Source organism: Chlorocebus sabaeus, chromosome 12 (genome assembly GCF_047675955.1).
Source record: "Chlorocebus sabaeus isolate Y175 chromosome 12, mChlSab1.0.hap1, whole genome shotgun sequence".
Taxonomy (NCBI): Eukaryota; Metazoa; Chordata; class Mammalia; order Primates; family Cercopithecidae; genus Chlorocebus; species Chlorocebus sabaeus.
Window position 1 is genome coordinate 110,424,870 of NC_132915.1, and position 69,008 is coordinate 110,493,877.

Genomic DNA, 69,008 nt, shown 5'->3' on the forward strand with positions numbered 1-69,008 from the left:
GATGAGGCCCATGCTGTAGAAGGGGCAGATCTGGGATCTCACCCCAGACAGACCATCCAATAGGAAGGGTCAGGGATTGTGGGACAGAAAGAGGAGACAGGAGAGCCAGGCTAGCAGCGCCTGGATGGACAAACACGTAGTCTCTGGGTGCACTGCTGGAGAGCATCCCAGGATGGCTGGAACTGTCTGGATGCTGTGCCAGGCAGGTCAAAGTGACTGATCATATCGCAGCTGCTCTGAGCTCCTCTCGGCCACCACGGCCCCTGCTGAAGGGGCAGCCCTGAGCCGGGGCACTCCCTACTCCCAACAGACATAGCTGGTGAGGAGGGCGCTGCCCCTAGGTGGCCTCCACAGACTTGTGTGGGATCCCACACTGCAAGATTCTCCCTCAGGAAGGGAATCTGGGGACTCTGGAAAGACTGAGGCCCTTGAGGGATGAGCCGAGGCTGGAGGAGTAGATGAGGTTCTGCTGACAGTGTAGTCCCGGGACCATGGCTGGCTCAGTGCCAGAGGAAGGAAAGGCTGGGAAGGAGGTGCTGAGACTTCAGCCTAGGGGAGAGCCGGAGAAGGGTAGGGGAGGCTGTGAGGATGGACTTGCGTCCAGGTCACATTGGGCTGGGCCCAGAGCAGTTTCTCCAAGTGCGGCCAGGAGCTTACAGGTGGCTGGTTAGAACTACTGATTCCGGTCGGGCGTGGTGGCTCCTGCCTGTAATCCCAGCACTTTGGGAGGCCGAGGTGGGTGGATCACGAGGTCAAGAGATGGAGACCATCTTGGCTAACATGGTGAACCCCGCCTACAACTAAAAATACAAAAATTAGCTGGGTGTGGTGGCGTGTGCCTGTAGTCCCAGTTACTTGGGAGGCTGAGGCAGGAGAATCGCTTGAACCAGGGAGTCAGAGGTTGCAGTGAGTCCAGGTCATGCCACTGCACTCCAGAGGAAGTGACAGAGACTCCATCTCAAAAAAAAAAAAAAAAAAAGAACTACAGATTTCTGGGCTCCTCCCCAGACCCACCAGGGGCTGGGCAACCTGCATTGCACCAGCTCCCCAGGTCACTCTGTTGCATCCTGAAGACTGAGAGGCACTTTGCCTAAGTGAGGAGCCTGGAAATGTGGCCCAACCTGTCTGCAGTGACTTTCACAAGGGTTTCCTCTGCTGCTGTCCTTCACCACTTCCCGCCGGTCCTGCTCTCACCCGACTGGCCTAAAAAGCTCACGGTGTCTCTGCCCCTCCCAAACAGCCCTGCAGGGCAGGACCCTGCTCACACCACCCGCCTCCTTCAGGGTGAAAGGCAGAGCCTGCAGGAAGTGCATCCAGGCCCCTCTGAGACCCAGCCAGCCTTTGGGCACCAGAGTCCAAGTTAGGGTCCATCCTTCTAGACTTCTACCCCAAAAGGATGTTTTTAAATTTTATTTTATCATTTTATCAGCCTGTTGCCCAGGCTGGAGTGCAGTGGCGCGATCTCGGCTCACTGCAAGCTCCGCCTCCCGGGTTCACGCATTCTCCTGCCTCAGTTGACGGAGTACCTGGGACTTCAGGCGCCCACCACCACTCCTGGCTAATTTTTTGTATTTTTAGTAGAGATGAGGTTTCACCGTGTTAGCCAGGATGGTCTCGATCTCCTGACCTTGTGATCCGCCTGCCTCGGCCTCCCAAAGTACTGGGATTACAGGCGTGAGCCACCATGCCCAGCCAGGATGGTTTCTTTCATCCTTGGGCCTCCTCGGCCTTCCCTAGCTTGGCACGAGGCAAAGGCCTCCAAGTCGGCCCAGTGTGGGTGGCTGGTCTCTGTGCCAGCTCAGCTGTCTCCTGGCCTCACTCCAAGGAGGGCTGGGAGCGTCCCCCACCCACGTCGTCTGCGTGGTTCGCTCACCCTTCCCTGTAGCTTGCTGGGTGGGGGTGGGGGTTGGCCCTACCCACACCCACCTCTCTGGCTGGATCTCCCCTGTGTCTCCAGCCTCACCCCACTGCCCCCAAACCCCGGCCTTTGCTGACACAGCCCGTCCTCACCCCAGAGGCCTGCGTGGTGCCTGCAGGGCAGCCTGGCTTTTCTGGCGCCTCTGGTTGAACACAACCTAGGAAGGGTCCCTTGATTTTCCACCAACCCGTCAGCATGGCCTCCCATTCCAGAATCTGACACTGCGTCCTACAACTGTCACCTGAGGGTCTGGCTCCCCCAGATGGAGCCCTGAGTGCAGGGACCAGGTGGGCCCACTTCAGACCCATGGCACCTGGCAGTACCTATATGCACACCGCTCCAGGGATGTGGGTAACGAGGTGAGGGCCGGGAACTGGGTTGGTGGGAGAGATTTGTATCGGTCTAGCGGCCCTGTGTATCACTCTCCTATCGTGGAAGATGAAGGAGGTTTGTTATTTCTTTCATTGCAAAGGCAAGACATCTGCCTGAAGAGTATCGGTGCTCCTCAGGGAGAACTGAGAGACCCCTCTGGTCCTTCCTACTTTCGTGTGTGTGTGTGTGTGTGTGTGTGTGTGTGTGTGTGTGTGTGTGAGACAGAGTCTCGCTCTGTCGCCCAGGCTGCAATGCACTGGCATGATCTCAGCTCACTGCAACCTCCACCTCCCAGGTTCAAACAAGTCTCATGCCTCAGCCTCCTGAGTAGTTGGGAGTACAGGCACCTGCCACCACGCCCAGCTATTTTTTGCATTTTTAGTAGAGACAGGGTTTCACCATGTTGGCCAGGCTGGTCTCGAACTCCTGACCTCAGGTGATCCGCCCGCCTTGGCCTCCCAAAGTGCTGGGATTACAAGCGTGAGCCACCGCGCCTGGACTCGGTCCTTCCTACTTTCACTCCTTGTGGGCTTCCACACCCTCCAGAACCTGCCTTCCTCCCCACATCTGGCTTTGTTTTACAAAACTGGTCATTCTGTATGCATTCTCCCATTGCTTGTTTCTTCCTCTTAACAACATGTCACTGCCGTTGCTCTGTGGTAGGACTTCCCAAGCTATCTTATCCTTTTGGCAGCCGTGGACTGTTCCAGAATCTGGATGTCCCATGGCATATTTACCTTTTCCTCTACAGATGAACATTTGTCTCCAGTGAGTTCATCATTATAAATACTGCTGCCATAGACATCCTGGGGCAGCCTCGGGCCCCTCTGCAGGTGTCTCTGAAGGAAAGATTCCTGGGAGGGAACTCACAAAGGGTCGTACGTTCTAAATGTGCACTGGGGCCAGTGCTGTAACCCCAGAACTTTAGGAGGCTGACGTGGGAGGATAACTTGAGGCCAGGAGTTTGAGAACAGCCTGGGCAACATAGTAAAACCCCATCTCTACAAAAAATTTAAAAAGTTAGCCGGGCATGGTGGTGCACACCTGTACTTCCAGCTCCTCGGGCGACTGAGGCAGGAGGATCACTTGCACCCCAGGAGATAGAGGCTGCAGTGAGGTGTGACCACGCCACTGCACTCCAGCTTGGGCAATAGAGTGAGACTTTGTCTCCAACAAACAAACCAACAGGCACTTGGGGTCTATCTTTTATTTCTGTCTTAGATACCACGGTTGTGATTTAAATGACCTCCATGTGCTGGTAGTCCCTGCCTCTCTGGTTTCCGACAGCTTTAACATGAGACCCCAAGATGAGGAAATCAATGTCTGAGGTCAGAACTACCCAGGACCAGCCACACCCCATGGACTGCACCTCCTCTGCCTGAATTCGAGCCTGCTCACCCTTCCCATAGCCCACCGTGCTGAGATCTGCTCCATGTGCCTGCCTGCCTCTAGCCACCAGGACGCGGTGGAGTGACTGCTCCCTGCCTCCAAGGCTGTCCCCAAGCTCTGTGGCCACTGGAAGACAGCTGGGAGTAAGGCCCAGGCTGACCGCCTTGGAAAAGCCTCGTCCGCCGCATTCGTGGAGATGCTCAGGCCTTAGCTGGGTTTTTGGGGGAGTTAAAGACTGTAGAGGTACAGAGCAGGGGTGGGCAGACGGAGGGGCTGCGAGCGTCCTTGGGCGAGCCAGGAAGGAAGGAAGCTGCTGGGAGCCGGAGCCCAGGCCAAGGCCTCCACCTGAGCCCGAACCTCTCCTCTGTTTCAGCTTTCCTATTTTAGGCAGCTGCTCCCCGCCTAGGGAATTCTCCTCAAGCTTGCAGGAAACCCAGCAGGGCAGGCCCTGCATCTGCGGCTTCTTACTCTCTTCCTCAGCTCCCGCCCCCAGGGCCGGGCCTTCAGTGCCTGGGGCTGGCGAGCGCCGCCCCCATCAAGGCTGGTATGCTCTCCTAATACCAGGTCACCCCTTTCCTTAGGTTACTTACCCCTGTGGAGACCGTGCTGCCTCTTAACCAACTCAGGGAACGCTTCTATTTTGTCCCAAAGAAACACTTCATCACTGTGAAATCCCGGAAACAATGGGAATGGGCAGTGGGCTTAAGATGCAGCCAGGGGCGCGGGAGGGAAGGAACTGGGAGCAGGTGTCCGGGTGTTGGTGTGGAGGGTGGACCACAGAGCTGCTGTGGGGACAGCCGCTCAGGGATGATGCCCACACTTAGAAGAGGGCCGGTATGACTCCCAGGAAGACATGGAGCTTATGGAGGTCTGCAGAGCAGGGTCAAGCCCCAGCCTGTATGTACTTGCTGTGTGACATTGGGCAAGTCATTAAGGCTCTCTGGGCCCCTCATTGTCCTCATCTACCAGAGCGTGGAGGTCTTTTAAATCATTTCCCTCATCTGTAAAGATCAGAATAGCTCCCACGTTTGGGACTGAATGAGATGGTATCTAAAGTCGTTAGGTGGGCAGGGTGTGGTGGCTCACACCTGTAATCCCAGTACTTTGGGAGGCCAAGGTGGGCAGATCACCTGAGGTCAGGAGTTCAAGACCAGCCTGGGCAACATGGTGAAACCCCATCTCTACTAAAAATACAAAAAAGTAGTGGGGCGAGGTGGTGCAGGCCTGTAATCCCAGCCACTCGGGAGACTGAGGCAGGGGAATCTCTTGAACCCAGGAGACGGAGCCGAGATCACACCTCTGCACTCCAGCCTGGGCAACACAGCGAGACTCTGTCTCAAAAATAAAAATAAAAATAAAAATAGGCCAGGCGCAGTGGCTCATGCCTGTAGTCCCAGCACTTTGAGAGGCTGAGGCGGGCAGATCACGAGGTCAGGAGATTAAGACCATCCTGGCTAACACGGTGAAACCCTGTCTCTACTAAAAATACAAAAAAAAAAAAAAAAATAATAATAATAATAATAATAATTAGCCGGGTGTGGTGGCGGGCGCCTGTAGTCCCAGCTAGTTGGGAGGCTGAGGCGGGAGAATGGCGTAAATCCAGGAGTCGGAGAGTGCAGTGAGCTGAGATGGCGCCCCTGCACTCCAGCTTGGGTGACAGAGCGAGACTCTCTCAAAAATAAATAAATAAAAAAAATAAAAATAAATGATGTCCTTATGCGGGTGAAAGGCACACAGTAGGCGCTCAGGAAGAACAGCTGTGGTGGTTTTTAATAGCTCGGACAGATGGAAATAGTTTGGTATGTCGGGGAAGCACGGGTGGAGTACTACTGGCAGCCAGATACAGAGCCCTTAAAAAATGACTCCTACAAACCGCCACTGCACTAGCCACACTCCTCCCACCCGGCCCTGCCAAACAAAACTAAACAAATTAAAGCCTTTGAAAAATCCCCTTGGTTGTTTGGGCCTCTGATTTCCACCTGGCCTGTCCCAGGAGCTGTGTCTTTCACAGTGGTCTTTGCCGGGACTCTGTAACCAGTGGGATTACGCTGCCGCCACCACTGCTGCAGAGAACCCGAGGTGGGGAGGGGAATTTGCAGACTGCACCAGGTGCAGCCTGGCTTTGGAAACCAGGGCCGCATTCCTAGAATTCTCGCTGGGAGACCCGCCCAGCTGGGCCTGACCCACCCAGACTGATGCCTGCATCGCTTCTGAGCAGGCGCGGCTGAGCTCCCAGCACCACCTGGGGGAAGAGGGGGGCGGTCCCCAGGGACACCCTGGCCTGGAGTGGGGTGGAGGGTGGGGCAGGCAGACGATCGTAGGGACTTTTAAGCAAGTTTAACATAGGTTTAAATCCCAACAGGAAGCGGAAGGGAACATGCCACGATTCATTCATTGTGAGGGTCTTTATTAAGCACCTGCCATGCGTCCCTCCTGGCAGGCACCGAGGTGGACAGGGTGTCCCTCTCTCGTGAGCCCACAGTAGTGAGGGAGGTGGACAAGGGAGCGGCCCCTGGTGAGGGCCAGGATGCTGGCAAGGATGGAGGGGCCTGAAGGAAGAGACAACTCGGGTGACCAACCATCCGGGTCTCCTTGGGATTGAGGGGCTGCCAGGGGCAGGGACTCTGGTTCTGGAACTGGGGCTGTGCCAGTCAAAGTGGAGTGTCATCACTGGAGACAGGGGCAATCTACAGGGGTCACCTTAGAGGGTGGCCAGGGGAGGGGACATGATGAACGGAGAACGAGGTTAGTGGGAAGGAGAACGGAGTGGAAGGAGAGAATCTGACACAAGGAAGAAACCGCACATTCCTTGTCAAGAACAAGATGGGCTCCTCCGTCTACCCTGCTGTTTCTGTACCGGGAAGCTAAGGCCAGGGGAAGAAGAGAAGGACAGTGGTACAGTGAGGACTGGAAGTGGCTTTCTGGATGCCTGGGTTGAGAGTGGCCAATCAGCATAAAGCTGTCAGGTGAAGGCTTGAGAGTGGCCAATCAGCATAAAGTTGTCAGGTGAAGGGTTGAGAGTGGCCAATCAGCATAAAGCTGTCAGGTGAAGGGTTGAGAGTGGCCAATCAGCATAAAGCTGTCAGTGAAGGGTTGAGAGTGGCCAATCAGCATAAAGCTGTCAGGTGAAGGGTTGAGAGTGGCCAATCAGCATAAAGCTGTCAGGTGAAGGGTTGAGAGTGGCCAATCAGCATAAAGCTGTCAGGTGAAGGGTTGAGAGTGGCCAATCAGCATAAAGCTGTCAGGTGAAGGGTTGAGAGTGGCCAATCAGCATAAAGCTGTCAGGTGAAGGGTTGAGAGTGGCCAATCAGCATAAAGCTGTCAGGTGAAGGGTTGAGAGTGGCCAATCAGCATAAAGCTGTCAGGTGAAGCGTTGAGAGTAGCCAATCAGCATAAACCTGTCAGGTGAAGGCCCACATGGCCCTGGTGGGTCCACGGGGAGATCCTGGGGATGGGGAGATGGTAACACGAATCCCCCAACTGGCTGCCCTGGCAGAGTTACCAGGGGAAAAGGAATTTAACATAAAATCCCACTGACCTGGGCTGGCAGGCAGCCTTAGCATTTCCAGGCAGCAGCAACAGCTCCCTGCACCGTGGCGAGGTCGAGGTGGCCCACCAGCCTGGAAATCTGGTCAGTGGCTCCGGGAAACCCTGGGTCCTGGGCGTTCCTCCATCCCTCAGCTTCCACCACCCTCTCAAATCAACTGCCATTGGAATCTGCTGCCCCCCAAAGCTCTGGGCTGGCCATGAAGGAGCCAGTGCTCCCGGGCTGCCTGCTTTGAGGACACCAGCACTCCTGCCATGGGCCGTTCGTCCATCGCTGCTGGTGGCCCTCCCTCTCAGAGTTCGGCCCCGAAGAAATACTAGTCACTCGGTGACAACACGGTTCTTCGAAAGCCCCAAGTCCTAAAAGAGGCTGGTGTTCTGCATTTCCGCCCTGCTGCAACCTCAGAGTCGTGCCAGCCTGCTCCTGATCCCACAGGCACCGTCTCTGAAGAGGCCACTCCTGGAAGCACTGAGAGTGGACTGGCGGGCATGTGGGTCCTGCCTAGAACCAGGGCTCACTTCCCTGGTTGTGCCCACTAGCTGTGGGTCCTTGGGCAGCTTCTCAATCTCTTGGAGCCTTGGTTTCCTCCTTGTAAAAAGGAGATAATAAAGGCATCATGTCACAGGCTTGTTGGGAGGGTGCAAGGAGGTACTAAATGTAACAAAAACTGAACACAGAGTTGGGTACACAAGTGCTCCTCAGTGCTACATGTCACCCCCACCCTCCTGGGCCAAGTGTCCAGAGTGCTGTGATGAGGGTCAGACTCAATTCAGCCAGACCCAGGGGACACTGACCCAGGAATTACAATGGAAGATGTTTTCACTGTGGAGGAGCTGGGAGCCGGAAGACTCATCAGGTTTAGGGAGGCCCAAGTGGACACTGGATGGTCGGGGTTGCCCTGGGGAGGAGAGCCTGGTGGAGGGACCCGGGTCAGTGAGGAGGGTGGCCAGCAGGCCTGGATTGCAGGGGTGATCAGAGGTCCTTGAGTGCGGGTGGGGAGAAACCTTCTAGAAATGTTTGTATTTATTTATTTATGAGAGCGAGTCTCGCTCTGTTGCCAGGCTGGAGTGCAGTGGTGCGATTTCAGCTCACTTCAACCTCCACCTCCTGGGTTCAAGCAATTCTCCTGCCTCAGCCTCCCGAGTAGCTGGGACTATAGGCACCCGTCACCATGCCTGGCTAATTGTTTGGTATTTTCAGTAGAGATGGGGGTTTCACCAGGTTGGCCAGGATGGTCTCGATCTCTTGTTCTTGTGATCTGCCCACCTTGGCTACTCAAAGTGCTGGGATTACAGGCGTGAGCCACTGTGCCGGGCTGAAATGTTGTATTTATAAAAATTGTTTAGAGAAGGCTGGGCATGGTGGCTCGCGCCTGTAATCCCAGCACTTTGGGAGGCCAAGGCGGGTGTATTACCTGAGGTTAGGAGTTCGAGACCAGCCTGACCAACGTGGTGAAACCCCATCTCTACTGAAAATACAAAATTAGCCGGGCGTGACGGCGCATGACTGTAATCCCAGCCACTCAGGAGGCCGAGGCAGGAGAATTGCTTGAACCTGGGAGGCAGAGGTTGCAGTGATCACCCCATTGCACTCCAGCCTGGGCAACAAGAGCGAAACTCTGTCTCAAAAAAAAAAAGAAAAAAAAAAAAGGAAAATCCTCTAACCCCGTTCAGCAATTTTTGCAATCCAGCCCTGCAGTCATAGCTAAAATTCTGAAACCATATAACGCCGGCAAGGAAGAGAATTTAACAAAGGCAAGTAATTTGCCTTACTAAGTTTTAAATCCTCTTATAACCTACCAAACTGTTGTCAGGCTCAGGAAAAAATATCGCAGGTGAAAATAGAAGAGAAAATAAGAATCACAGAAGAGGAACAAACACGCTGGAAGTGACTTAGTAAATGGAACTGTTTCTCTGAACAATTTTTTTTTTTTTTTTTTGAGACGGAGTTTTGCTCTTGTTGCCCAGGCTGGAGTGCAGTGGCACGATCCTGGCTCAATGCAACCTCCGCCTCCTGGGTTCAAGCGATCCTCCTGCCTCACCCTCAGGTGATCCACCCGCCTCAGCCTCAGACTCAGGTGATCCCGACCTCAGGTGATCCACTCCCCTCAGCCTCCCAAAGTACTGGGATTACAGGCGTGAGTCACCGCGCCCGGTGGGATTATTTCATTTTTACTAGAAGGCTCTATCTCCTGGGGGTGGGATGGGGTGGTGAGATCAATTCACCTGGAAGTGGAAGCTGGGAACCTGGTTTGAGTTCTGAGAGTTCTGGGGTCCAGCCCCTTATCTTGCTTTGCCTGGAGGGCTGAAGGACTGGAAATACTTTTGTTTTGGGGCTGGAACCGGGGCTGCAGTTTGGGAGGCGGTGGTAGTTTGGAAGAGGAGGTGGGGTCTGGTAAGCACTTTACCCGAATTGGGCAGTGGGAATTTGGGAATTGAGGACAGTGGGAAGCTGGTTCTGAGTTTTAAACTGGGGAGTGACAGATTAGAGCTGGATTTTTAGGAGTTTCTCTGTCTGCAGGTTTAGAAAAGACCCGGGTGGGAGGTAGGGCTGGGGTGAGGAGGGAGAGAAGTGGACGATCTGAGAGCTGAGGTGGGGTGGAGGGGAGAGCAGCGTGTCAGGGGCTCGGGATTCCGGCCCAGGCGGCCAGGTGGACAAAGATAGAGATGAGCTTCTTTCTCCGAACTGGGTTTGCTAACCTGTGACTGTCACTACTCCATGCTCCAGGGCACTTGGCCCAAGGGATCAAGCCTTTTGGGCACACAGATCCACCTGGAGCCCTGAAGGACCAGACAGGGACCTCGCCTTCTCTGTGTCCTTCCTGGGAAGGGGACTCCAGACCAACTGCCAGTCTTCCGTTTCCACCTCTCTGATGACCGCTCACCTCACCCTCCTTGGCATCTTTATTTCAAATGCTCTGTCCTTTTGTTTGCACGGGTTCCTGTGTCATATTCTGTGTTCCCATTTTTAACTGGAGAATAAGGGACTGCGTTATTCTACCCACAGGCCTGGCTGAGGGGATAGGGAGGCCGTGCCTACCTCCAAGGCTCTACGAAGTGAAGCAGGCGAGAATGTGCAGTCGTCGAGGCCAGAGGACCGGGCCTCAGCTTCTCCTTAAGACCCTGAGTCCTCCTCTGGGGACCACCCCGTTGTACCTGGAGGAGAAAATGCCCGCCCAGGAGGGAAGGGTTGGCCCCCAGAGAGCCCGCTGCGAAGTGAGTTTGCGCACTGCGGAGCGGGCGCGGGTGACTCCAGCGCGGCTCTGCCAGTCCGCGGGGCTGGCGGGGAGCAAGTTCGTGCACCGCGGGCTCTGCATGCAGAGGCGGGAAGCGCCCGCAGCCCGGCAGCCGGCCCCGCGGGAAGGCGCAGCCCGGGCTTCCGAACCCTGTGAACGAACGCGCAGGTTCCTGGTCTTCCCAATGGGCAGGAGTCGTCCTACCCGCCTGGGGTGGGAAGCCACATGGGGGCACTGCGCCCGGGAGCGGTCCCGGGTGCTTTCCAAATGCCCACCGCTGCTCTCATCCGTACCAGCGATGATCAAGAAGGGGCCTGGTCGCCCGGGGAGGTGCCCCGGCCCGACTCGACTCCGGGGACAACGCCGGGCGACGCCATCTGCGCAGGTCCCGGAGGGCCGCTTGTGTCTGTGTGCAGGGCGTGCCGTCTGTGGAAACGCGAGGGCACACTAGCACTTTCCTGTATGTATCATTGTACTTCAATTTTTAGGAAGTACATTAGGAGGGCCTGCACCAGCCAAATTCGGGGATTAAAGCTTTTAAGCGGGAAGCACGCGCCCCGTGCTGTCCCTTTAAAGCGTTGGGCCGGCCCGAGGCATTCTGGACGCTGCCGCTGCCCGTAGCGCTCCTCCGAGAGGCCGGCTTTGTGCGCTCGCCCCGCCCCCCGGACACCGCCCCCTCCCCTCGCGCACGCGCACTGCGCCCCCGCCGCCTGGCGCCCGCCCGAGCTACCGCCTCGTCGAGCTGAGTCCGCGCTCCCGCCCAGGCGGCGGCCGACGCGACGCCCCGAGCGCCCGGCCCCGCCGCCGCGGCCCGGCAGGTAAGCGGGTAGCCGCCCGGCCCGGGGAGCGCAAGGCGGGCAGGGGGGGGCCCCAGGAGCCCCCAAACCACCCCCGGGCGCCGCACGTGTTCCCCGCCGGGCCTCGGGCCAGGCCCAGCCCCGGGCGCTGCTCTAGCTGCAGCAGCCCCGCCCGGGACCCCCGCCCTGGCCCCTCGGTGGACGGCTGCGCGCGTAGCTCCCTCCACCCCGTCCGCCCCCACTCGCGCCCCCACCTCCGCTTCCCCGGCGGGCCGCTGACAAGGCCAGAGCGCCGGCACTGGGGCCTCTTTCCCGCAGGCGGCGTGCCCGGCCTCACATCGCCCCTCTTCCTCCTCTGCCCCTTGAAGGAAGGACCCCAGACCCACCAAGCCACTCAGTCCCTGGACGTGGTGCGCTTCCCCTCCTCGTAGAAACGCCCCCAGCCCGCTCCCGCCGCTCACCCCAACCCGAGGCAGCCAGGCTGCAGCTCGCTAGGTGGGGTCCTGGGGTGCGGGTCTTCGGTCCTGAACGGGGGGCCCACCGTGCCTCCTCGCGCGGGGCCGCAGACCTGTCCTGGCCGGTCTGCGAGAGCCATTTTGAGCGGTTACGTTCCGGGACCAAACTGAGGTCGGCCTGTTATTTATCGCTAACGACACTCCCTGCTGTCTCGCTTGCAAGTTTCCACTCACTCCGGTCCGTTTACCCATCTCCTCAAATGCTAGTTTAATCTGTGACCTGGGCAGGTGCTGTGCTAGCCGGTGGGGAAGACAGGTAAGCGAAGGACCCAGGCGGGAGCCTGTCCAGGATCTCAGAGCGGTAGAGCCGGGTTCCCACCTCTGTTGGGCCGGCCACCTGGCTGGTGTTGAAGATGCAGATTAATTCTTGTCTTTGCACACAGCGTGCTCTCCTGACTGCATGCCACAGGCAGGTTCCTGGGCTGGATCTCAGGGACTGAGAGACTCAGGAATCAGCCTGTGGCATGCAGTCCAGGAGGCCGTACTGAGATTTGGTTGCTGGGCTTCAGGTGGTCAGGCTTAGCTGGATGAAAAGCAGTGGCTGCTAGGTGGAGCCAGGCAGCAAGTGGTCTAGAGGCCACCTCCTCATCACCGTGCCTGTAACCTTGGCCCCCCCCCCTTTCCTCAGTATCAAGTCTCCAACCTTCCTGTTCCCTCAAAATGATTGTTCCACAGAGACACCTGGTTGTTCATGAAAATGCCAAGCCTTGGCCCGGCGCGGTGGCTCACGCCTGTAGTCCTAGCACTTTGGGAGGCTGAGGCGAGCGGATTGCCCGAGGTCGGGAGTTCGAGACCAGCCTGGGCAACATGGCGAAACCCCGTCTTTGCTAAAAATACAAAAAAAGTAGCCGGGTGTAGTGGTACGCACCGGTAATTCCAGCTACACGGGAGGCTGAGGCACAAGAATTACTTGAACTCGGAAGGTGGAGGTTGTAGTGAGCCGATATCGTGCCGCTGGACTCTTTGGACTCTGTCTTTAAAAAAAAAAAAAAGAAAAGAAAATGCCAAACCTAGACGTCACTACTGGGGTAGAAACTTGGCAGGTGTGTTGGGTTAAGAAATTGCATCTCTCCCCCTACCACCACCACCACCACCACGGAATTTTTCACTTTTTGGCCCAGGCTGGAGTGCAGTGGTGCAATCTTGGTTCACTGCTATCTCTGCCTTCCGGTTTCAAGCGATTCTCCTGCCTCAGCCTCCCCAAGTAGCTGGGATTACAGGGACCCGCCACCACACCGGCTAATTTCTGTATTTTTAGTTGGGACGGGGTTTCTCCTTGTTGGCCAGGCTGGTCTTGATCTCCTGGCCTCGGGATCTGCCCGCCTCCTGCCTTGGCCTCCCAAAGTGCTGAGATTACAGGCGTCAGTCACCACACCCAGCCACTGTATTCTTAAAAGTCAGGTTAAGGTTGTTTTGTTTGTTTCTTTTAAATGTTAATGTTTTTTGAGCCCAAAGGGTTGGGCAGGTTGGGCTTGAGCTGGGAGGGGCTGGGCACCTTTTTTGTAAGACCGTCTACCTGTTGTTCCTCACCTGAGGGCGTTTCCAGGTGTCTAGACTCACCTAGGTGAGTTGATGCTGATGGGAGCTGCTCGGCCCTCTGAGCTGCCTGTTTCGCCTTCTGTTCCTCTGGTGTTTCACTTGGGTAGGGCATGGCCACACTTCACTCAGCTTTTGCCCTGGCCTGGCTGTCTCACGCTAGGACCTTTGCAGTGGACTTTGCAGCTTTTTGCTTGGATTTCCCTAGTTCCTCTCTCTCCTTGTATTTGTCCAGCCTGCCAAGGAAAAGGCAGCAGTTGGGTTAAACTGGCATGGCCAGGTTGCACTGATGACAAGCACCACGTAGCTGGCATTTACTGAGGACAGGTTTTGTACTGGCACTTCGTCCCCTGGGCAGGTCTACAGGGCCTGTCCCTCCCCTCCCCCACTCTTGTACAGTACTCAGCCCTAGATGCAGTGCGCAGGGAATCTTTGCTGCAGGTGAAATGGAGCGGTGGCCACACCTGTTCTCTGCAAAGTGGGTGTTGTAATTTCTCTGCCTTCCTCTTGGATGAAGACTTTGAGACGCGCTTTTTGATGCCTTCCATTTCGCGTTAGTGTTACAAGCAGCCTGTGCAAGATTTCAGTTGAAAGCTCCAAGCTGGAATTTCCAGTGTGTAAACTCATTAGATGGATGGTGGCGCTAGCTTCCAGGATTCCGATGGCCAGTGGTATTTGCAAGCACGTCTCAGTGACTTTCCCTTTTAATAGTGCTGTCCCTCCTTTCTGAGTAACCTGTTGTGCTTTTATGAGACGTATTCAAGTAATGAATCTATTCCCGTGGTAGAGGAAACGAGCTGCTTACCGTACAGCTTTGGGGTCATTTTCACTGTCAAGGTGAAACCCATTGATCTGCAGTCTCTTTTCGTTCCCCTGCAGTGTGAGTCTTGCTCGTAGAATATCGTTGGTGGACTTGAGGCTGCTTTTCCAGAAGGCAGGACGTGGAAGTTCCAGCAGGCAGAGCATGCACGCGCCTGCAGCCTGTGCATGGAGGCGCTGGAGCCCACCCATGAGGCGTAGACCCCTGGTTGCCTGCGCCTGTGTTTTCAAACATGTCTGTGAACGTGATTGCATCACTTGGGGTGCATTTTAGGATTTGGATGTGCTGCCAAACTTCTACACTCTGAAGCTCAGTCGTCTGCCATTTGGCGTGTTAGCTTTCTGTCAGGAAACCTTTTGCCGTTCTTTTTTTAATGTGTCCAGGACTCTTTGAAGAAAATTGCATTTTATGTGCACACACTGCTGCATTCCTGCCGACTTCTGGATGACAAAATAAGAGGCGCCCTTGAGGGTGAGGTCTTTCATTATGATTACAAAAGGGGTGAGCACAGGGGTGTCAGCAGAGCAGCTGGAAAGTATTAGCAAGGACTTCGGGTCATGAATAGGCTCCTCGATTTGGAATGGTTTGTTTGCCGCGGGGCTCAATATGGTACTCAAATGTTTTTCTTTTCATCCTTTTTCCTGGAAATCAATTTTTAAAAATATGGTTGGTTTCTTGGCTTCCTGTTCTGCATCTCCCTCAGCAGACTACCTCTGTCACCAGGTCCCTCCGTCCACGTTCCTTGTGCGGCCAGCGTCAGAGCCATGGCAACGGAGGAGAAGAAGCCCGAGACCGAGGCTGCCAGAGCACAGCCAACCCCTTCGTCATCCGCCACTCAGAGCAAGGTGCGTGCCCAGGGGCTCCTTGGGCGCCTTCCGGGGGCAAATACGCTTAGAGATTCTTGGAAACATTTCAAGCTCATAAGCCTTGTCTTCCCTACTGAGTTAAATGTCACTGCTAATTTTGATTTACTGACCACATACCTAGTGAATGCTTGTTACCTGCTGTGTCAGGGATCCCCAGTCTGTCACCTGGAGGAGGGAACAGATTCTCGGTCCTGATTGTGAGAGTCTCTAGGACCCAGAAAAAAATCTCTCCATAGTTGCCCCCACCCCGACTGCGATCCTGAGGCACAGGCAGATCTGCAAGCCCTCCTGTAGACCTTTAGCAAAGGGAGCAGGGCCTCGGCTGTGTGTGGGGTGGGGGCGGTGGGACGCTGGACCAAGGCCGGAGCTGGTGGGGGCCTCCTGTGTTGTAGCAGGGTCAGAGGTGGGCTTGAGGTGGGGTGATCCATTGAGGGGGCCTCAGATGTTTCTGGCTCGGCTGGTGCTGTTGGTACTGAGTTTGGGGACTACAGAAGAGGAGGTCTTGTGGGGAAGTCGTGGGCTCAGATTCAGATGTGTTCCACTTGAAAGGTGACGTCCGCATAGGGATTGGTAGAAGGCACTGGGCATGTGGATTTGGAGCTCTAAAGATCTGAGCTGAAATTAAATGGTGGAGTCACAATCCAAACTGGTCACGAGTGGAACGCACAGTGGTGGTAACTTTTCGCTAACTGGTCTCTCCTGCAGCCTACGCCCGTGAAGCCAAACTATGCTCTAAAGTTCACCCTTGCTGGCCACACCAAAGCAGTGTCCTCTGTGAAATTCAGCCCGAATGGAGAGTGGCTGGCAAGTTCATGTACGTAGCACTGAGGTCCTTAGTTGCTGGGAAAGGCGGTCTGAGCTGCAGACAACAAACCGGAGAGGGGGTGGCTGGCTTCCTCACCTGCCGCTGGGGGGCTGTAGCAGGTGGGCGTGTCTCCTCCTAGAACTGTGACCTTAGTGCCGGTTGGAATTGCCCGTGGGGGCCGGGCATGGTGGCTCACACCTGTAATCTCAGCCCTTTGGGAGGCTGAGGCGGGTGGATCACAGGGTCAGGAGTTTGAGAGCAGCCTGGCCAGTATGGTGAAACCCCATCTCTACTAAAAATACAAAAAAAAAATTAGCCAGGCGTGGTGGCACATGCCTGTAGTCCCAGCTTTTGGGACGCTGAGGCAGGAGAATCACTTGAACCTGGAAGGTGGAGGTTGCGGTGAGCCGAGATCATGCCACTCCACTCCAGCCTGGGCACAGAGCGAGACTCCCTCTCAAAAAAACGAAGAAAGAAATAGAAGAAGTTGCCCATGGGCCCTTGGAGGGAGGGGAAGGGGACTGGTCCTCTCGGGAATGTGGCCCTGCCGAATGGATTCTGAGCCATGTGGTTCATGCTGATCATCTGGGGCTCATGTGGGAAAAGCCCAGACTTTGGATTCTGGATGACTGGACAACTGTGTCCTGCTCTTAGCCTCAGATCCTTTTGTTTTCTTTCAGCCGCTGATAAACTCATTAAAATTTGGGGCGCGTATGATGGGAAATTTGAGAAAACCATATCTGGCCACAAGCTGGTAGGTTTCAGCCCTGTGCGATGACGTTGACTGTTGAACAGGGTGGCTCCTAGTGATCAAGGGGTCAGGGCTGCTTCGGGAGCTGTGGGTTCAGGTTTAAGTTTCCCCATTGCTTTTTTAGAGTTATTTGCATCTTGAACTTTTAACGCAAATACCTTTGACTCCCACGGAGGAGTGTCTGTGAGGCTGGCAGAGCTGCGGAAAGCCTGCTGTTTTCCTCCAGGGCCGTGTGTCTTTTGTAAGGTTAATGCTAGTGAGAAGACTTCCTGAGGGCAATGGGGATGTTTGGGATTTTGACCTTTTGCTAACCGGTCCTACTTTGTCCTGGCAAGTTACTGACCCTGTTTTTTCTCCCCAAGGGAATATCCGATGTAGCCTGGTCGTCAGATTCTAACCTTCTTGTTTCCGCCTCAGATGACAAAACCTTGAAGATATGGGACGTGAGCTCGGTAAGCAACACTCAGTGCTCCTCTCCAGGGGAGACCGGCAGCGGGGCACAGGGCGGATGGTGGGGACTGAGTTGACTGCTCGGTAAGCAGCACTCAGTGCTCCTCTCCAGGGAAGACTGGCTGCAGGGGCACGGGGTGGGGGCGGGTGGGGGAGGTGGAGTTGACTTCGGGGAACAGCCAGTCACTGGCGGGGCATCCGGCATGCTCTGAGCTGTCAGGCATTGATGAATGTGATCTGACACTTATGTTTGGGGAAATAAGCACTGGAATAATACTAATAATACTCTTGTTTTAGGGAAAGTGTTTGAAAACCCTGAAGGGACACAGTAATTATGTCTTTTGCTGTAACTTCAATCCCCAGTCCAACCTTATTGTCTCAGGATCCGTGAGTGTGGCCGGGGTGTCTTCCCTGGGGGAGGTGGTGTTGGATGTTGGGAAGGCTGTTGAACTTGCTTATAGCCACTGTGGAGAAGGCAGGTGGGGCCCGAGTCCTTTCTGTGCTGTGTGTGGGGAGGATGGACTGGTGGCAGGTCTTGGGTTCCGGGGAGGTTTGCCCCTTCTCCTTCCTGTAAAATCACTGTCATTTCTTCTTGTGTGTTCAGTTTGATGAAAGTGTGAGGATATGGGATGTGAAAACAGGGAAGTGCCTCAAGACTTTGCCAGCTCACTCGGATCCAGTCTCGGCCGTAAGTCCCGCTGACACAGACGGGGTGGTGTCCGGCGCTACGTGCCTCTGACGCTGGATGTGGCCAGCTGTCTCCCCGAGGGGCGTAAGCCTGGACGTTGCCTGGGCCTATCTGATTCCTGCTGTCATGCCACAGTCTAGAGCAATCAGGTTGGAGGCTGGGACCTGAGAGATGAGTCCTGTGTGCAGTAGAGGGATGGCAAGGGGGTGGTGAGGTGTCAGTGGGGTGCCCTGTGGTGAGCACCAAGGGGCCTTTCGTGCAGGCTGGGTGGGGGTGGGCAGTGGCCACAGGCGTTCAGAGGGTAGTGTACCCTGAACTGATGCATGGGACAGGAAGGGCGGCCAGGCTGAGAAGGGTGCTGGGAGTGGGAGTGTAGGTGAAGTGTGAGTTTTGAGTGGAGTTAGCTCTGGGCAGGGATGGCCCAGTCCTGGTGAGAACCGTTGGAAGCTGGAGCTCTGGAGAACAGGCTTTGCCCAGGAACACATCCTGCCATTTTGCTGTTGCTGTGCCACTGTGCAAAACAAATGACCGAGAGGCTGAGCATAGTGGCTCACACCTGTAATCTCAGCACTTTAGGAGGCCGAGGTGGGTGGATCACTTGAGGTCAGAAGTTTGAGACCAGCCAGGCCAACATGGTGAAACCCCGTCTCTATTAAAACTACGAAAATTAGCTGGGCGTGATGGTGGGTGCCTGTAATCCCAGCTCCTGGGGAGACTGAGGCAGGAGAATCGCTTGAACCTGGGAGGCAGAGGTTGCAGTAAGCCGAGATCGTGCCACTGCACTCCAGCCTGGGCACCAAGAGCAAAACTCCGTCTAAAAAGAAGAAAACAAGAACAAATGGCCGAGAGTTAAAGTACGCAGTATCACAAACCACTCCATTTCAGAGTGGCCAGAAGGTTCTTTTGTTAACAAAGTGCATGAGGCAGTTTCTAGGCCAAGCCTGCCCTTCGTTGAGAAGCGGAAGGAAAGGTGGATGCAGCGTTTGTCCCATACTGCCCGCCAGTGTGGCATTCACTTTCTGTCGTCTTGGTGGTGAATGGGTTTAAGCATTTTTACCCTTGCAAGGCTTTGCCCGAGTGAGATGGCAGGCGAAGCCCTGGTACTGACTGGATGGGTAGTGTGTCAGGCCAGGGCGGGGCTGTGGGGTCTGAGCCCCGCAGATAACCGGGCCACAAGGCCCTCGCAGGCCCAGTGTCACCGCTGCAGGGAGGCTGTTTGCTGTGGGGATGTCATCATGTGGCCCTGTGCTTGTGGCTGTGTGCTCGTGGGCCCAGCCCCTTGGTGCCAGTCCCCTGCCCTCCAGGGCACCTTGGGTCACAGTCAGCAGAACTGACTTTCAGACTGGGCTGACAAATGAACACTTGTGAAGTAACCTGAGAAAGGGGTTCACTGGTGGCCTTTGAGTTGGAAGAAAGAATTCCGTGAGCATCCTAGAGGTCAAAGACAGGTGGGACTCGCAGGTGATAGGCAGGATTTTAAAAGTCTTTTTCCTACAAAAGTAACGTTTGCTCATAAAAAAACAAAAACAAAAACAGGTTGGGTGCCATGGCTCCCACCTGTAATTCCAGCACTTTGGGTGGCTGAGGCAGGAGGATCCCCCGAGACCAGGAGTTTGGGACCAGCCTGGACAACATAGTGAGACCCTGTCTCTATACAGAAAGCAAAAAATTAGCCAGGCGTGGTGGTGTGTACGTGTGGTCCCAGCTACTTGGGAGGACAGGGTGGGAGGATTGCTTGGGCCCAGGAGTTTGAGGCTCTGGTGAGCAAGATGGTACCACTGCACTCCAGCCTGGGTGACAGAGTGGGACCCCATGTCTTAAAAAAAAAAAAAAAACTACAAAGGTGAGCAAATGTAGGAAGTAGAAAATGAATCCCCTGAGTCACCCCTGGGGTCAGCTGCCGGGAGGTGGAGTCGGTCCCTCTGTGGTCTTCTACTTTGCTGTTTTAGGTGCGTGTTTTCCAGCGTAGCTCAGTGCTGTCCTTTAAGTAACTGGTACTGCACCGCAGCTGCTGCTCTGTAGCCGCCTCCACTGCAGAGAGGTTTGTGGGGGCTTTGTTTTTTCTTTTTCTTTTTTTTTGAGATGGAGTCTCGCTCTGTTGCCCAGGCTGGAGTGCAGTGGTACGATCTTGGCTCACCGCCACCTCTGCCTCCTGGGTTCAAGCGATTCTCCTGCCTCAGCCTCCCGAATAGCTGGGATTACAGGTGCCCACTGCCACGACTGACTAATTTTTGTATTTTTACAAAAAAATACAAAAAAAAAAAAGAGACAGGGTTTCACCATGTTGGCCAGGCTGGTCTCGATCTCCTGACCTCAAGTGATCCACCCGCCTGGTCCTCCCAAAGTGCTGGGATTACAGGCGGGAGCCACCGTGTCTGTCCTGGGGCGCCTTTGATGTCCACGCACATCTATACCCTTGGACTGCTGGTGTGGGCCTGCTGTGTGAGCGGGGACTGTGCCAGTCCTCTCAGTGGGTGCTTATGTGGAATTCGCACTTGAACAAAAAGGAGTGCGGCGAACATCCCGTTTGCATCTGTGGCCGTTCGTGCAGGACGACTTTGGAGGGAAATACAGTAGTCAGGGTATGTGTTTAGCTTTTTGACAGGTATATTTTGGAGCTTTAGAGACTTCGAGGCACGTGACCCCCTGCTTACTGCCTCCCGTCCCTGTCCCATCTCTGGCCAGGGTTTGCCCTCTCTGGCCAGGGCTCCTCGGCTGAGGGCCGCTGCCGACCGCCGTCAGCCACAGCCCTCGCGCCCTCGTTGCACCTGGGACCTGTGTTTCTCCTGCCCTGGAGCTTCTGCTACTGCTTGTCTGCCCAGGTGGACTCCACAGAGCCCTTGGAGTGCTCCTTGGCTAGGGGCCTTGCCATCCCCTGCTGGGTTCTGGCTGATTGCCTTATCTGTTTCCTTTTTGTTTTAATATTTATTTTTTTATTTATCGAGATGGAGTCTCGCTCTGTTGCCCAGGCTGGAGTGCAGTGGCGCGATCTTGGCTCACTGCCACCTCCTCCTCCTGGGTTCAAGTGATTCTCCTGCCTCAACCCCCCTGAGTAGCTGGTACTACAGGTTCATGCCACCACGCCTGGTTAAGTTTTGTATTTTTTGTAGAGCCAGGGTTTCACCATGTTGGCCAGGCTGGTCTTGAACTCCTGGCCTCAAGTGTTCCGCCCGCCTCGATTTCCCAAAGTGCTGGAATTACGGGTGTGAGCCACCGTGTCCGGCCTCTCTGATCTACTTCCTAGCACTGAACTCTTGTGGCAGCCTTCTGCTGGAATGCAGGGGATGGGCTGTATTGCCCCTTGCACCTGAATGTGAATGGAATGGCAGAGCTGGGCCATGTTTGCCAGTGGGTAGTATTCGAATATGGTTAAGAAGCTGAACAAAGCAAAGCATGGAGTTGGCCTTGTGAGTTTTGGGGACTTGTTTTGTCTTGTTATCATCCATCGTAATGGTCTCAAGAAAAGACTTTTTTTGCACATTAAAGGCAGGGACGAATGTGGTTAGATGGATCCCTGTGAGTTAGAAAAGTACTTTGAGAGTCTGCCGACCAGATGGTTATGGTTAGGCACCTGGCACCGTGAGAGCACCCTGTCAGAGCAGAAACAGGTACTCCCCCCTCTGGGTCTGCTGAACATCGAGGGCCGCAGCACCCAGCATGCCCAGCATGGAGGCTGCCATCCGCGTGATGGCCCAGAGCTCAGGCCTGTGTGAGGTACCTGCAGATTTCAGAGACCTGGCAAAAAAAAAAAGTGTCTTGTAATAACTTTTTGTGTTGATTGCGTTGAAATAATATTTTAGATACATTGGGTTACATGTTATCAAAGTAATTTCACTTGTCTTTTTCTTTTTTTTTTTTTTTGAGACAGAGTCTCACTCTGTCGCCCAGGCTGGAGTGCAGTGGCCGCATCTCAGCTCACTGCAAGCTCCGCCTCCTGGGTTTACGCCATTCTCTTGCCTCAGCCTCCCGAGTAGCTGGGACTACAGGCGCCCGCCACCTCGCCTGGCTAGATTTTTTTTGTATTTTTTTTGGTAGTGACAGGGTTTCACTGTGTTAGCCAGGATGGTCTCCATCTCCTGACCTCGTGATCCGCCCGTCTCGGCCTCCCAAAGTGCTGGGATTACAGGCTTGAGCCACTGCGCCCGGCCCACTTGTCTTTTAAGCTTTTCTAATGTAGCTTCTAGAACAATTACAATGACACATGTGGCTGGCAGACTCTCGCAGAGTCTGGCCTAGTGCTTCTCCGGGTGTGCAGCAGCAGGCAGCATGCCCCGGGGACCTGTTCGAAATTTACGTTCTTGTACTCTCCCACCTGGACTGGTCAAATCTGAAGCCCTGGGGATGGGGCCTTGCAGTCTGCCGTAGCAACTCACAGGTGCCTTTGATACGTGTGGATTTGCCTCTGGGGACACATGGCAATGTCTGGAGACATTTTTGGTTGTCACAACTATAGGCATCTAGTGAGTAAAAGGAAAGGTTGCCACTGCACAGAGGCAGCACCACCCCTTCCCCCCCGGACGAGTCTGGTCTAAAATGTCAATAGTGCCAAGGCTGGGAAACTCCAGTCTGGACAGCAGAAGCAGACAACCTCAGTCCCATCCCCAAATCATTAAACCATGGCTTCCTCGTGTGACTTGGCTTCACCCAGGAAATGTATCAGCACCGATAGCCTGAGACAATACCGTTTCCAAAGGTGCTGTTTGCTTGTGAGAAGGCTTATCCTTGGCTGGGTGCAGTGGCTTATGCCTGTACTCCTAGCACTTTAGAAGATCAAGGTGGGTAGGCCGGGCGCGGTGGCTCACGCCTGTAATCCCAGCACTTTGGGAGGCCGAGGTGGGCGGATCACAAGGTTAGGAGATCGAGACCATGGTGAAACCCCGTCTCTACTAAAAATAGAAAAAATTAGCCGGGCGCAGTGGCGGGCGCCTGTAGTCCCAGCTCCTCGGGAGGCTGAGGCAGGAGAATGGCGTGAACCCGGGAGGCGGAGCTTGCAGCGAGCCGAGATTGCGCCACTGCACTCCAACCTGGGCGACAGAGCGAGACTCCGTCTCAAAAAAAAAAAAAGAAGATCAAGGTGGGAAGATCATGTGAGCTCAGGAGTTCGGGACCAGTCTGGGCAAGATAGGGAGACCCTGTTTCTCTTATTAAGAAAAAAAAAGGGCGGGGCACGGTGGCTCACGCCTGTAATCCCAGCACTTTGGGAGGCCAAGGCGGGCGGATCACGAGGTCAGGAGATCGAGACCATCCTGGCTAACATGGTGAAACCCCGTCTCTACTAAAAATGCAAAAAATTAGCCGGGTGTGGCGGCGGGCACCTGTAGTCCCAGCTACTTGGGAGACTAAGGCAGGAGAATGGCGTGAACCCCGGAGGCAAAGCTTGCAGTGAGCCGAGATCGCGCCACTGCACTCCAGCCTGGGCGACTGAGCGAGACTCCGTATCAAAAAAAAAAAAAAAGGGTGGGCGCGGTGGCTCACGCCTGTAATCCCAGCAGTTTGGGAGGCCGAGGCGGGCGGATCACGAGGTCAGGAGTTCAAGACCAGGCTGACCAACATGATGAAACCCCGTCTCTACTAAAAAAGAAAACACAAAAATTAGCTGGGCATGGTGGTGTGTGCCTGTAATCCCAGCTACTCAGGAGGCTGAGGCACGAGAATCACTTGAACCCGGGAGGCGGAGGTTGCAGTGAGCTGAGATCGTGCTCCAGCCTGGGTGACAGAGGGAGACTCTTTCTGAAAACAAACAAAAAAAGATACCTCAGTTTTTTTTTTTTTTCCTCGCGATCAGGTAAGAAGCAGTCATGTCCATGACTTGAAAGTAAGTTTTTGTCTCTTCTCCCTCTCCTTAATTCTTAGGTTCATTTTAATCGTGATGGATCCTTGATAGTTTCAAGTAGCTATGATGGTCTCTGGTAAGTGAAAATATTTTACTTCATTAAGCAATGAGTACTTTACTAAGGGCCAGCCCTTGCACCGTTCCTGCATCTGGGGGTACAGCAGTGACGAAAGCCCCAAGTCCTTAACTTCCGAAGCTTCTCTGCTGGCCACACTGCAGACGTGCTAACAGATACGCAGTGCAGTTTCGGGGTTGGCAGCACAGGTGGCGAGGCGGCGTGCCTGGGAAGATGTCCTTGCTGTTAGGGTGGGTCAGGGAGGGCCTCTCCATCAGACTTCAGCTCCGTGTAGACGCTGACGTGTGCTGTTCACACGCTCGTGGAAAAGGGGTGTTTGGACCCCTTGAGGTGAAAGCTGTGCTGCTCTGGGAGGATGCTGAGTGTGCCACCATGCCCGTGAGGACGCGTCACCATGCCGGGCAGGCGAGCCCGAGCGGATGGCAGTGTAGAGAAGGGCAGGAGGAAGAGTGACGGACGGTCTCCTGCGGAAAGCCCACCTAGGTCTCAGCAGATGTTTGTAGTGCCGGGGCTTGGTGATCTGTGTCCAGCACTCCTCGGGAGACACCAGGGCAGTGGAGAAGTAGAGTTAACGCAGCGAAATGTCTGATGGGAGCGAGTGTGGGGAGTGGAGTGTTTGGGTTGTGTTTTGGGTGTGGGGCGGAGAGCATCATAACTTGTTCAGATTGGTCACTAGGGAGGAGGGGGACAGGGGCAGCCACTGGTGGAATTGAAGATCTTACTAGGACTTCCTGCAGGGAGCCCTCAGGTGGACACGCACACTTGAAATCTGTTTCCTGGTCTGACTCCCCAGTGACTGTTGGCAAGGAGATCCCCAGGGGTCACAGTCTGTAGTCGCCATGCATGACCTCCCGTCAGTTTTGAGTAGACGGGTCTGGTGGGAGAGGGTCGTAGTCGAGTTGCACCCGACCACCAGCCCTGCCTCCCATGGGCTCTGCAGCACACACTTCCGGGCCATTGCCTCGCGAGGATCAAGATGCAGTTGCAGCACTGTGATGGCGTTTGGGGCTGAGGTCACTGGAATGTGCTGTGGCAAAAATTAGGTCATCTGGAGCCCAACATTGGCCAGTAGTGTCCACGGTTAAAGCCACTGTTTACACTTGACCATTGACCAGCTTATTATAAAGGATACAATTCAGGAACAGCCAGAGGGAAGGGGTGCACAGGATGAGCTATGGGGGAGCATGGAGCTGCCAGGGCCTCTGGTGCCACCGTCTCGGCACCTCTGTGTGTGTGTCACCAACAGAAGTGAGCACGGGACAGTCTCAGAATTACTCATGGACCCGGCTCTAAGAACTTTCTAAAGAAATCAGAAAAAGTACACCAAGGAAATGAGGAGGGAAATGGAAAACAAATGAGACCATTGATGATACAAGGTGTGTTCTTCGATGAGGCTGGTAATGAAAACCTTTTAAGCCCCATAATGGGAAAAGCAAAATAAGCAAGATTTTAACTAGGAAGTGGGTGGAAGCACTGCAGGGGGAGGAAGCGGTCGTCAGAAGACTCTCATACAGGCTGAGCAGTGCCTCAGCTCCAGCAGCGAGCTCGGCTACAGCTCCTAAAGCGGCCCCGGGCATGGCACCTTGAGGGACCAGTCACCGCTGAAGAGACTGGAAAAGGGGATCGAAGGCCTAAAAAGAACATCATTCCCTGTGACTTTATACCTGAATCCAGTTAAATAGCGGACAGACCACAGGCGGGAGGGAGCTCCCTGGCTCATTTTCTCGGATTTAGCATGACCTTGCTACCTGAGCCTTGATTGCTGGTCCCAGAGGAAAACCACAGAGGGCAACTCACTGGTGAATGTTGATGCCAGGATTCCAGAGGAAGTAGCAGCCTCCTGAGCCTACCGTGCACAGAAAGGAATTCCCACAGCCAAGTAATGCAACATTCGTTATTGAATAATGAAAGGATTATCACGTAAACATCAGGACAAGTAATTCAACATTCGTTATTGGATAATGAAAGGATTATCACGTAAACATCAGGAAACCTATGATCTAATTCTGCCGACAGATTAAAGGCGTTAAATGTCCCTGTGATTAATCAGTAGAGGTCAGAAAGGCGCCTGATCGATCATACCCAGCAGCCAACCGTTTGGCGAGATAGAGCAGTATTGTTGACGTCTTACTGGTCACTAACAATTTTCACATGTGGTGACACGCTAAAACTATTTCTGCGAAAATCCAAAGCGGGACAGGTGTGCGTGTTTCCCGTGTTACTCAGCATTGTTGGGAGTTTCTAGTTAGTATAAGAAAATGAAAAAATAGTCCTATGAAAGTTGAAGAGAGATACACATCTTTGTAGATATGTTTGCATGTTTTCAAATATTTAAATGCCACCAACACTGCTTTTCAAATACCCATTTAACCCTGTGACGTGGGTACTGTCAGCGTTGCTTTTCAGGCAGGGACACGTACCACGGTCTCTCAGTTGGTCAGCGCAGGACCCAGACCCCATGTCAGCTCTGGAGTCTGGGCCTGGAACCCCCAGCCCTGCTGGCTACGTGGTGTGATCTCGCATTTAGTGCCATCAGTGCTTGAAAATTGACTGTTTTTCTCTCTACTAGGAATTGCCAGCTAGAAGAAGGGAAAAATGTTTCCATTTTAACTGTGACAAAAATGCTAAGATGTTTAAGAATGTGGCTAGCAAGAAGGAGCAGGACCTATGCAGGAAATGAGAAACGGAACTGAAAGGACACACGGGGGTCAGGTCTTGAGGGTTAGGAGATGAGGCGGCTCCGGAGAGGCCCTCCTGCAGTGATTGCGGAGCTAGAGGACGTGAATTTAAGATCCATGGGGCAGCAGGATGGAGCTGTTGCTGAGAGAATTGAGAAGATGCACAGTTGGGAGGAGAGTTGCTGCTTCTGGGTTTTAAAACCCTGGGTGAAGTGACTGAGGTCCAGTGTGGTCTCGTCCCTGGATTATCGAAGTGTGGGCAGAACAGGAGGTGGGTGTGCAGAGCAGAGAGCTCCCGGGGCGTTCCCAGAGGTGGCTTCTCCGTGGTGAGAGATGGGAGGGGCCGTGCATGGCAGCTATGGGATCTTGTGCTTGGGAATGGCTTGTCCACGTCTGCCCTGAGCCTGTGCTCCGCTGCTGGCATCTGTGCAGTACAATTGTGGGTGCTAACACAGTGGATTCTGCTTACAGAATGTGTCTGTATTGGCGGAAATCACCGAAACCCCGAAATTGGAATAATGTAAATGCCTGGCTCGTCCCTTCTGGGAATAGTCCAGAAGACTGCTTACGATACTCTTAAATTTTTGTTTTGAAAGAAGCCCTCTCATTCCTGGCATGTGTTTGCGTGAGCGTGGGCAGACGCCTGCGAGAAGCACTGGGCTGCTGCTGTCCCTCTCCTTGGCCAGGGAGAGTGGAGAGAGCAACAGGCTCCCCCTCTGTGTTGGGGTAAACCACAGCTTGTGTAGGAGAGATCCAGGGGTACCCCACACATGGTCTGCGTGTGTGTAGTGTGTGTGGACTGTTGATGTTTGTATGGACAGTGTTTAGTCTTTGTCCCTAGAATATAAGAGAATGACTATTAAACGGGTGAAGCATAACTTTTAAAAAAGGATAGGGAAGGCTGAGCGCGGTGGCTCACGCCTGTAATCCCAGCACTTTGGGAGGCCGAGGTGGGCGGATCATGAGGTCAGGAGATTGAGACCATCCTGGCTGACATGGTGACACCCCATCTCTATTAAAAATACAAAAAAATTAGCCAGGCGTGGTGGCGGGCACCTGTAGTCCCAGCTACTTAGGAGGCTGAGGCAGGAGAATCGTGTGAACCCAGGAGGCGGAGCTTGCAGTGAGCCGAGATTGCTCTACTGCACTCCAGCCTGGGCAACAGAGCGAGACTCCGTTTCAAAAAAAAAAAAAAGGAGAGGGAAGCATGCTAGTCCTAAAACTTAGATCTGATTCCCAGCAGCCTGCGTGAGATCGTAACTTGTTTGCTTACACTTTTTTGTTCTCTTTGCTTCGAAGTCGCATCTGGGACACCGCCTCAGGCCAGTGCCTGAAGACGCTCATCGGTGAGTGTGGCTCTTTGCGTGGAGGCTGGGTCTGGGGAGGGCCTCCCCTGCTGGGTCCCTGCCCCTGTTCTTCACCAGCTCCTCCTTCCTCCTCTGCCCTGGGTCTGCCCCTGTAGGAGGAACCTTCCTCCTCGTCCGACCGTTCCGCCAGCTCCTTCTGACCGCCCACTGGCTCTGTTGCTCCTTCTGGTGAAGTTTTCCTGCCGTGGCCTTTCTTCTCTTGGGCCAGTTTGGGGCTCCTCGGCCTGTGCTGTCAGGCCTCACTCGGTCCTCTGCTCACTAGCGTCCTCTGGGCACACCCATCGCCTCCTGGCTTCAGGCCCCTGCTGTCGTGCCAGCCTCTTGGATCATTCCTTGAGTAGACAGGCTGAGCACCTGCCTATCTGCTGGGGTTGCTGCCGAGGTGGATGGAGGTGCACTGGGGGCGTGGAGAACAGGCCCGAGGTCTTCACGCCTCGGCGGGAGGAGAGGAAGGAGGGTCATGGCGTGGCCTGGATGGGAAGGCCAGGTGCCGGGCAGGGTGTGGCCTGAGGGTCTGTGACGGCCCGGGGTTCCCAGCCGCCCCTTGCAGAGACTGCAGAAAGGAGCGGAGGGGTTTGCATCTGGGGAGTGTAAAGAAGCCTAGGTTAGACGTGTGGGATGGGGCACACCTTAAAGAGGGAGCTGGGTGGTGAAGATGGGGGATGGACCCCCTGTGTGGGGAGGCACCCCGTTTGCACTCTTCTTCCCCCTAGTCTGTCGTAGCCCGCTGGCCCAGCTGACACCAAGCCCCACAGACAGGGAGGCTTTCAGCGGCACGAATGTGTTTCCCCACAGTCCAGGAGGCTGCAGTCAGGATCGAGGAGGCCTCTTCCTGACTTACAGGTGCTGCCTTACCCTGGCTTCACACTGGTGTCCCTGGTGCCTCTGTGTGTCCAAATGTCCTCTCGTAAGGACACCACCCTGGGGCCTCATTTTCACTCTGCTGCCTCTTTGAAGGCCTCGTCTCCAGTACACTCACCTCTGAGACTCTGGAGGCCTGGGCTTCAGCATGAGTCTCCTTGCCACGGCAATCTACGTAGCTTCCTGCCTTGTGGGGCCAGCCTTTTGCCATGCATCCCTCCTGAGCGAGATCACACCGTCCTTGGTGTCTCCTGAACGGGCCACCTGTGCTCAGCTGTGTGTGCCACTGTTGTGTGAGCGCACGTAACCCTCACGGCCACCTGCCAGGAGGGGTGTTGTTCTCACCCTGCAGAGAGGCCCATTCACTAGCCCAAAGCTCCACAGCAAGCAGGTGCAGGGACCGGGATTCCAGCCTGGGCACAGGTGGTTTTGGGCACCCCTGAGCCCAGGGTGGGGATGGAGGGGTTGCTGCATAGCAGTTTTTACGTCGGCATCTCCTCAGGTCTAGTGAGTTAGGTCTTTCTGGACTTCACTAAGACAGGTCGGCTGATGCGTTCCTTCCCTGTGAGCTCTGCCCAGGCAGCCTGGGTTAGGCATGCAGACACATTTGCCCTTAGCTGTGTTAAGGGAGCCTGGCCCCTGGCCCTCACGGTGGCCTCGGCCTGCCTGGCCGTGTGATGTGGGGTGCCCCTGAGGGAGGGCCTGCGTGGCCTCACAGAGTCTCCCATGCCTTTTCAGTGTGTGTGACCGGGCTGAGGGAGCGGAGACGCCAGGTGCCTGGCGAGGCCAGGCGTCCCCGTGGTGGTAATGCCGAGGGCCGCGCCCTTCCCGGTGCTCGGGACACACCAGCGCGTGCACATGGTCGTTGGTGGCGGGGAGGGGGGGATCCCTGATGGGGCCTAGGGGTGGGGCCTGCACCAGGACACACCTTCCTTGAGATTCCCCCCTCCTCACTCGGGTGAGGGGAAACGCCTTCCTCCGGTTGTGAGGGTTGTGGGGTTGTTAGGGCCTGAAAACTCTGACCTGTACATCGACAGCTTCTGGGAGCCTTAACTCTTTCAGCTGTGTGAGAAAAAGTGACTCTACTCTGCCCCCAGGGCTGCAGGGTCCAGCTGATAGGCCTGGGGCATTAGCTGTGGGTGTGACAACAAGCAGATGGGTTCTGTGGGCGCGAATGCCCCTTGCGTCGGTAAATTCTTAAAGGAGAATTTCCAAGGTGACTTCCCCAGCCCTCTTTGCTGCTGGTGGAGTCGTCCCTCTGTTAAGTTGGGCATTCGCCAACCTCGTCCATCCCCTGTGAGGCAGGTGATTCCTGAGAATGCCCACTGCCCAGTGCCTGAGGAGGCCTGTATTCCTAAAGTCCTGGTGTCAAGGGGCCCCCGGGGCCATGGGCTTGAGGTGTCAAGAAGCTGCTCACGGCTGGTGTGCGTGGCTAGGCCACCCTTCGGGGCACCGAGGGGTGGTGGTGCTGGCACTGGTGGTGGTGGCCGACCTCACTCAGATGTCGCATGTGGGGGACGGGGAGCAGGTCCCACCTCCTGTCCCTGCCCAGCTGTCAGCACCCGCCCCGTGTCACCTGTCCATTTTTATTGCAGATGACGACAACCCCCCAGTGTCTTTCGTGAAGTTCTCCCCGAACGGCAAATACATCCTGGCCGCCACGCTGGACAAGTGAGTACTGTGTGGGACCGTGGGGGCGGGCGTGTGGCCTCCCCAGCCAGAGACACCTGCTCACCAGCGTGAGCCTTCGGAGAGCATGTCGTGGGCTTGGCACGGGACCCAGGCTCCTGCTGGAGCTTTGGCTTCTGGGTGCCCATCCCTTCCCGAGGCTGAACCTCAGGTCCGACTAAAGGAGGATTTAGGGTCGGTTTTCTGGTTGAGCGACTGTGGCCGGGGCAGGCCTAGCCATCCCGCATGAAGGAGTAGGTGGTCCGGGGTCCTCCAACGCCCTTTCTGGTTCTGACCTCTGAGGACCTTGGTTTTACCTCTCACAAAGCCGCCGCCCTCCCAGACTGTTCTCTAAGCTCCAGCTTTCCCATGCGTGCAGCCTCAGCCCTGTGGGTCCAAGGCTGGGCCCCGATCCTCTGAGGGCTGTGTGATTGGGTGGTAAAACCTGTTCTGGATGTTTCCAGAACCAAGAGGACTTCCTCACCCTTTTGAGGATGACCTGAGTCAGGGACGATAACACCCGTCAGCGTCCTGTTAAAGTCTCTCTTGGAACTGCAAATACTTGCGGCTCTCACACCGTGGCTCCCCCACGCCAAGTCACTGGACTCTGAGCCTGAGGGGCCCCCACCCTGACGGGGAAGGGGCTGCATCCCCGCTGGCTTTTGCACCTGGCGCTGATGGTGGCCGTGACGCAGTGGCTGCAGAGTTGGGCGTGGGGACAGAGGGACGCCTCCGGCCGTGCCGCCTCACCCCTCTCTCTATCTTGCAGCACTCTGAAGCTCTGGGACTACAGCAAGGGGAAGGTGAGCTCCCGCAGGCTCGGGCCCCCGTTGTGCGCCGTCCCTGGGTCATGGCCTCTGGTGGGGACAGAGTGGCCCCGCTGATGACAAAGGAGAGGAGCTCAGAGAGCCATTTCCACTGGGTTTGGTGTGGATTCCTGAAAGACCTGGGTATTCGTAGGGTGGCAGTCTGCAAGTTAAATCTTCGATCGTGTGGGTTTTGTACTTGTACTTTTCAGAAATAAGTGTAGTCAGTGGTGAAACGCCTTGCTTAGAACATAGAATTATACAAAATCAAGGGGATCCATGACTCTGTGACCAGCCTGTCCCTTCCTGTTTCAGTGCCTGAAGACGTACACTGGCCACAAGAATGAGAAATACTGCATATTTGCTAATTTCTCTGTTACTGGCGGGAAGGTGAGTCTTATGACCTTGAAGCGTCTCACGCGTTCCCAGCTTACTCTCCCAAGAGGGCACACCTGTTACAGGTTGCTTTACACTCAGACGCTTTTCTCTGCCCACACAAGAAATTTCCGTTTCAACCAAAGTGCGCTGCGCCAAGTGCCGGGGACACCTTGTCCCGTCTGTTTCTAGGTCCAGCTCCTTAATGGAGGCAGGCAGCCTGTTGCCGGGTTCTGCAGGCAGTGCTTGGCCGATGCCTTCCGAGGGGGGTTGGGACCCCACAGGTGGAGCTCGGCGGCTCAGGGTGTCCCTGGGTGGGTGCGCTGGCTCCGAGGCTGTCCACCCGCCCCAGCACGGAGGGGACTGTGTTTTCCCACCCACCCACACTGGTCTCGATGCTGCTTAGACTGGGGTGACTCTCGGGCAGCATGTGTGTGACACACAGACTCAGGAAAGGGTGACCTGAGAAGCATCTTCCAGCCTGGAAGCCTCTCCTGGGGCAGGATGTGCCTGGCTTCTTTGAGCGAGGCCCGTGCTGGGGTAGAGCAGGCGGGGCTGTGCTGTCTGCATTGGGGGAGGAAGCCTCAGGCCTGGCTGGAGGGCAGGCAGGGCTTTTTGGTTGAGTTCAGCCAGGCAGCCACCAGCGGGGTGGGCGTGGGGCGGGGCATAACCGGAGATTCTGCCCCTTCCACATGCACGAGTGCTGACCTGCTTTTCCTTGCCCTGTTTTCCCTGCTTCTTGTTACTTAGTGGATTGTATCTGGCTCAGAGGATAACCTTGTTTACATCTGGAACCTTCAGACGAAAGAGATTGTACAGAAACTACAAGGCCACACAGGTGAGGGCCTGTGCTCCTGCAGCCACTGGCTGCTGTTGATGGGAGGACAGTTCCTGTAGGCGAAGCGTGGTCTGCCCGTAGGGTGCTGTCGTCTTCCCCTTCCCTCCTCAGCCCTCTGCTGGCTCCGTTGAGGAGCCGCTGCTAAGAGCTCTTGCCCAAGGCATGGAGCTGGTCACTGTGCTGCCGACTCGGACCCAGGGCTCCTATCTTGAACCCTGTTTCTTCCTGTTCTGCTGGGTATTCTGGTCCGGAAGGTGTGTGTGGCTGTGGGACTTTAGGTGGGTGTAGCGTGTCCCACTTCACGGCAAGCTCCATTTCCTGGGCCAGGGACAGTGAGGTCATCGCTGCCCCATCCTGGAGGCTCTGGCTCCTTTCGGATACCTGTTCCCTCTCCCAGAGAGACCCCCGCTGCATGCAGGCCTAGTGGGCTCCACAGCGGTGCTGGTTCCCAAGCGACCTGGGGTTGCCCCTCCCTGGGTCCTGGCTGCCCTCTGCAGCCACCACTGCTTCCTCACCCTCTGGCCCTGCATTTCCGTGTCTCATGGGGCCTGTGGGAGCATGGCGGGCAAGCCCTTGTGGAAGTTGGGGGAGGTGCTGCTTCTCCCTCCACCTGAGCAGCTTCACCCAGCCTGGGGTCAGCACTCATGCTCCACGGCGGGCCTGGGCCTTCCTCCGGGTCCTCGCCGGCGTTCTGGGGTTCCTTTGGTTTATGTAGAAGTTGTAAACTGTGATTTGATGTGGCCGACCTTGCACCAGCCTGTTAGATCTGACCGCCCTGCTCGGGTGGCGGACTTGTCCTCGCTGTGACAGAGCCAGCCCTGTGGAGCGCTCTGAGGTTCAGCATCGGTGGGAGGCGGTGGCAGTGGGCGGCTCAGGGGCCAAGGAAAAGAGGGACATTGTCGATAAAGGACTGACGACCGTGAGGGGTCTGACTGGGGTCCTTGTGCACGCTGGCCTCTGAGCCAGTCCTGCCGCCACGCTCCTCCCCGTGGGTGCCGAGCCGCTGCTCGTGGGGGCATGCGGGGTTCCTGGTCTGCAGGCAGGGCTGACGCTCCCTGCGGCCTCCTGCCCCTGCCCCCCAACCGGCTGTCGCCCTGGTACCAGCTGCTGTCCCCTTGCTCCCCTCCGCTGGGCTCCCTGTGTCGAGGGTGGGCAGCAGGTGCTTGTCCTGAGACCTCCTGGGTGGTGTGCAGGAGCTACCAGCGTTTCTGGGGAGAGGTGGAGCTCAGTCTGGGATGGCGCCCAGGGCGCAGGGATGGCTGTTTCTGACTGTGTCTTTGTTTTCAGATGTTGTGATCTCAACAGCCTGTCACCCAACAGAAAACATCATTGCCTCTGCTGCGCTAGAAAATGACAAAACAATTAAACTGTGGAAGAGTGACTGCTAAGTCCCTTTGCTCCTGCCCGCGAGAGACTGTCGGGACGTTGACCCGGATTGGCAAGAAACATGGTGTCTTGGAGGTGGTCCCCAGGGTCTGCGCCTGGGGGTCAGGACAGGGCCTGATTTGAGCCTCCTCTTTGAAGATGATTTGGCCGAGCGGAAGGTGTGGACCACCGGAAAGTTCTAAAAGTTGCTGGTGACATTTCTTGCCAATTCTAACACTGTCTAGGGAAGAGTTCCTAGTCTATTGTGTTCAAACAGTCAACAAAAATTTTTAATTTTTTATTACAAAAGGGTGAAGTTCAATTTAACATGCGTTGTGTTTTTTCAGTAAACGTTCTGTATCTTTTTGATATTCCATGACCCAGTGCACGCCGTCACCGCCACCGTGGCCCCGCCAGCTGGCCTCCCGTTTGGCCTAGGGCCCTGACTCCTCCATTCCTGCCAGTAGCCGTTGCTAGTGTATTTTCGTCTTTCTGGAAAACAGCATTGTGCGGTTGTTTTCCGTGTAAAGAGCCGTTTGTGTCTTGGGAGCTTGCGGCCCACACGTCGACAGCACAGTCATCGCGCACGACGCTCCTGTTTGTCTCAGTGTCCCTGCAGCAAGCAGCACCACAGACTGTAATAAAAGGTGGGGTTTTGTGAATGGTTGTGGCAAGTGAGTCCTTGTGAAGCTCGGTTCCATGTGGCTTTCTTGGAGAAAGGCTCCCCTGGGGCAAGAGGGCGGAAGGTTTCTTCGGAAAGGAGGTGCCGAGGCTGGCCGCGCCTGCTCTCTGAGGACGCCTTCCTCTCGAGGTTCACTGTTCAGTGTTGCTGGGGGAGGAGCGGGGGTGGGGAGGTTGTTAGTTGCGAAGGAGCCAAGCTCCTGATGGGCTCCCGTTGGGATGTGGGGGATGCCTGTGGCATGGGAAGGCTCCCTGAGCCCTTCAGTCCAGGTCAGATGCCAGTGGGACTGATGCGCCCTATGAGGGCTGCAGGGCCAGCGCTGCCCTTCCGCATCCTCGAGGGGTTGGGTGCTAAGCGCAGGCCTCACTGTCCTTGCCGGAACCCTCACTCGCCCGCCCACTCCTCTGTGCTCCTGGCGGTGTGGCTTCCTGGTGCTCACCTGCACAGCGGTTTACAGCGGAGGCCGAGCTGGTACCTCTGGGGAGCGAGGCTGAAACCTGAGCTCCGTGGAGACCGTTGTGGGCTGCCACACACAGGGCGGAGCAGGGTGGCCGACGGCACAGGCGCCTGGGTCTGTCCCACGGGGCAGGGCTTTGGGGTGGGGTAGGCTGTGATGCTCTGGGAAGCCAGCTTGGGTCCTGGGTCTACAGAGGGCCCTGGCCCCGCAGCCCAGCCAGCTCTGCCTCTCTCAGGGCCTGGAGTCCTGGGGGAGCCCAGCCAGCTCTGCCTCTCTTAGGGCCTGGAGTCCTGGGTGAATCCTGCAGGGTTTTGGTTGCACCGGCCCAGGGAGGAAGCGGGGCTGTCAGGTGGGCTCTCCTGAGGGTCCTGCAGTGGCAGAGGTGAGGCGGGGATTATCCGAGGCATCTGGAGATGTATGTCCTGTGGTTTCCCTTGCCCCTCTGTTTCTGATGAGGTGTACGGATGAGTGACCTGCGCTAAGAAGTGAGTTGCCACAGTGAAAATGGGTTGGTTTTTGTCTTCGACGCTCAGGGTCTGGGCGCCTCACATTTGCAGTCTGTTGTGACAGACACGGGGAGCTCCGCGTGCCAGCCTGCGGCTGCCCTGCTGTGGGGGTCCTGGGGGCGGCGAGCCTCCTTCAGTCTTGTTCTGGGGGGGATGGCCCACTCCGGGGAGGGGGTGTGCTGTGCTGAGCGCTGTATCCCTGAATATAGTTTATTTTTTCTACATTTGAATTCTGTTGTAGATTTATGTAAAAATACATTCTTTTTGAAAATAAAAATTTTCATGTCTTCTAATTTTGTCCTGTGAGAATTTCTTAACTTCAAACGTAACTATCTCTGTGGGGTGGGAGGGTGGCCGCCCTGGGGCTTTGTCCCTGGTAGTGGGGGTAGTGTCTGGTGTGCCAGTGTGCCCCACAGGACAGTCCTGGGTTTTTACAGTAACTGTAGGAAAGTCATCTCTTTGTGCTAATTATTCTATGTATTTTGTATTGGTTTTTCCACTCAGGTATAGACCTGTGTGCTAATTTACTGCCAGTGTTAGGCAGGTAGGCACTGATGAGGAGAGGTCCTCCAGAGTCCTGCTACCACCACCGTGCTGGGGAGTATCTTCCACGGTGTGCCTTACAAACTAACAGGAGCTTTCAGATGTGAAGAGCGTGGCGCCCCCAGGTTCCTGTCTCTGCTGCAGGAACTGCCTTGTTCATGGGCTCCTTCTGTTTTTTTAGTACAAATCCCAGACGTTCTACCATGTAAGCAGTGAACGTGTGGTGTCTCAAAATAATTCTCCAGAAGCATTATTACCACAATGCCATTTTCATACCAAAAAAGTTCTCCAACCCTCTGCTCTTTTTTTGTTTGTTTGTTTGAGATGGGGTCTTGCTCTGTTGCCCAGGCTGGAATACAGTGGTGTGATCACGACTCACTGCAGCCTCAACCTCTTGGACATGAGTGATCCTCCCACCTCAGCCTCCTAAGTAGCTGGGACCACAGACACATGATATCATGCCTGTGTAATTCTTTTATTTTTGAGACAGGGTTTAAACTTGCCCGGGCTGGAGTGCAGTGTTGCCATCTCAGCTCACTGCAATCCCATATCCCGGGTTCAAGCAATTCTTGTGCCTCAGCCTTCTGAGTAGCTGGGATTACAGGCCCAGCTATTTTGTGTATTTTTAGTAGTGTCGGGGTTTTGCCATGTTGGCCAGGCAGGCCAGTGAATTTTTAAATTTTTATTTTGCAGAGATAGGGTCTCACTATGGTGCCTAGGCTGATCTCATACTCCTGGCCTCCAGTGATGCACTTCTGCCTCCCAAAGTGCTGGGACTGCAAGCGTGAGCCATTGTACCCAGCCCCGCTACAATTCTTTAATTGAATATCAGATGTTCAGATTTCCCGTTGTCTTAGTATGTTTAAAGAAAGTGTTCCTGTATGTGCACACATTCACGCATATACACACGTCACATGCAGGTGTACACGTGTATATGTGCACGTAGGGCACACCTGCACATGGGTGCACACAAGTACGTGTGTGGAGTGAACGACAGCATGTGTATGTGTATGCAGATGTACCTGCAAGGTATGTGTGCATAGGGTATGGGTGTGTACATGCGCGAATGCATGTATGTGCTTGCACACGTGTATGCCTGTGTATGGAATCGGGATCCAGACAAGGTCTTCATCTGCCTCTGGTTAGTTTACCTTAAGCCTTTTTTTTTTTTGGAGACATCTTGCTCTGTCGCCCAGGCTGGAGTGCAGTGGTGCAACCTCAGCTCACTGCAACCTCCACCTCCCAGGTTTAGGTGATTCTCCTGCCTCAGCCTCCCGAGTAGCTGGGATTACAGGCACCCACCCACCACGCCCGGATAAGTTTTATATTTTTAGCAGAGATGGGGTTTCACCATGTTGCCAGACTGGTCTTGAACTCCTGACCTCAAGTGCTTTGCCTGCCTTGGCCTCCCAAAGTTCTGGGATTACAGGCGTGAGCCACCGAGCCTGGCCCCTCAAGTCTTTTTAAATCGCCAGGTCCTCCCTCTTTTTTCTGTACCATGTATCCGTTGAAACCAGGTCGTTTATCTTGAGGCCTCCTGGTCTGGTTTTGCTGAGTGCGTCTCCGTGGGGCCGTTCAGCATCTTCCGGTCTCCTGTGTTCCCTGTAAGCTGGCAGTGGGGGCAGCAGCAGGCCATGCTCCATGCTTGATTCAGGACACGGCGGGTGGTGCTGGGTGCGTGTTCAAACAGCTGACTCATCAGGAGATTGGCGTTATTTGATAAACATCTTTCCAGTCCTTCCTCAAGTCCTATGTTTAAAAACCTACAGGAGTTTGTGCCCAGGACAGACGTGACGGATGGGGACACACACACAGACCAGGGGAACGCTCTCACCCCCCTTGCCGTTCTCACTCTCTGGGGTGCCTTTCTGGTGGTTTCCATCTATGGGAACCATGCACAGGTGGGGTCCATCTGTGTCATTTAGGAAAACAAGCTGCGTGTCACATCCTGGCACATCCTGCTCTTCAGCCCATGAAGGAAGCTCTCAAAACACTGCGGTGGGGCAAGGTGTTGGCCGTGTGGATTCACCGACCCAGCAAGGAGCTACCTTAGGGTCCAAGATGAGTTCTGAGAAATAGGAGAAAAGAAAGAGTCAGTGAAGAGGAGAATCAGGTATGGTTACCCAGAGGACGGGCGGAGGATGCTGAATCCCAGTAGAGTGATGCCCGCTCCCGGGCTATGGACTGAGATGGCATTTCACGCCCTCATGGGAGACCCTGACCCTGACCACCAAGCCGGACGGGTGCGGGGGAGCAGGTACTGTTAAAGGCGAGATCCACTTGGCAAAGATTTTACATAACTAATGAGGGGGGCCTGTAAGATGTTACAACCACTTGAAAGTACCACACTTACGCAGGCAAACGAATGCTGAGACAAATTGCAAAGATCCAAAACTGGCAAAAGGTCAAAATCCACAGTAATAATCGCATCCCACTGGGCAGGCACATTCAGCTTCCCACAATTTCCAGCTGTGAACAGTGAAGAGCAAAGACTCCTTAGGTCGAGCAGAGGGTGTTTTCCTTACGCCTATTTCAAGGTCTCTCTCAGTCTTTCCTGATAGTCAACTCTTAGGTCAAAAGCTTGGTGAGCACCGGCTGCGATGGCTCACGCCTGTAATCCCAGCACTTTGGGAGGCCGAGGTGGGCGGATCACGAGGTCACGAGATCGAGACCATCCTGGCTAAACGGTGAAACTCCGTCTCTACTAAAAATACGAAAAATTAGCCGGGCATGGTGGCGGGCGCTTCGTAGTCCCAGCTACTCCAAAGGCTGAGGCAGGAGAATCGCTTGAACCCGGGAGGCAGAGGTTGCAGTGAGCCAAGATCTCGCCACTGCACTCCAGCCTGGACGACAGAGCGAGACTCCATCTCAAAACAAAAACAAAAAAAGCTTGGTGAGCAGGCGGGAGGGTTCCCATAAGGCCTTTTGGGGAGGGAAATACCAGAATATAGGGTGACCCCAAGGGTAGGGGCTGCAACAGATGAAGGTCGCTTGGCAGCTTCACTGTTGGGGTGCAGGGGGTGGGGTGGGCCGCGGTTTCCAGCCTCCAGGCTGAGCCCTCACTTGGATCGGCCCACCCCCTCCTAAGGGATGCGGACCAGGCTGTGGCTTTAATGTGGCTGGTGTGCTGACCGCGCAGGCTGAGCCCTGGAGCGGCGCGCACTTGGCCTGCCTGTTCTCCGCATCCCAGGCCTCAGTGCCAGGCCCTCCAGTTCCCGGGGCCTGCGCCTCCCGCAGCCTTGGCTGTCTCAGCAGGTGGCACCGCGTCCTTCCCTGGAGGGGAACTGACACCCTGCAGTTACCCCGACCCTGCCCTCCACGGCTGTTGGCACATCTTCTCCAGAACCCAGGGCTCTCAGCCCCTCCATATTGCCCGCATCCGGCCACCGGCCTCGCCCCGCCGCAGCCCCGAAGGTCTTCCCGCTGCTATCCTTGCCCGCTGGGCTGTTCTCAGCGTGGTCGCCGGATGGATGTCCTTTGAGCTCATTCGGTCCCGTCCCTCCCCTGCGGGAGGTTCTCCAAGGTCTCGCCCTTGCTGAGGGTCGAAGCTCAGGTCCTTGCACAGGTCCGTGGGGCCCCGGGCCAAACGGGCCAACCCCTGACCCCTCTCCCAGCCCCTGGTTCCCCTCCAGCCCCGGGGCCTTGCGGGGCCCTCCCTGCGTCTCAGGGCTCCGAGGTCCTGGCGCCTCCTTGGATCTGGACTTGGGTGTGGACCTCCCCGTCCGCCCTACTCGCTGGAGCCGGTCTCCACGGGGCTGGGGGCGGAGGCTCTGGAATGGCCGGGAACGCGCTCCGGGCGGGCAGCGGCTTCGCTCGGTAGCTTCCGTAACTCCGGGCCGTGCCCAATGCTTAGTTTTCTGTGAATGAATCAATGTCAAGCGGAAACTTCCATCAGACTTTGAACGAGGCCCCGAACGTTTGCGATGCTGGGGACGCGCCCGTCAACCCGCCGAGCCGCCCTGTGCCTGAGGCGGCGACCGGGCCGCCCGCGGGGGACGGGCCCTGCCGGGTGTCGGGACGCGAACACGACCCAGTGCCAAGAAGGGGCGGTGAAGAAGAAGGGAAAAGCCCCACGCAGCGGCGGGACGGCGCACCCGTGCACACGCGCATCCCCAGCCCGCGTCCCGGGGAAAGAAGACGAAAGAAGATAAAACAAAAAAACGCGCCGGGCTTTGCGGTGGCTCACGCCTGTAATCCCTGCACGTTGGGAGGCCGAGGGCGGGCGGATCACCTGAGGTCAGGAGTTCAAGACCAGCCTTGGCCAACATGGCGGAAACCCCGTCTCTGCTAAAAATACAAAAAATGAGCCGGGCGTGGTGGCGCGCGCCTATAATCCCAGCTACTCTGGAGGCTGAGGCAGGAGAATCGCTGGAATCCAGGAGATGCAGGTTGTAGCGAGCCGAGATCGCGCCGTTGCACTCCTGTCTGGGCGATAGCGTAAGACTCCGTTTGAAGAAAAACAGAAAAACCACAAAAAACGATGGTTAGATGCCACGAAGTAGGTGGCAATGCCTTAACCGTATGCGTGTTGTCAGGCCCGAGGGCCTCTTCCATCCTTGTCAAGGGGAGTGCTAACCTTCTCTCCTTTCATACAACACGCCTGTATCCGCGTGAGGCTCCATATTTAAGGACCAAAACTGCATCCACCTTTCGGTGAGGGCGACTTCTTATTCGCTATCCATGGAGGTACATTGACAGAAATGCCAGAGTCCAGTGTGAAACCACAACTGTTCGCATTCAATCGTCTTTATTAGTTTGAACGTGTCAGAAATAAATCTACCATTTTTCGTGCCTTAATATATTCATAAAAGCAGCCAATTAGAAGCTGAGGGGAACAAACGGAAGTCCCGAGCGTCCTTCAGAGAAGTAGATTCCCCCGGAAACAAAACAGGGCGGGCGCGCACCTCCTGCGGGGACACGCTCAGCAGACGGCAGAAGGCGGGAAGGAACAGTCTACGGAAGTGGAAGGTTGGTAACGAATCAGAGAACAAGGATCGGAAGATCAGCTCCACGGACTTCCGGACGCGGCCCTGCCAGGGGAACAGCGGGTGCTCTGGACGCTATGGGGCGCTCGACGCCACTGCGCATGCGCCGCGCCCCCTCCGCCACGTTCTCGCAAACTCTGCGCGGTCTTGGGTGGAGAGAGTTCGAGCCTTAGCATGGCCGAGTGCCCTGGAGCCGGTTTCGGCTCTGGCGTTCGCACATGCCCTCGGCCTCCAGGTTACAACGTCAGTATTGGCGCCTCGGCGCGGTCCGGTCCTGTTCTCGTTCTCCGTTCCGTCGCCCCCCGGGCGGTTCTGGTGCCCCGCAGGCCGGGCCCCTCCCATCGCCTCGGTGGGCAGGGTCCTGCGAGGCTCGGGGACCGGGAACACGCGGCCTTCCTGACAAGGAGCCCGAGGGTCTGCACAGTCTGGGGCACCACCCGGCCTGGCGAGGATCATCGCTGTGCGCGCGATGCACTTTCGTCCTCAACACCTCTGCACATTCATGCACGTGTCCATACATGGTGCACACACGTCCTTACACGTATGTACATATGCATGTCTACACGCGCACGTCTACACGTGCACATGTCTGCACACGTGCACGTCTGCACACGCACACGTCTGCACATGAGTCACACTTGCAAGTGTGGACACACACGCATGCATTGTGGACACACGTTTACACACCTGAATATGTGTATACACATGCAGACATATGTGCCTGCCCACATGGATGTGTGCACAAACAAGCACGGAGGTCCTCAGTGGCCCACTCCTGGTGGCCTTGTGCTGTGGGCTGTGAATGGCCATACTCATTTCTCAGAGCTTTTGGGGTGTGTGTGTTTCCAGTTGTGCATATTAATTAGAAAAACCAAAGCTGAATTTGTAGGTTAAGGCAGGTTCTTAAGTTTCCTTAACTTCGTCTCCCTGGAGACCTGGTGGGCTGGGCTGGGCACTGCTGCAGGAGGCCAGCCCTGAGTCAGGTCTTCTCTAGAAGGTTCAGGGCAAGCCCTGGATTACAAATAGGAAACCAAGTGCATGAGGAAGGCACTGCTCACCCTGCAAAGACGGTCAAGGTGTAGGGCGGGGAGCAGCAGCCTGGAGGTCAGAGCCAGGACCTTGGGGGCTGGGAGTGGTGTGCCTGGCTGGTGATCTTTGGCAGCAGGAGGCCTGGTGTCACCCTGGGGCCCAGACTGTGAAGGACGGGTGGCTTTGGGGCTCTGTGAGTTCCAGGGGGGTCCAAGCATCTGCCCAGCCGGCGTTCTGTGCACTGCCCACCTGCCTGTGTTATCATGAGGATGGGGTTTGCTAAGATGCAGATTCTTGTCTCTTCCCTAGTCTGAGTCCAGTGTCTGTGGTCAGTCCCGGGAATCTGTATTCACTGAAGCCCTTTGGGTCCTGCCTGATATCATAGCAGCCTGTCTTTACTTTGGGTGGAGGTTTGAGGTCTGCACGTCACCGAGGAGACTTACCAGTGGTAACCCAAGAAGAGGGAAGATGGCAAGAGGGTTTTCGCAGGGTTGGGAGAACCAGGCTGGAAGGACCTGGGAGGCCACAGCACCCTCTTGGACTCAGTGCAGAACCTGCGGAAGCAGCCTGCACTGCACGGATGGAGGCTGCTTTGCCCCGTGTCTGCTGGTGCCTCTGAACTCCGCCTCTGACAGACGCCGCCTCTCCTGCTGACCGCTGCATCCCAAGATGTGTGCACCGCTTGCACACAGGGTGTCCCAAAGTGTTTGTTGAACAAAGGCATGATCAGTATTGGTACTGCCCCGAGACTCATGCCCTCAGCCCTGATTCGGGCACATGCTCATGTCAACCGCTGGAAGTCCCTCTGGGGCCCACAGATGTGTCTGGACCAACCAGGGATATAACTCATTGGATCCTAAGTCTCACTTTCCGAGGGCTGTTCTTAGAGTCCCCTGTATGAAATCAGGCTACAGCCAGAGAAAGTTCCAGAAATAAGAAAAGGTGAGATCACCTACTGACCCTCCCATTTTGAGCACATGGAGACTGAGGGAGGGGAGGAACTTGCTCAAGGACACTACACAATTTTTTTTTTTTTTTTTTTTTTTTTTTTGAGACAGAGTCTCGCTCTGTAGCCCAGGCTGGAGTGCAGTGGCGTGATCTCAGCTCACTGCAAGCTCTGCCTCCCGCGTTTAGGCCATTCTCCTGTCTCAGCCTCCCGAGTAGCTGGGACTACAAACGCCCGCCACCTCGCCCGGCTAGTTTTTTGTATTTTTTAGTAGAGACGGGGTTTCACCGTGTTAGCCAGGATGGTCTTGATCTCCTGACCTCGTGATCCGCCCGTCTCAGCCTCCCAAAGTGCTGGGATTACAGGCGTGAGCCACCGCGCCCGGCCTCACAATTTTTTTTTGAGTCGGAGTCTCAGAGCTGGAGAATTCCTCTAACCACGAGGAATTTGAACGCTTATCCTGAATAGTGGAAAATGAACGTCTCATGGAGCTAGGGTCTACCACCACCTGGGGACCCACAGTCAGACGTGGCATAGGGGATGCCCTCCCAGCTCCTGCTCTGTCTCCCAGACTGGAGTGCACTGGTGCCACCTCGGCTCACTGCAACCTCTGTCTCCCGGATTCAAGCGATTCTCTGACCTTAGCCTCCTGAGTAGCTGGGATTACAGGTGCACGCCACCACACCCAGCTAATTCTGTATTTTTAGTAGAGATGGGGCTTCACCATGTTGGCCAGGTTGGTCTCAAACTCCTGACTTCAGGTGATCCACCTGCCTCAGTCTCCCAAAGTGCTGGGATCACAGGCATGAGCCAACATGCCCAGCCCACCCCAGAAGTTATTGCTAGAGTGGTGGGGTAGGGGCCTGGCCCCCAGCTCCCAGTGCTGGACATGGGCAGGGCAGGCGTGGGTTCCCTTCCAGCCCTGGCAAAGCCCTGGGCCATGCATGCTTTTCCCCTCAAGTGTCGAGGCAGGCAGGGCTGCTGCATAGTATACAAGATGCCCCATGGAGATGGAATCTCAGACAAATGAGTCATGTTTTACTGTAAGCACATCGCAAATATTTCATGGGACACGCTTATACTAAAACTTATTCATTGTTTATCTGAGCTTCAAAGGTAATGGCGTGCCCTGTATTTTTAGTTGCTAAATTTGGCAGCCCTAGTAACGGGAGCTTTTGTTATTTGCCCTCAAGCAGCATTGCCTGGCATTGGCTTCAGTGACCAGTTGTCTCTTGAAATGTCCCATGGACAAAAGGGAAGAAAACTGGGAAATAATGTGTTAAACTTGCACAATTCCTTTTTTTTTTTCTTTAAAGAAAAGCCTAGCCGGGCGTGGTGGCTCACACCTGTAATCCCAGCACTTTGGGAGGCCAAGCAGGGTGGATCACAAGGTCAGGAGTTTGAGACTAGCCTGGCCAAATAAAACCCCATTTCTACTAAAAATACAAAAATTAGCCGGGTGTGGTGGTGGGCACCTGTAATCCCAGCTACTCGGCAGGAGAATTGCTTGAACCCAGGAGGGAGGTTGCAGTGAGCTGAGATCACGCTGCTGCACTCCAGCCTGGGCAACAGAGTAAGACACTGTCTCAAAAAAAAAAAAAAAAAAAGAAAAAAAAAGGAGAAAAAAGCCTATTAGCGAACAGTAGGGCTTATGAAAATGAGGCCTGGGGATGTGTCACTTACTCAACAGTCTTGGCAAATGGGATCTCTAGGCTGGTGAGGTTGTGTTCTTTTTTTTTTTTTTTTTTTTTTTTTGGAGATGGAGTCTCGCTCTGTTGCCGAGGGTGGAGTGCAGTAGTGCAATCTCGGCTTGCTGCAACCTCTGCCTCCCAGGTTCAAGCAATTCTCGTGCCTCAGCCTCCAGAGTAGCTGGGATTACAGGCATGTGCCACCATGCCCAGCTAATTGTTTGGGTTTTTTTTTTGTAGAGATGGGATTTCACCATGTTGGCCAGGTTGGTCTCGAACTCCTGACCTCGACTGATCCTCCCGCCTCGGCCTCCCAGAGTGCTGGGATTACAGGCGCGAGCCACTGCGCTTGGCCCTGTACTCTTATTTCCAGGCTCACATGGCTTTGGGGAGCCTGCATTTTCCAGAATGCTGATGATATTTCTGCTCCAGATCTGGGAAAGTGTTAGTGAGTCAGTACTCGGCAGGAGAGAAGGCTGGGGACCGTTTGGGCCCCCACAGGTGGCCGTTCTCCCTGCACAGAAACCCGGCCATGTGGTTGGCTGAGGGGCTGCCTGCTCTTTCTCCAGGCACCCACAAAGAAGGAAGGATGAAGCAAGAGTGGAGTGAGTGCAGGGAGAAACGCTCCTCCTGGCCGCCAGCCCCATCCTGCGGAGTTAGCGATGTGGTGGCGGGATCACAGCTGTCTTTACAGAGAATGTCCCCTGGAGGCACATCTTACTGGCAGCATCTGTGGGCTGCCTGGGATGGGGTGAGGCAGGAATGGGGTCGCCTGGCCCCTGCCCTGCCCACCTCTCTCTCACCTCCACCCACCTGCTGGCTGGTCCCAGAGGCCTTCCTAGGTTCCTGGGAGGCTCTCCGCTGGGAGCCGGGGAAGTATCAGAGCCAAGGCGACATTCCCAGGAATAGCCAGAGGCCCCAAGGACCCACTGCCTCTCGGAACGGAAGGCCTCGGTGACCCAGGACCCTCCTGGGGCCGTCACAAGTCTTTGAGTAACCACTGGGGCCCATAGGGTCAGCTTCAAGGCCACTTCTACTGGCCACCACGCTGACCAGCAGCCTTTCGAATGGGCTGGTCCTTTGGAACTGCCCCTGGCTGGTGGGTGTCCCTGCCTGCCAGCCCCCGTCCTGCTGGTCTTGGCCTGGGTGGTGGGCTGGCCCCAGGGTGGGGTGTTCCTCCTACCCCTGCCTCTGCTTCAATCACCTTTTTTTTTTTTTTTTTTTTTTTTGAGACAGAGTCTCTGTCGCTCAGGCTGGAGTGCAGTGGCGCCATCTTGACCCACTGTGACCTCCTGAGTTCAAACAATTCTCCTGCCTCAGCCTCCCGAATCGCTGGGACGACAGGTGCCCGCCACCACTCCTGGCTAATTTTTGTGTTTTAGTAGAGACGGAGTTTCACCATGTTGCCCAGGGTGGTCTTGAACTCTAGAGCTTAGGCAATCCGCCTGCCTCAGCCTCCCAAAGTGCTGGGATGACAGGCATGAGCCACAGCGCCTGGCTGCTTTGATCAGTTTGGGAGCAGTATTCCAGTGTCAGGCTGCTGTGCCTGGGGGCGTGGGTGTCTGCCCCAGCCAGTCGCCCCTCTTAGGGTGGGACACCCTTTTAGGGCGCAGGGCCAGGCAGTTCCAGCAGCGTCCACCAGGGGGCGGGGCCGCACCGTACCAACCTGCGTCCTGGCCAGGGCTCCCTGCTCTCACCACAGCCCTCTCCACCCAGCTTCTCTGGGCTTACGCAAGGCCCCTAACTGTTCTGTGCCTCAGTGTCTTCCCCTTGAAGGGACTGATCTGCAGAGTGCCCGCTCTGGGGTTGGGCTCATGGTGAGGGCTCGGTGGCAGTCAGCCCTGACTGTCCTGTTTACCCCATGGAGAAACTGAGGCTGGAGTGTCCACAGGACATCGAAGGTGACACCCTCAAGTGCAGCTGGCAACAGGGCCCCAGGAGATGCTGGGAGGTGCCTAGATTTGTGGGGTTCTTGGTGTGCGCCCAGCACGCAGCAGTTCCAGTTGCAGTCCGGACTCTGTCTGGCATTGTTTTTTACAGAAGGTCATGTTTTCTGTGTGATACACAGAATACCTGCTCACTGTAGCGACATTTAAAGGCACACTGAGCTGGGTGCAGTGGCTCATGCCTGTAGTTTCAACTACTCAGGAGGCTGAGATTGGAGGATCACTTGACTCTAGGAGTTCAAGACCAGCAGGGCAACACAGCAAGACCCCATCTGTACAAAAAATTTAAAAATCACCCAGGCGTGGTGACACGCACCTGTGGCCCCAGCTACTCAGGAGGCTGAGGTGGGAGGATTGCTTGAACTTGGGAGGTCGAGGCTGCAGTGAGCTGTGATTATGCCACTGCACTCCAACCTGGGCGACAGAGTGAGACCCCATCTCTAAAAACAAACAACAAACTAAACGACATGGAGAAACAGTACAATAGAAACGAAAAGGAGCCCTAACCTCACCAGTCAGCACGTGACGGGCACCACTGGCGTTTCTATGGAGGAAAGTCGTTGGCATTCCTATGGGTTTCTGTTTCCCATTGGGTCCAGAGTGTGGAGCCGCTCAGGGAGGCCCTGGACGGCAAGGGAAGGACGCAGCATGTGTTTTTGTGTGTTTGAAGGTTTCCTGGGAGTGGAAGACTCTGTCAGTGATGTGCAGGGGGAGCGGGAGGGTCCAGATAAGGCTCTTCCGGTGCTGTGTATCGATGGCCCAGAGGGTTTAAAATGGGATGTTTCCCCGTGTGCAGATGCCTTCCCCGTCACGTCCTGGGTTCCTGAGGACGAGCCACTTCGCCCGAAGTACACAGTTACTGTGGTTTCTTTTTGCCGCCCCACCCCCCCGCCCGCAGCACTATTAAGAAATGGATATTGGCCTTGAAGTAGATGGTGTCTTAGGAAGGAGAAAAAGCATTTCCCTTCCCAGTGCCTGTGGTGACCTCTGGGCAGGGTGGTAGCCGCCCTGCCTGGCAGGCCCAGGACTCCCTGGGGCTCTCCGATTCTGCAGGGATGCCCCCCATGGCCTCCCGGTCAAGCCTGCTCAAGGGCTGCCGTCCCCTGCTTCTGCAGAGAGGGTGATGACCGTCTAGGGGGAGAAGGCCTCTTCTCAGGGCTCAAGGGCTTCTATTAATAAAGTGACTGCTGACCCCGGACGTACGGGAGGGAGGAGGGGACGGAACGTTCCCAGGGTTGGCGTTTGGCCGGAGACCCTTCTTGCCTGACCCAGCTGGCCTCCTGAGCACTCCAGTTCTGCCCTGGCCCCCGAGGCTCCGATGGGCCGGAAGCTCTGCGTGGACCAAGCTCTGGGGCTCCCCTTCCTCAGGGACGTAAATATCCCTGGACTGGCTCCCTGTGAGCATCCTGAGGGCCTGAAAGAAGAAGGGACGGAGCCTCGGGCCTACGGGACCAGGCGGGATTCAGACACAGGCCGTCCACCCTCCAGGAACTGGCTCACAGCCGTTCTGGAAACTTCTCAGGCTGCCCACGGTCCGGCTCCGCCTCTAGATCCCAGAGGCAGCCTGCAAGAGGGTTCTTGCTGTAATTCTCTCTCGTTCAGTTGTTCCCACGGGTGTCTGTGGATATGGGCTGGGGACAGGCGAGAGGACAAGTCCTCTCCACCGTCAGAAGCCCAGCCTGTGCCGCAGAGACAGGAGGATGTGGTGCAGGCCAGTGAGCCCAGCTTGTGTGTCTCGGTTTAGCCACTCACAGACCCCCGCGCAGTTCTCTGGGGCTGAGGTCCTCGGTACCCCAGGAGGGGAGGCAGGCCATTGTAACAAGTCATTCTGAGGACAGCAAGGCTGGCGAGAGGTGGCCACTGCTGTTGCCTGGACGGACAGGTGAGAAACCCAGGGCACAGAGAGGCCACCTGCCGGCCCCAGGCCACACAGGGGCTGCGGAATGACTTTGGGATAACTCCACACACACCAGGGCAGTCCCTACTTACGAGAACTCTGCAGCAACCCTGAGTTCGGGTTTTAGGAAGAAATGGAGGCCAGGCTTTGGGGATGGGTGGCGCCAACAGGAAGGGGCTTTTCTGGTCTGAGAGGCCGAGTGGGGCTGGGGTCTTCGGGAGGGAGGCCAGGGCCTGCTCGGTCATCGCTGTGCCAAGGAAGAAGGCACTCCAGGCGGGGACCTGGCCTAGGCAGAGGCCCCGGGAGGGCTGCTGGTGAGGCTGGGGGTTGGGGTTGGAGTAGGAGGTTGAACCTTCTTGGGATTGGCCCAAAAGATGTCACAGCACCAAAGTGTGGGCCAGCCTCAGGGTTCCCTCCAGGTGACATTTCAGTGCCAGGTGACATTTCAGTGCCCCAGCAGACACCACCTGGGAGACCTGGTGGCCCCGCGAGGCCCTAGCGCACACTGGCTGGGAGAGGCTGCCTGTTCTCCCCGCGGTAAGGCCGACAGGCTGGGGGAGTCCCGTGGGCCTGGGGTCGCTTTGGCGGGTGCCTTCCCCTGCCTGGGCATTTGGGCCGTCCCAGAGGCTGCAGGGATTTAACTCAGGGGTGGGTGCTGGTCTCCGTGGTTGGAGCCCTGAGACCCTCTGGCCAGAGGAAGAGCCCAGCATTCCCGGCACCCACAAGAGGACCGGAATAGCCCGTCTTGAATCGTACCCACAGCCTTCAAGCCCCACGCCCGCCTCCCATGCCCGCCTCCCATGCCCCACGCCCCACACCTGCCTCCCACGCCCCTCGCCTGCTTTCACGCCCCTCGCCTGCTTTCACGCCCTGCACCTGCCTCCCATGCCCTGTACCTGCCTCCCATGCCCCTTGCCTGCCTCCCGCACCCCTCGCCTGCTTTCACGCCCTGCACCTGCCTCCCATGCCCTGCACCTGCCTCCCATGCCCTGTACCTGCCTCCCATGCCCCTCGCCTGCCTCCCGCACCCCTCGCCTGCCTCCCATGCCCCACACCCCGCGCCCTGCGCCTGCCTTCCACGCCCCTCGCCTGCCTCCCACGTCCCACGCCCTGCGCCTGCCTCCCACGCCCCACGCCCCTCGCCTGCCTCCCGCGCCCCTCGCCTGCCTCCCGCGCCCCTCGCCTGCCTCCCGCGCCCCTCGCCTGCCTCCCATGCCCTGTACCTGCCTCCCACGCACTGTACCTGTGCACCACGCCGTGAGCTCTGGGGCTGGGGAGCCCTGGGGAGGCTGAGGCACTTACAGAAGCTTTCCTGGGGCACCAGAGCTCGGTGAGGCTGAAGATAAGTTGGTTTAAAAATTGCCGCCAGACAGAGCACGCCGAGGCACGGGTGGTGCCAGCTTTGTCCTCCCTCGGGCCTGCCAGTCAAGACCCCTGCCTTCTGAGTGCCCGCTGTGCATGGGCTGGAACCAGGTGTCCACGTACATGATGTCTGGCCCCTGGGGGCTGCGTCTTGCTTCCTCTTTGGGACTGAAGAGAAAGCCGAAGTTCAGAGAGGACCCCCAGCTAGTAGGGAAGAGAGAAGGAATTTGAAGGCAGCTCTGTGTAACTGCAGAGCTCAGGCTAGCCCCTGCTGTCTATCAGAGAAGTGGGGTGCTGACTGATGTCTGCTGGGAGCCACAGCCCCCTCATCCCCATGGCTGAAGATGTTTGGGAAATTCTGTTCGCATCTCTCCAGGGAAACTCTGAGAAGTCCTGCATGCAATAAATCTGCAGCCCCCTTTGCCCAGCCAGTGCTCCCCAAACTTCTGCCACCACGGAGCAGCACCCACAACCCCTGACCCGTGGTCTAGGGCTCTGCAGACACAAGCTTTGGAAAAGCGCTGCCCTTTAGAGAGCTGGGGGCAGGACATGAGCTTGTGGGAGTGGGAGGCAGACTCGTAGCTCTCCTCTGCCCGCGGGGTCCATCCCACACAGGGAGTGGATGGTCCCTGGAGGTCTGGTATGGAACTGGGCTGCTGTGAGTGGTTGCAGTCAGGCTGTCTAGACGCCCTGGTATCCCAGGGCCACCCATTCCCTTCTCTGCTCCTGTTTTCTCCACTGTAAATGACCAGAGAAGCCGTGGCTGCTTGGTAGGGCTGTTGGGGGATGCCACCGCCTGGTGCAGGGAGGCCCTTGACCGTTGGCAGCTGTTGGGGGCTCAGGCTTGCTGGTCTGAGAGGTCTGAGTAGGGCGGGATCCTTAGGGGAGGGAGGTCTCCTTGCTGGGGGAGGGGAGTGTCCTGCTCTGCACTAGTCCCTGGTGAGAAGGCCGTTCCCAACAGGCACGTGGCCCGGCCCTGTTGGAGCTTCGGGCTGGCGGGGTGGAAGACCAGCTCTAAGCAGATGATTTCTGGATTTGAGCCATGCGGGTTCTGGGAGCTGGGGAAACTCATTTAGGGGTGGGCAGAGCTCATTCCTGAGGAAACAGCATGGAGGATGAGTTAGAGTTTGCCAGGGAAGACGGGAAGGAGAGGGCTCTGGTAAGAAGAGACAGCCCTGCAAAGGCCCTGGGGCCGGGAAGAGCAAGCCCTCCCCAAGGACGACAAGGAGGGGGTGGAGCCCAGGAGGGGGCGGAGCCCGGGAGGAGGAAGGTGATGGGGTCAGATTCCACAGGACCCAGCTTCCTCCCTGCCCTGAGAGGTGGTTTGGGCAGAGGCGGGCAGCATGGAGGAGGTGGCCCAGGGAGTCCCTGTGGTTGTCCGGGTGGAGTGTGGGACTGGCCTGCCCCGGTCTGGCCCCGGGCCCCTGGGTGCTGCCGTCTGGAGGGTGCTGTCTCTGGGCCTTGTCCCGGGGGGGTGGCCAGCCCAGATCCTCTGCAAACAGCTCGTCCCTCCCGGCTGCCCCCATTCCCCAATGGTCCCCACTGTAGGAGATGCTGCCTTGGAGAGGGGCAGGAAGTGCCACTGTCTTGGAAATATGACTGGTCTGGAGGTGCACGCTGGATGGCCCTGCCCATGCAGGGTCTGTCACAGTGCCGGGTTCTGAGGGGCTGGGGGGGCCCAGGGTGGGCTTAAGGACCCTGCGTGGTGGGTGACAGAGCAGGAGGCGCTCTAAGAGCTGTCCTTGGTGAGGGAGGCATGGAGGTCACTGGAGGGGGCTCCCGTTAGCCCTTCCTGCTGTGAGGGGCGCGGCGTCCACTTGGGGGCAGCTCTGTCCCAGCTCCCACCTGGAGTCAGGGCAGGCACTTTGCCCAAGATCATAGGAGGGTCGGGGTTGGTGTCGTCTTTCAGGCCACGGGCCCAGGCCCCAACAGTGAGGACACTGCCCAAAGCACCTTGACCCTGACCCAGGATCCTGGCCTTGCCCTGTGGCTCCGGCAGCCTCTGCTATTTCTGGTCCTGCTGAGCTGGGGTGGCTCATGGCCGCCTCTCCCTGCAGGTGCCACAGTTGCTGGCTGCAGAGGGGACCCCTACTCCAGAAGTGCAGGGCGCCCGAGCACCTCCTGTCAGCTGGCCTCGGGCTAAATGCTGGGGATGCAGTGTGAACCCTAAATAAAGGCAGGAAGGGCCCTGGCGCTGCCCCACGGAGCTCTGAATCCAGTGTGGTCGGCTCACAGCGGTGTCAGGGACACAGACACGGGGGTCCTGCTAACTAAGGCTGGGTCCCGCTTGGTCCCTGGGAACAAGGAAAGCTCTCTCTGTGGGTGTCCAGTGGCTGCTGTGACAAATAAGCACATGCTGGGAGGTGTGAGACGACAGAGGAAGATTCTCTCCTAGTGCTGGGGGCCGAAGAATCGGGGCGTCTCGGGGCCCGGCTCCCCCAGAGGCTCCAGGGCAGGGTCCTGCCTGCTGCTTCGGACTTCTAGAGGCTCCAGGTGTTCCCTGGCTTGTGGCCACATCGTTCCCATCTCTACCTCTGTCTTCACACAAGCCTCCTCTTCCCCCATGTCGCTCCACTACTGCCTGTGTCTCTCCTCTGCCTGGTGTCTCTCCTCTCTCTCCCGTGTCTCTCCCGTGTCTCTCCCCCTCCCCCCATGTCTCTCATCTCCCCCCGTGTCTCTCCTCCCCCCCGTGTCTCTCCTCCCCCCGTGTCTCTCCTCCCCCCGTGTCTCTCCTCCTCCCCCCGTGTCTCTCCTCCTCCCCCCGTGTCTCTCCTCCTCCCCCCGTGTCTCTCCTCTCCCCCCATGTCTCTCATCTCCCCCCGTGTCTCTCCTCCCCCCCGTGTCTCTCCTCCCCCCGTGTCTCTCCTCCCCCCCCGTGTCTCTCCTCCTCCCCCCGTGTCTCTCCTCCTCCCCCCGTGTCTCTCCTCCTCCCCGTCTCTCCTCTCCCCATGTCTCTCCTCTCCCCCCGTGTCTCTCCTCCTCCCCCCGTGTCTCTCCTCCTCCCCCCGTGTCTCTCCTCCTCCCCGTCTCTCCTCTCCCCATGTCTCTCCTCTCCCCCCGTGTCTCTCCTCCTCCTCCGTGTCTCTCCTCCTCCCCCCCATGTCTCTCTTCCTCCCCCCGTGTCTCTCCTCCTCCCCCGTGTCTCTCCTCTCCCCCCGTGTCTCTCCTCCTCCCCCCGTGTCTCTCCTCTCCCCCCGTGTCTCTCCTCTCCCCCCGTGTCTCTCCTCCTCCCCCCCGTGTCTCTCCTCCTCCCCCCGTGTCTCTCCTCCTCCCCCCCGTGTCTCTCCTCCTCCCCCCGTGTCTCTCCTCCTCCCCCGTGTCTCTCCTCTCCCCCCCGTGTCTCTCCTCCTCCCCCCGTGTCTCTCCTCCTCTCCCCCCGTGTCTCTCCTCCTCCCCCCGTGTCTCTCCTCTCCCCCCATGTCTCTCCTCCCCCCGTGTCTCTCCTCCTCCCGTGTCTCTCCTCTCCCCGTGTCTCTCCTCTCCCCCCGTGTTTCTCCTCCTCCCCCCCGTGTCTCTCCTCCTCCCCCCGTGTCTCTCCTCCTCCCCCCCGTGTCTCTCCTCCTCCCCCCGTGTCTCTCCTCCTCCCCCGTGTCTCTCCTCTCCCCCCCGTGTCTCTCCTCCTCCCCCCGTGTCTCTCCTCCTCCCCCCGTGTCTCTCCTCCTCCCCCGTGTCTCTCCTCTCCCCTCCGTGTCTCTCCTCTCCCCCCGTGTCTCTCCTCCCCCCGTGTCTCTCCTCCCCCCCCGTGTCTCTCCTTCCCCTGTGTCTCTCCTCTGTGTGTCTCCTAAGGACAGTTGTCATTGGATTTAGGGCCACGTGGACAATCCTGACAATCTTCTCCCCAGTAACTTAGCCACATCTGGGAAGACCCCCTTTCTAAAGAAGTTTCCAGTCACAGGCTCCAGGGGCCACCGTCAGCCCACGACGCTCTCCAAGCCTCGGTTTCCACATCTGTGGAATGGGGATGCGGTGAAGCCTGTCGGGCCAAGCAGTGCGGTGGAGTAATGGCACCGTGACTTCTGTCACCCCCTCTTCTGTGCCAGCCCAGACCCTCCTCCTTTGCCACCCAAGGTGAAGCCAGGTGCCCAAGCTGGATGTGGTCGCCCCACCCTTTGCAGGGCCCTGAGGCGGCGCCCACTGCTGAGGCCCCACTCCTGCCCTGGCCAGGCCTACCATGCCATCCAGAGGGCACAAGCAGGGGGCCTCATGGCAAAGGTGGCACCGAGGGGCTTCAAGTTCACAGCTGAGGGATGGCAGGGGAGAAGAAGAGGGCTCCAGGTGGGGGCAGCGGGAGTGAAGGTGAGAGAGGAGGCCTGCCCGGGCCTGGCATGGATGCCCACCAGGCGTGGGGGTTGCCGTGTGTGCTCTGCCCACCGGTGGGTGAAGGGCAAAGCACACTTCTGTGCCAGGGCATCTCCATAGGCCCACGGTGTGCCTGGCCTCTGGGGAGACTGAGATGACCCAGCCAGCCGCAGCCGAAGGCCCCGCCAGGTGGGGCAACTGCCTAAGCAGTGACCCTCCCAATGCCCCCTTCAGTTTGGTGCCACTGGCCCCATTTCAGATGAAGCAGCGTTTCCTTAGAGAGGCACATGCACCCCCAGTGTCTCCCAGTCAGGCCCTTCTCTCTGCGTGGGGTCCGTGGTGAAGACGGGAAAGGCGGGGGCTGGCAGCCAGGTCACGGCTTTCCACACGCACAGTGCCTTGGCCCAGAAGATCCTGCCATCCGGCCCTTCTCGTTAGCAAACAGGCCCGCAGCCCCTCCGCTACCGCCAGTCCGTGTGGCTGCCCGGCTCCCTGCAGGGCGCCCTCGCTGGCTAACGGATACCTGCGTGCTCTCATTTCTTCCTGCCCGGGTCTCCTATGTATTTAGCCTGCAGTAACCCCTGCTGTTGCCTCTGCTCAGCTGGGAGCTCGTCCTCCGTGCTTGGCCCTGTGACCTTGGGATTCTAGTCCCTGTGTTCCTCTGTCTTTCCAGGCTGCTGTCCAGGGTGGGCCCGAGGGACCCATGGTTCAGGCTGCAGTGTGGACTGAGCACCCGGGGCCGGTGCTGCTGAGTGTTGAGCTCTCTCCCCTGCTTCCTGTTTCCTCCCCCTGTAAATCGGGGTGACCTTGCTTCTCTTGAGGGGTCAGGCTAGGAGCAGACAAGGCCCTGTGTGCACAGTCTGAGTGACATCGACACACACTGTGGGTGCTGGAGAAGTCCAGAGGAGGTGATCTGCGGGCGTGGGCTCCTGGAGGGGCCGGGTGCGTGCCGTGGACAGTTTTGTCTGAGCTGAGAGCACGTTTCAGGTTTCTAGGGAGGCCAGGAAGCCCTCAGGAGGGGCCATCCGGATGTCCCACAGTGGGAAGAGGTGGCATGGCCGGGCATGGCTTCTAGAAGGAGTCTGGGGGTGAGCATGTGAACAGCTCAGGAAACCGCAGAGCGCGGGAAGCGCCCGAACAGGTGTCAGCGGGAGTTCTGGGGAGTCTTCCCCAAAGACGTGAGGCTCAGCTTCGACCTGAAGGACAAGAAGGAGCTGGTGACACAGAGATCTGGAGAAGGGGAATTCCAGATGCCGGGGCCAACACATGCAAAGGCCCTGCGGTGGGAACGAACCAGTCCTTGGTGGATGAGCCTAGGAACAGGAAAGGAGGGCTTCGGAGCTCAGAGATGCCTCCTTGTGCAGATGGCTCCCCATCCCAGCCTTGAGGAAGCGGCCCTGCCAAGCCTGTCTTCCTCCGTGATCCTTGCGGGTGACCCTTCCTACCCTGGCCTTGTCCTCTGCCCACCTCAGCCGATGGCTTCCTTGGGCACTTGATTATTGTCGCCTTTACCCCTCACTCTCCCCAGTACCAAGCAAGTCCCCCAACCCTCACATTCCCAGCCCCCGATGTCTGCAATCCCACCTTAACCCCACACCTGTCGACGCCCCAACTTTCAGCGTCTCTCACACCCTCTCACCTCACACCCCGAAATCCCCAGAGCTGGATGAGCCTCACCCCCGTGGTGTCCTCTCCGCGGCTGTCCCTCTTGGCAGCTGCCCACTTCCGCTGTGTCCCTGGGCAGTGAGCTCCCATCCCACCCCGTGCCCCTCTGGCCGTCCTGCCTTTCCCTGGCTCATCTCACATAGAAACCTCTGGGGGCACGATGCCCTCACAGCCCCCACTCCCTCCCCGTTCACCCACAAATCTCCTTCACTCCAGCTCAACTCCCCCTCCCCTGGGGGCCCCGTGACCTCCGCATGGGGGTGCGTCTCCTCCTGAGCGTGGCCTCTTCACCCTTCCTTCCCTCTCGAGGCCTCTGGGTGCCCCTCTCCACCGTCCCTTCTCCGTCCCTGCTGGGCTGCCCTGTTTTTCCACCGGGGTGTCTGCAGCTCAACGTGTCCCATGCCCAAGTCCAATGGCCCCTTGTCCACCGCCCAGGCCAGCTCCCCTGCTCTGTCCGAGGTGCTCAGGCCCCAAATCTCGGATCCTGGCTGGCTTCTTTCACTCACATCTGCCCGTATCCATGAGGAATCCCTGCCAGCTCCTCCCTGCAGGCCCAGCATCCACCTTCTTCCTCAGCATGCACCTACGTGCCAGGGTCTCTTCCTGGTCTCCCGTGGCTGCCCTGGTCCCGGCCTAGGTCCCGGCTGCCTATCCACCAGGCAGCCAGCCCAGGTCAGAGCCTGGAGCTCCTCTGCCCCAGCCAGCCAGGGCTCAGCAAACCCCGGATCCTGCCTGGCTTCTGAGGCCCTGTGAGGCTGGCGCCGTCCCTTGGGCCTCTGCTGCCTCCTGCCTCTTCCCTGGATGGTCGAGTGGGCTCCACTCTGTGATGGCCCCTGCCCTCCTCAGCCCGGGCAATGCTAAGGGCATCGCACGCCTACTCCGCCCTCACTTCTCTCTCCACACCTGCAAGGCCTTCCCTGGCTGGCCTTGACCTCCCTGTGTCCCATCGGCCCCCTGTTCTTCACAGTGGGGACGGGTCCCCATGTGCACAGCCATCTCTGTGCCCCGGTCTCCTCCTGGCCCGCAGCCTCCTTGAGGGCCGGCTGTTCACGGTGGAATTCTGGGGCTGCAGCAGGGCCTGGTTCAGGGCAGCAGCCCACGGGAGCGTGGGGACTGGGGTTGGGAGGAGAGGAAGTAAAGAGAGAGGGAGGCAGAGTTCCCCATCAGAGAGAGCAGCGAGAGGGGGTGAGGTGGCCTCCCTCTGCCCCTGGACTGTGTAGGAGGGCAAGTCCCCCAGAATGGCAGGTCCCCAGGAGTGGCAGGTCCCCCGGAGTGGCAGGGACTTAGCAGTGTGCACTGCCCACTGTGCCGCCTGCAGGACCCACAGAGTTTGGAGGTCACTGGGCACACATGCCCAGGCAGCGCTGAGGGTGGACATCCTCTTGCTTTCGGGGGCCTCCCCGAGGTGGCCTGTCTTCGCCTGTGAGGTGGGCACGGCATGCGCACCAGTTGCCACCTGCCCACGGGTCCTGCTGCAGTTGGGCCCAGCTGGAGAGGCGTGCAGGACGCGGGATCCCTGTGCCAGGACCTGAAGGTTAAACAGCAGATCATCAGGTGACACAGGGTGGCCTTGATTTCAAAGGCCACTGCCTGGAACTGAGATGGTGACAGGGCACCGGCCCGGGATGGCCCCGGTCACAGCCACACTCCAATTTTGCCCTCTGAGGCCGTGGGTGGGGTCAGGTGTCACCACCCTGGTTCTAGGTGAGAGCTGCAGCCAGGGGTGGAGTTACTCATTCAGGAAACTGCTGCTGTTTTTGCAGACGGGACTCCCGGGCACCGACCACCGCTCCCTTCCCAGCTCTGCAAGGAATTGTTGAAAAGCAGTAACGTTTAGTGTTTTATCATCATCAGGAAAGTGAAATGGATTCGTTACTCAAAATATAGAAGAACAGGCCAGGCGTGGGGGCTCATGCCTGTAATCTCAGCACTTTCGGAGGCAGAGGCGGGCAAATCCCTTGAGCCCAGGAATTCGACACCGCCCTGGGTAACATGATGAAACCCCATCTCTACTGAAATAAAACAAAATGAGCCAAATGTGGTGGCGTCTGAGGTCCCAGGTACTCTGGAGGCTGAGGCAGGAGGATGGCTTGAGCCTGGGAGGTCGAGGCTGCAGTGAGCTGTGATTGTGCCACTGCATTCCAGCCTGGGCGACAGAGTGAGAGTGAGACTCTGTCTTTAAAAAAAAAGAGAAAAGAAAACACAAAGAAAACTTAGAGGAATAGAAAAGTAAAAAAGAAAATCAATTGGACCAACTCCGTCATATTTTGTAGTAAATTTTTGCTGCTGTTTTTCCCTGTGTGGTGTGTGGTGTGTGGTGTGTGGTGCGTGCTGTGTGGTGTGTGGTGTGTGGTGTGTACTGTGTGGTGTGTGCTGTGTGCTGTGTGGTGTGTGGTGTGTGCTGTGTGGCGTGTGCTGTGTGGTGTGTGGTGTGTGTGGTGTGTGTGCTGTGTGGTGTGTGTGTGGTGTGTGTGGTGTGTGTGGTGTGTGTGTGGTGTGTGTGGTGTGTGTGGTGTGTGTGCTGTGTGGTGTGTGTGTGGTGTGTGTGCGGTGTGGTGTGTGTGGTGTGTGTGGTGTGTGTGGTGTGTGTGGTGTGTTTGTGGTGTGTGTGGTGAGGTGTGTGTATGGTGTGGTGTGTGCGGTGTGTGTGTGTGCAGTGTGGTGTGTGTGTGTGCGGTGTGGTGTGTGCACATGTGTTCGAGGGGGTGTGGCTGTTTCTGTTACTGGGGCCACACCTCACTGTTTTCTCTGTCACACCCTTTCGTGAGATCTTCTGCCATGTGGCTCAGTGGTGTGTGGTTTGTGGTGTGTGTAGTGTGTCTTAGCCTGTGATCCCAGCACTTTGGGAGGCCGAGGTAGGAGGATCCCTCAGCCCAGGAGTTTGAGTACAGCCTGGGCCACATGGTGAGACCCCTGTCTCTACAAAACATTAAAAAAAAAAACAAAATAGCTGGGCATTTGCTTGTGCCTGTAGTCCCAGCTACTCCGGAGGTTGGGATGGGAGCCTGAGCAAAAGAGCTAGACCTCCCATCTCTAAAAAAAGAGAAAAAAAGCAGTAGCCAAAAGTGTTACATTTTATAAAACAAGAGAACATGTGCGAACTGCACCTGGCTGTGCCCCTCCCCCTGAGGAGCTGTCTGAAGGGCTCTGCTTTGGAAACACCCACATTAGACCAGTGCCCTCGCCCATTCCTCTGATCAGGAAGGCACAAAGTAAAAGTCCTGGGCCAAGGGGCTGCCCACGTGTCAGATATTTTGTGTGTGGGTAAAAATTGCTACTGTATCTCCTTCCAGAATGGTAGTGGGGAAACTGAGGGCCTTTTCCCTCCATGTCTTTAGCATAGAAATCATTGCCAATTTAGTAGAAGTAAAGAGATGCCTTTGTCCTTTAAATGGTTACATTTGGAGCTTTGTGCAGTTACACATTTGACGTGCTTGGTGGCTGCATTGTGTGAATTGGTGTTCCTGGCCGTTGCCTGTTTTCTTCCCTAATGGGATAGCCCTCTTTCTTAAATGCATTTGCAGGAGCTCTTTATATTAATAATATAAAACCTTTTCCAACTGTGTAGGTTCCAAATGTTTTCCCAAGATCATCTTTGTCCTTTGTCTTGGTCTATCTAATTTTCATTTGCAGTTGAACTTCCACTCTTTCATTGGTGGTGGTCTGGAGGGTGTGTGTGCTGGGTGGTTTGAAGGGCGAGGCCTGGGAGGGGGGCACTGGGATAGTGGCCCCGGGCCAGGCGCGGTCGTGGCATGGCTGGGGCTGGGGGTGGCTGCCCTTTGAGGCTCTGCTGTGCCCTCTGGGTCGCTTTCGGCTGAGGGTTACGTGTTGGCCTGACAAGCTCTTCCCGGAAGGGCATTTCGTGGTAGGACGGTTCAGGGTCACCCCTGTTGGCTCATGTCAGTCTAAACAGAACATTCTGTTGCAGTAACACAAATTATGCTTTGTTTGTTGGAAAATCGGCGAGATATGCAAGTGCGTGTGTGAGCTTGTGCAAGGAAATGGGGCAAGAGTCACCCAATTAGCCGTTTCAAAAGCTCATCCTTAAAAATCCGCTTCCTTTCGAGTCCGAGGGGCTGGGCGCCTCGCCGAGGGCTCGGCTCTCTGGTGTCTTGGGAAGTCCTTCCGAGGGGGTCACAGTGAGCACGAGGGGAGCTAGCCCAGGGCAGCAGCCCACGAGTGTCCAAGGCAGACAGGACCCTAGATCCCCATTCCTCTGTTCCCCCTGACTGAGCCCCCCTACCCTCCCAAAAGCAGGCAAGCCAGGGGCTCCCTGAGCCTTGTCCAGTGCACTCCATCAAGGGGCACTGAAGCTCTGCGCATCTGGGAAGGAGGGCACTTACCCGATAGGTGCATCAGGAGAACCACCAAATCACTCCTCCCTTTCCAGGCAGAGCCCCGGCGCCATCTTCCAGGAGGCATGCATGTTAGAACAATCAACATGTACAAATGCATCCCTCGCCTGTCCTACAGCGTCGTCACCACCCATCGAGCACCTACTGGGTGCCAGTGACTTTGTTCTCAGTATCTGCGACCCTATCCCAGAAGCTCTGTCCCATTCCACAGAGGTGATTCTCCTGCCTCAGCCTCCCGAGTAGCTGGGATTACAGGCGCCTGCCACCACGCCCAGTTGATTTTGTATTTTTAGTAGAGACGAGGTCTCACCATGTTGGACAGACTGGTCTTGAACTCCTGACCTCATGATCCAGCCACCTCGGCCTCCCAAAGTGCCGGGATTACAGGCGTGAGCCACCGTGTCCGGCCAAACCGACCTCATCTCAGTAGCGAGAAGTCGGGGTTCCTCCAAAGGCAGAGATCGACTCCCCGGCCTTTTCTTAGGATGTGATAGATGGCAGGACCGGCATCTCACTGTTGGTCACTTTTGCTCTGGACAAGGTCACACCTGAATGATGTCAGAAACCTGCTTCCTAGCACAGTGTTCTGGGTGGGGGGCACTGCTGAGGCTTCTCTTCAGACCCATTTTGCAGATGGGATGCTGAGGTCAGGTAATGGGACCAACGTGCCTGACACCCAGATCAGGCCCAAGAGTGAGAGGCCCAGGCAGGGCAGGAATCCCTTCTGCTTCTGCCCCAGTGTTTTCTGCCCCACTGTCACCGGACTGCGGGGAAAACAGCAAGATGCCGGTCCTGCCATCTATCACATCCTAAGAAAAGGCCGGGGAGCCGATCTCTGCCTTTGGAGGAACCCCGACTTCTCGCTACTGAGATGAGGTCGGTTTGGCCGGACACGGTGGCTCACGCCTGTAATCCCGGCACTTTGGGAGGCCGAGGTGGCTGGATCATGAGGTCAGGAGTTCAAGACCAGTCTGTCCAACATGGTGAGACCTCATCTCTACTAAAAATACAAAATCAACTGGGCGTGGTGGCAGGTGCCTGTAATCCCAGCTACTCGGGAGGCTGAGGCAGGAGAATCACCTCTGTGGAATGGGACAGAGCTTCTGGGATAGGGTCGAAGATACTGAGAACATAGTCGCCGGCACCCAGTAGGTGCTCAGTGGGTGGTGACGACACTGTAGGACAGGCGAGGGATGCATTTGTACATGTTGATTGTTCTAACATGCATGCCTCCTGGAAGATGGCGCCAGGGCTCTCTGCCTGGAGAGGGAGGAATGATTTGGTGGTTCTCCTGATGCACCTATTGGGTAAGTGCCCTCCTTCCCAGATGTGCAGAGCTTCAGCCATCTGGAAAGTGGTCAGTTGGCCAGCCCCCAGGATGCGCTGGAGCCAGTCCACCTTGCACCTCCAACCACCTCCCTGGGTGACAAGGATCGTGGCCAGGCCCAGGTCCTCGGACTCCTGAGGACCAGGAAACTTGGAACGGAGGACCCGCTCTGGGGTCCTGAGACCTGATAGCAAGTCCTGGCTCTATCTTTCTCCAGCTGGACGATCCCTTGTCAGAGCCTCAGTGTTCCCATCCATAAAATGGGCCTAATGAACACTGTCTGTTTGTCCCACCCCCTTAATGAGACCCGTGAATGGCAGTGTCAGTTGCTGAGGACACCTTTTAGGCACCATCCAGACGCAGAGCCTTCTGACACCAAGTGTTTGCCCTGTCCCTCCTGTGGGTCCACAGCTCCTTCTTGCCTGCTGCCTCCTGGTCCTCCCAGGTCCCCAGGGAGGTCACAGACGCTCCTCCCGCTGTCTGCAGAGTCTGGGTCTTAGATTATGGAAGCTTGGGGTGGCCGTCTGGGAGGACACGTTGGCTCCCATACCCACGTGGCTGCCTCATTTCCACCGGCTGAGCCAGCAGACAGGCGGCTCCGGGCCAGCGCCCAAATACGTTCCATGGCGGGGGCAGGGCGGAGGCTCAGGGAAGCCGGCAAGGGGCTCTGAGCCCACACGCCGCTGCTCACGTCCAGAGCCTAGCCTCGAGACACGCTGGCTGTGGGGGACACGGCGTCCTCAGGACGGAGGCCCAGAGCTTCTGACCTGCTGGGTGGGCAGTGGGAGGGGGCTAGAAGCAGAGTTGTCTCCAGCCTTTCCAGACAGGAGAGGGGCGACCCCAAAATCCCCCTTGAGCCAGCCAGAGCCAGCCTTGGAGCTGGAGTCCTGACCCCCAGCCGGGCTTGAGGCTGAGCTAACTGGAGTCCTGACCCCCAGCTGGGCTTGAGGCTGAGCTAAGAGGATATTATGGGTGGGCGCTCAGAGCCCAGGGGACCCCCCCACACCTCAGGCTGGGCAGGGGTTGGCAGGGAGCCTGAACTAGCTCCAAAGCTTCCAGGTACTCAGAGGGTTTGATTTTTCTCCCCATCCCCCCTTGCCCAGAATTCAATTAATCAATAGAAGAAATATCTGCGTCACACCTCTCTGAGCCCCGCGGGCTCCTACAAGATTGATTAACACAAACATCAATTTCTTGGGCTGTGCGCCTCCGAAAACACGGCACTTTTTCAGATTGAATTGCTACTGTGTGCCCGGTGTAAATAAGGGAGAGGGAGTAATATGGAAGATTTGTTACTGTGTGCGGCGGCGAGGCTCCGCTTCCCGCTCGGCTGGTGCTATTAGAGGCTGTGGTGCGGGGTGGAGGGAGGGAGAGACAGAAGGAGAGTGGAGGGACAGAGAGGGGGCAGACCACTGGGCAGGGCGAGAGAGGACAGAGAGAGAGATGACAGGGAGGGAGACGCATACACACAGACAGAGAGACAGACACAGAGGGAGAGACAGACAGACAGAGGGAGAGTGGAGAGGCAGAGAGGGCGAGAGACCACTGCGGGATGAGAGAGGCCAGAGAGAAAGTAACAGAGAGAGAGAGAGGCAGAAATTGAGAGTGGTGGAGGGAGGTTGGGAGAAAGAGAGAGAGAGGGAGAGGCAGAGAGGGAGAGAGAGGAAGAGGAAGAGAGAGGGAGGTGAAAGGAGAGAAAGGAGGTGTGGAAAGGCAGGCGAGGGAGTGGGCGTCCGGCGCAGGGTGGCTGGGAGGGATAGCTAATTGCTTATTCATTCTCCCTGGCGGTCTGAAGGGGGTGGCAGCTGAGAGGGGGGTGACGCTGCTGGTCTTGAAGCAGCAGCTGGTGGGGTGACTGAGGTGACCCTGACATGGGAGGACGGGCTCCCCTGCTCCCTCCCTCCTTCCATCCGGTGCAAAGCAGGGCCTGATGCAGAGGGCCCAATCCAGGCACGTAGTGGGAGTAGGACCCCAAGGCCTTGCTCAGAGGCCAGGAAGGCCAAGCCCTGAGCAGGGAGACCGGAAGCCCCAGGTGAGGCCCAGGACACTGAGCAGAGTGAGGTAGGGGCTCCTCCTCGCAGCCACACGCCCCCCCGCTGGGCTCCCTGTGGCTAGTGCCCTCCCAAGTGTGTCCCCAAGGCCCTGCGCCTCTCCGTCCACCATGCGCCGCTCCGTCCCACCCTCCCCCTCCCTGCAGCCGGGTTCCAGACCAGCGCTGTACAGGAACCAGAATGTGTGTGAGGCACACAACAAAGTTTCCATTTTGTAATAGCATGTACAAAAGGAAAACGGGACAGGTGCCATTACTTTGAATAATGAGCTTTGAACTCAACATACTCCAAATGTGGTCATCTCAACAGGTAATCAACACAGAACAATGCCTCCTGCAATCATTTCTCATGTCGAGTCTTTGGGACGGGGCTGTATTTCATACGCACAGGGTCCCCTTAAGGGTCGGCCACCTGTGAGCGCTCCGGGGCCAGCGAGGCCGGCAACCCCGTGGTGGATGGTGCCGCTCTGGGCCCTGGTTCCAGCCCCTGTATCCTGACAGTAAATGCTGAGGCATCTCTGAGTGCGGATACTGGGTCCTGGCGACAGAGCTGCCGGTGGCTCGCAGGTCTCCCCTTTACCCGTGAAGGGGCTGCGCAGTGCCCAGCACGGAGAAGCTCGCGGCAGAGAAAGAACTGCATGTTTCAGGGCAGAATTTCAGCCAGTTCAGCTCAGAGCCACCGCTCTCGCCCCTCTTCCCAACTGTGGGGGCCCCGGGAGCCTTCACGGGGCTGAGCACGGGCTCCAGCAGGCCCCAGGCCTTGGGATTACTTCCATCCTTGCTGCCATCCGCTCTCAACCCTCGGTCCCTGGGCTGGCTCCTGTTGGGTGCCTCTGTGGGGCCGGGTTCTGGGTGTGGAGCGTGGCCTGGACTTCCCAGTCGTCGGAGTGGCTGGACGCAGGACCACTGCTTGCGGTGCTTCTCCTGCCTCTTCCCAAGGCTGACTCCTGTCCTTCAGTTCCCTCAGAATGGGGCTTGTAGCTTTGGGCAGGCGTTCACCAGGGACTCAACAGGCGGGGTCCTGACCCCAGAGCTTGAAGTCTGAGGGTCCTGCCTTCCCTCTGGAGGTGTCCCCCACAGGGGGTGGTGTGGTCTTCCCTTTATGTATAACTTTTTCATATAACAAAACACAGATGTATTTTTGAGAGGGTCTCACTCTGTCAGGCAGGCTGGAGTGCAGTGGCACAATCACAGCTCACTGCTGCCTCAACTTCCCAGGTTCAAGAGACCCTCTTGCCTTAGCCTCCCAAGTAGCTGGGACCACAGGTGTGAGCCACCATGCTCAGCTAATTAATTAATTAATTAATTAATTTTTTTTTTTTTTTTTTGGTAGAGACAGGGTTCCTACCATGTTGCCCAAGCTGGTCTCGAACTCCTGGATTCAAGTCATCCTCCTGCCTCAGCCTCTCAAAGCACTGGGATTGTAGGCATGAGCCACTGTGACCAGGCCAAGACACAGACATTAGCAGAGTTTGTAGGAATCAGCGCCATTGTGGTGGTTAGAGAGGTGATAACACTGCAGACCAGGCTCCCTTGGCAGAGAACGTGACTTTTACCACCTCCCTGCTGTCCAGTGAGCCAGGAGTTACTGTTTGGGGCCAACAGGTGAGGCTACTGTGGCTGAGAGAGGGCAGCAGTCGCGGGTGCGAACAGACCATGCTGGGCTGATGCCAGTGTCTCTGGACTCTCATTCCAGTGCTCTTTGCACAGCAGCCCACGCTATCTGAGGTCCCTTCCCCAAGGAGCTTCCCGAGAAACTGAAACCACCAACCCCACGGCATGGAGCTTTGAGAGTGCTGTCAGCAGGCACTCATTCACTCATTTAGTCACTCACTCATTCATTCATTCACTCATTCAGTCATTCACTCATTCATGCTTCAGTCATTCATTCACTCATTCATCCTTTCATTCCTCCATTCACTCGTTCATTCACTCACTCGTTCATTCATTCACTCATTCATCCTTTCATTCATTCACTCATTCATCCTTTCATTCATTCACTCATTCATTCATTCATTCTTTCAGTCATTCACTCACTCCTTTTTGACTCATTTTCAGGATTACAGGCTTGAGCCACTGCTCCTGGTTCACTCATTCATTCTTTTGTTCAATTGTTCAACAGATGTCCACAGACTTTGCTGCGTACCAAACACTGGGCGGGTCCTTCAGATGCAGTGATGCAGGGATGATTATTAGACCTGTCGCAATCTCCTCTTGCACGGGGCGGCTCTTATGGCAGAAGGACTGAGCTGCCCCTGCAGAGCTGCAGCGAAGCTGCGAGCATAGCTGCCTCCTTAAATGGCTGGAGCCCTGACTCTCTGCCCCTAGCCCCTTAAAATGAGCTTCTGCTGAAGCCAGGCCCTTGGCAGAACCTTGGGTGGAAGGCGAGGGCTTCCGGGGGCTTGTGCGTTTCGAGTGGCCTCAAGTGAGTGAGTCAGTTCCTGCAGCGGGCTCAGGCGGTGGGCACTTGAGTGAAGTGTGGCTAATTTGGTACAAGAACACAACGCCACCGGCAGGTTCTGCATCTTGGAGAAGCTTGGGGGCCACCAGCACAAAGGGGCTGGGAGAGGACGCTGCACAGGGGCCTAGTGTGTGGGGGTGGTGGGTGCGGCAAAGGCACTCAGGCTGGGGCCCTGCCAGCCACTGCCCCCAGCCAGGGCCCGGGCTGGGCACCTGTGGATGGTGGGGACTCATGGAAAAGGCACCCTCCCGCAGGGCAGGGCAGAGCCTCCTGGGAGCTGCAAGCTGGGAGATCTCAGTGCCCGAGGCAGGTCCCACACACCTGCCCACTGCCCGCACTCTCTCCCTCGCTTCCCTTTTTCATCCCAGGAGTAACAAGAGGGGTCCGAGGTGAGCATGGTGAGGCGGAGGCTCTGGGTCATCCCCCTGCCCGCCTTGGCCCATGAGCAGAGCCAGCTGCCATGCCAGGGTAACAGCTGGCTGTGGGGTGAAGCTGTGGTTCAGGACTTGGCATTTCTTCTCAAACGTGTCCTTGCCTCTGGGTTCAGAAACACAGATGCCCACTCAGGTTCCGTAAGGAAAGCAAGAGTGAGAGCAGCGGGGTGATGCTGGCGCCACACACCCGGCCCTGGCTGCCTACACCACTGCTTCCTGCAGCAAGCCTTCCCTGAGTCCCGGGGACACCTCCGGAAGGCTCCTATCCCACTTCTGCTCTGACACCGGACCCTCCTGGCTGGGTGACCTTGGATGAGGAATCCTAATGCTCCTTACTCCAAAATGAGCGCTGTGGGCTCAGGGACATCATGACTAGGAGGTGCTAACCCACGGTCCCTGGCCAGCAGTGAGGCCAGTGGACACAGAGCTACCCAGGGAAGGACCCGTCCCCCTTGGAGCATGGGTGAAGTGGGCCCTGGGTGCTACGAGGGGCCCAGCATCAGGAAGGGTGCAGCCTTAATGCCACCCCAGGCAGGATGGCCTGAGAGAGTCTGTTCTGCCAAGGCATTCAGGAGGGCCTGGGAACTCTGATGCAGCCCCTCTCCTTTGTGGTGCTCTCTGGGGATTGGCCTGGGGCAGTGCAGAATCCCAGAGTCCCTGCCTGTGTGTCCCCCAGCCCCTGCTTATCTTGTCTGCCCAGGGCCACAGGGGAATGGTTAAGGGCAACGGAAATTACAACATATTAGAATTGAATGAAAATTAAAACACAACATATTGGCTGGGCACAATGGCTCATGCCTGTCATCCCACCCCAGCACTTTGGGAGGCCAAGGCAGGAGGATGAGTTGAGGCCAGGAGTTTGGGACCAGCCTGGGCAACATAGTGAGACCCTGTCTCTTGAAAAAACAGTGGGTGCAGTGGCTCACACCTGTAATCCCAGCACTTTGGGAGGCCGAGTTGGGTGGAGCCCTTGAGGTCAGGAGTTTGACACCAGCCTGACCAACATGGTGAAACCCCGTCTCTACTAAAAGTAGAAAAATAGCTGGGCATGGTGGCGCATTCCTGTAATCCCAGCTACTTGGGAGGCTGAGCCTGGAGAATTGCTTGAACCCAGGCGGTGGAGGTTGCAGTGAACTGAGATTGTACCATTGCTCTCCAGCCTGGGCAGCAAGAGAAAAGCTCTGTCTAATAATAATAATAATAATAATAATAATAACAATAATAATAAAACAAAAGCCACAACATACAAACTTTTTTTTCTTTTCTTTTTCTTTTTCTTTCTTTTTTTTTTTTTTTTTTTTTTTTTTTTTTTTTTTTTTTGTTTTGAGATAGAGTCTCACATTGTCGCCTGGGCTGGAGTTCAGTGGCACCATCTCGGCTCACTGCAACCTCTGCCTCCCAGGTTCAAGCAATTCTCCTGCCTCAGCCTCCTGAGTAGCTGGGATTACAGGCACCCACCACCACGCCCAGCTAATTTTTTGTATTTTTAATAGAGATGAGGTTTCACTACGTTGGCCAGGCTGGTCTCGAACTCCTGACCTCATGATCCCACCTTGGCCTTCCAAAGTGTTGGGATTACAGGCATGAACCACTGCGCCCGGCCCCAGTTTTCTTTCTTTCTTTTTTTTTCAAATCCTAAAAATTAGTTCTGACTTTAGAATGGAGATTCTGAATATTTTTAAGGCTTTATTTTATAGTTGAAAAATAAGATCAAGGTCGGATTAAGCTTTGTCCAAGTTAGCAAGAATACTAATAATGGCTCTACATGGATTTCCTTGAATCTTGTCGTGTGTTTTACTGATATCGAAAGTGTTTTTTATGTTGCTGTGCTTAATTTTATTTAAAACATTTTTTCTCTGTTTTTTGATTTAAGGAAAGTCATGCTATTAAACAGACAAACAAACCTATGAGCTAAGCTCTGGGGTTATATTTGAAAATAAAAAGTGTTTCCTGGACTGAAAGAGCTCATAAGCTCATTGAGGAAATACACATATAAATAACTCGAATGGAGGCATTAGGTAAAAAAAATGAGATTCTTCCTGTTTGCACATCTTCACTGCCTTAACAACAGCCGAAAAAATCTGCACACACATAACCACAGGAAAAAGGAAGTCCCCTTGTAGTATTCTTATCTCATCACCTACTTGATTACACAAACCAGAAATCTAATGTTCCTCAACCCTCGCCCCCAAATCTAGTCCGACCCTATGATAGTTGATGTGACCACTTTACACTGGTTTTTCCATCGACTTTCCTAGAGCAGCTGCCATCACCGACACCACCAGTGCCAGCTTCTTAATCCACATCATTGCTTACATGATTACAGTGGCTTCTGGCCGGGCATGGTGGCTCACGCCTGTCATCCCAGCACTTTGGGAGGCTGAGGTAGGTGGATTGCCGGAGGTCAGGAGTTTGAGACCAGCCTGGCCAACATGGCAAAACCCCATCTCTATTAAAAATACAAAATCAGGCCAGGTGTGGTGGCTCACACCTGTCATCCCAGCACTTTGGGAGGCTGAGGTGGGTGGATCACCTAAGGTCAGGAGTTTGAGACCAGCCTGGCCAACATAGTGAAACCCCATCTCTACTAAAAATACCAAAAAAAAAAAAAAAAAAAAAAAAAATTAGCTGGGCCTGTTGGTGGGCACCTATAATCCCAGCTACTAGGGAGGCTGAAGCAGGAGAATCACTTGAAGCCAGGAGGCAGAGGTTGTAGTGAGCCGAGCTTGCACCACTGCACTCCAGCCCAGGCGACAAGAGTAAAAACTCCATCTCAAAAACAAAAAACAAAAACCAAAATACAAAAACCCAACAATGACA

The 69,008-nt window shown here is 56.4% G+C and overlaps 1 protein-coding gene and 1 non-coding gene across 2 annotated transcripts; one reads left to right on the top strand and one right to left on the bottom strand.

Annotated features, from left to right (window-relative positions):
- Positions 1–11,153: 11,153 nt before the first annotated feature.
- On the top strand, positions 11,154–34,218 carry WDR5 (WD repeat domain 5). Its single transcript, XM_008005740.3, has 14 exons — positions 11,154–11,279; positions 14,853–14,974; positions 15,701–15,809; positions 16,481–16,554; positions 16,914–17,003; positions 17,299–17,388; positions 17,606–17,689; positions 23,543–23,598; positions 27,576–27,622; positions 30,100–30,175; positions 30,942–30,975; positions 31,294–31,368; positions 32,104–32,191; positions 33,479–34,218. Exons 2-14 carry the CDS (start codon positions 14,894–14,896, stop codon positions 33,577–33,579), a joined length of 1,005 nt encoding a protein of 334 aa, XP_008003931.1. The 5' UTR covers positions 11,154–11,279; positions 14,853–14,893; the 3' UTR covers positions 33,580–34,218.
- Positions 34,219–40,216: 5,998 nt separating this feature from the next.
- LOC119620212 (U6atac minor spliceosomal RNA) lies at positions 40,217–40,342 on the bottom strand. Its single transcript, XR_005236688.1, has one exon. It is a non-coding gene; the product is annotated as a U6atac minor spliceosomal RNA (small nuclear RNA).
- Between the last annotated feature and the right edge of the window lie 28,666 nt (positions 40,343–69,008).

Excerpts from the sequence above, each read along its gene's own strand:
- WDR5 (XM_008005740.3), top strand. The coding sequence starts at position 14,894 with ATGGCAACGGAGGAGAAGAAGCCCGAGACCGAGGCTGCCAGAGCACAG. Across the intron at positions 17,389-17,605 it reads ACCTTATTGTCTCAGGATCC|TTTGATGAAAGTGTGAGGAT; the intron begins GTGAGTGTGGCC and ends TTGTGTGTTCAG. Across the intron at positions 30,176-30,941 it reads CTGGCCGCCACGCTGGACAA|CACTCTGAAGCTCTGGGACT; the intron begins GTGAGTACTGTG and ends TCTATCTTGCAG.